The sequence below is a fragment of the Haliotis rufescens genome, unplaced genomic scaffold (assembly GCF_023055435.1).
Source record: "Haliotis rufescens isolate VD_foot unplaced genomic scaffold, xgHalRufe1.0.p SCAF_6, whole genome shotgun sequence".
NCBI classification, from domain to species: Eukaryota; Metazoa; Mollusca; class Gastropoda; order Lepetellida; family Haliotidae; genus Haliotis; species Haliotis rufescens.
This window is the reverse complement of record NW_025964334.1, coordinates 11,503,098-11,575,186: the sequence shown is the minus strand read 5'-3', so window position 1 is coordinate 11,575,186 and position 72,089 is coordinate 11,503,098. Positions and strand designations below refer to the sequence as shown.

Sequence of the window (72,089 nt, the reverse complement as noted above, 5' to 3'; positions counted from 1 at the left end):
CACCATCAATTAATTGAAATACTTTTAAAAGAATTTTCGTCTTTAAAATGAACTTTACAGTGAATAATTAAATATGTAAAATGATGATTATTTCATGTCATCATTTTTATTATTTTTGTTTTGTTCCTGAACATGGTGAGCACAGGTGTTTGTAATATAAAAAAGAAAGAAAATATTTACTAATACAGTGGACAATGTTTCTTTTGATTATGATATTTAACATCATAAAACCAAACATGTTACTAAATGAGCTATCTAATTTTCCCAAATCTGTGAATGACACAATGTGAATTTGACAAGCACAATACTTAATTGTGTGTGAAACATAAATACATAGGATATATGTAAACAATAAATTATCATTTCAAAGGTTATACAAATATTTACATTATTTCAATATCCTTGTAATATTACGTTGTTATTTTACTGCTACAGTTTCATCCAAACTTTTTTATTTTGTATTTTATCAGATTAGAAATTTAGAATTAATGATCATAGGTAATTACAATTTAACATGTTCTTCTACTTATCATCATGAAAACAGGACTCATACAGCTATATATAAATAATAAATATATATTTTAGTGACCTGATCATATGTGAATTGTTTGTAAAATGTTTTAAAATTAAAATTTGACATTGCTTATGATGAGAAAGGAAGTTAATGGTAAATGTTATAAGATGACCTCTTGTTGGTCGTTTCTTTATCATCCATGAGTTTGAGTTTTTCTTTACTTACCAAGTTCTGAAAATTTACACATTACACAATAGAATTTAAGGTCTCTGGTTAAATAGCAACATTGTGTGAAAAATATAAACCACTGTAAACCTTGTAATGGGAAAATAATAAAGAAAAAATACATTTCTGATTTTTTCATATGTCCAGTTTATTATCCAAAGAAATGCTGAATAAATATCTTTAAAATTAAGCTAGCTATGCATATAGGGGTTCTTTATCTGCTATGATAATATAACAGTTGCATTATTAAAGAAATGTTTTTTTTAGTAAACATGGTAAATAATAAAAACAACAACTTTGGTTTAAGAATATACATGAGACAAACATAATCCTACATTTCTTTAATACTCTGTATTGTCTGTTAAATCTGAAAATAACTAACTGTAATAGTGAGTTTCTACCTAAAAAGGATAATATGAAATTAATTTTGAGATGATTTCATCCTATCCAAAATACGAAATATATTTTAAGATGCATAAATGTAAATCATCATTGAAAAAAAGTATTGTTTTTGAAAAAAATAACTGATAAAGTTGATTGGTGCCCAACATAATTATCTTCATCATTTTGTCTGCTCCCTATAAGAAATCAAAATAGCTAAGAAAAAAATACATAGATCTAGGTACTTCAACTAACTACCTTCAAGTTTAAATTTGGTAAAAGAATTTGTTAAAGAATGTAATGTAAAAAAAATGAGTTTCTTAATTGGCCTTATATTGTATGTTTAAATAATTGAAGTCTTTAAGTTAAAAAAAAACAAAAACAAATAATTATTGGCCAAAATAAATGAATTATATTGATCTGGATAAATTCCAACTGTTGAAAGGGGAAACAACTGCGGTGGTCGCAAAACATCTTGGTCGTGAGATGTTCATTCCGGCAAAGGTTCATCATTTAATACATTAAAATTGAACATGTCTTTTGATACAAATTATTTAAGGTGTTTATTTTCTTAAAATATGAATTATAAGCCAATATGGTATGTGTCGCTATTTTATCAGTATTTTTACAAGAATTAATCAACTGTTTCATTAGCTGTTTTATTAGTCTTGAAAACGCCCAGTAAAGAATCTACCGGAGTGGCTCACCTGGTCCCGTAATATCGAAGCGGTATCTCGCTTCGGTTACCGTCTTCTCATTCTGCAACTGAATCTCGTACACTGGGAAGCCAAAATTCTCTGATACATCGCCACATATCACGTCCCTTCCTCCCCCACAAATTTTCTCTTGGTCACCATCACTACGGTAATGTTTTGACAGCTGGGGATTTCCTGTACTAGATGACCTCACTCTCAGCCAGCCAATCAGATTGCGTATATAAAAAAACCCCACTACGAATAAACCACTGCAGGCGATTGGAGATCAAGCCCTGTTATGGGAGAAACGCTCATCTATACGATTTAACTGTGATTAAAAAACACATGCTCATGATGTAGTCGGAATCGTACAATGAGCTCTGCTTTTGGCTAAGAATTCATGAATATGGAAAGGCTTTCGTTATATTTCTGTAAGTGTTAATATGAAATACGACCTTTGTTTCACACACTTAGTCTTGGTTGTCAGCAACGTGAATGAATGAATGATCTTTATTTGCTCTATTATTTCGGAGAGTGACATACATTTGTAATCACGTTAACTCAACACATTTACAAGGAATTTGTTCAGAGAAACTGTATGTTTCTCAATACTGAATATCTACATGGCCTGATGAGATTTACTGTCTGTAGATAGATCATTGGTCGCAGGTTCCAGGAGCTAGTGTATCGTGATACAAAAGGCTCATATCCTCTACGACCTTGTTATGTCTCAAGTTTTACTTCGTCATCGGCACTGTCTTCAATACACATGTATTGTTTGAGATTTAAAGTGTCAAATAGACGTTCATAAAGGGTGTTCATGGCATCAGATAAAGCTGTACAACACAGAATAACACTGTCCAGGTGTTATTGGTAGTGTTCCCAGCCTCACAAGTACATACACAGGTATTGTACTGAACCTGTTCATGTTCTGTTATCTTAGTCTCTACGGTTGTGGTTCACACATCCTTGGATGGAAACTGGTTAGTTTTCATAAAGTTAATTATTGTACTCCATACTTCTTTGCTACATTGAGTAAAAAAACAAACTTTTGGTTTGTTACTGTCTGTTATATATTGAGCACATTTGAAATAAAACATTTCTTTCAGGGCATATCTGTTTTTGCTGTGACACAACCTCCCAAGAAACATCAGCTTCATTTTGTCCACAACGCCAGGGTCTGAATAGTTGCAACGGTCGGATATCTTACATGGAAATTTTGTACATTACGTGCAAAGGGTTTTTTCAATTGCATTGTGTTCTGTCTTGGACATATATGATCACGCGCGCTGAAGGCGCATGGATTTATTACTTCATATGGTCACACAACACATTGGGTTCACACCGCCTGCTCTTTGTCCAATATCTCTTTGGGAATTCAAATTCTTTCTCGCCTTGGCACAAGCTATCGTTGTCCTTTCGGATTCTAAATTCGTGTTGATAATGGAACCCGTAATATATTGTGCTCGATTTCATGTCCAGTATATGGTTACCTAGTCTAAAAGAACATGGTTGGTTGATTTTGTTTCCACCTTTAAACACTAAGACACAGCTATGGTTTGCATTATATGTCTGTCTCCATTGGCAAGCATATTGATGTAAGTCTTTAAGTACATACATATGCCACTACTTGTTGAGCTCATGATGGTAGTGCCATGCGCGAGTAGGGCTACTGGGAAGTGATCACGTCCAAGCCTAACACCTTGTTTCAAATGATCAAGGCGGATTACAAGCTCGTTAATATACACAAGAACATCCACGTGGATTAGACGCGTCCTTGCCCTTCACCTTGTCCGTGTTTGGAACGTTTGAGTCGTCTCACCAGCATATCTGACACATGCAGTAGATTCGTGTTACGACTGATGTATGATATGCAAGGCTTTCCATTGCACACCGACGATGAATAATCTCAGGAATAGTCCGTTGTGCCAGATGCGATCAAATGCTTTCTCATTATCAAGAAACAAGGTTTATATACATTGCGAGATCTTTCCGTGTAGAAAGATGTGACTTCTTTGACTATATAGGTAGCTTTGTATGCACCATGCTCTTACCTAAAGCCACATTGTAATCCATGTGGAAATTCTCAATTCTCTCCAACAGGATTTTTCGGAACGGTTTTCACACCACGGACGTCAGGGTGATGCACCTGTAATTTGCAAGATCCGACCTGTCCATATTGTTTCCTTTATATATTGTAATAATTGTTGCAGATCTTAATTGTACAGAGGTATAACAAGTACGTATCATCATGTTAAACAGCTGGGTTAAGTGTTTTAGGAGCAAACCCTCAGCGAAATAGACATGTTCATTTGTGATATGGTCCGGTCCTGGTGATTTTCGCATTTTTAAGCTTTGTTTCAGACGTTTTACTTCGAACATTTCTCTGCCCGTCTTTAGTATAGGATCATCGTCTAGAAGTGGTATTGTTGTTTATTCTAGAGTCAGTCTCGACACGAAAAACGTTGTCAAACTCCGGCCGGTCAAGAGGTGATAATAAATCTGCATAGTAGTCTGCCCCCAAGTTGCAAACTTCTGATCGTGTATTGCAACAACGTTCTTGCACTTCAGGTGTGTATTTACAGTCTTAGATTGTCTTTGTTTCTTTACAATCCTGTAGAATTCAGCATATGTCTACTTCAAATGCTTTGTTTATTTCAACATATTTTTCTTTATTCCATTGTCTTTTACAACGCCGAACGTCACATTTAGCCTGTTTTCATAGGGTATACGAGTCGTTGCCGACACCCTGAGGTCTGCTGACCATACTGGCGCATCTGGTAATGATAGAGGTCAAGATTCGAACTCTTCCAGTAAGGCTTCAGGTACACGTGTCCACGTGGTTTGAACCGAGAAGCAGACGTCTCTGGTGCGGTGACAATGGAGTCAAAATACCTGTCTATTACATCAGCTCCTGCATACCCGCTTTACATGTAGTGCTAGTGAATTTAAGTTTGTATACCGGCACCTCGGTTCTGCAACAGCCACGACGGGCTGACATAGGAGGCTGCGTTTCCATGTGAAGAATTGCTTCACATTGTTGTGCCAGGATGTATTATCGTCGTATCGAATTCCAGATTCGCCACGATTGTGCCTCTCACAATACCCGTGCTGGCTGGCCGTGGCTTCTCCAAAGTGGTAGTTCCATAAGACCTGGCTTTTCCTAAACTTTTCACAACTGTAACCCGACTCGTCATTACATGTCTGAAATACTCCAAAAAGCGGCGTTAAACCCAACACACTCACTATATAAGGAATAATTTTGTAGACCTTGTATCTCTTTCGGTATGACTTGATATGATGAGTAAATATTTAACACTCGTACATAAAAATAAAGACATTATTTAAGATTGAACGTTTCTGTGTGTTTCAGGTTCACGCAATTATTGATTTGCCTTCCTAAAACCGCAAGGAAAAGTTGTATTTCACTCTTCATATACAAACATGTACATACCTTTCACGCTGGAAACATTGAAAGAAACATCCGGCAATTATCAATACGATATAGAATCATATCGCAAAGGTGACTATTGCTTGACGATGGTCCTGAACGTCTTTTAAGTCATCCCGAAAGTTGAATTCTGATACTTAATTTTTAAAGTATTTGGGTCTTTTTCGGTTTCAAAATTCAAGTTCTTTACCAATAAAACAATAATAAAAATTTCCTAAAATTAGATTATTTTCAAATTAAGAGAATAGACAAGATCATATTTAGTGCTCTTACTAACTGTTATCAATTTTACACTGATAACAACATTACTCACACAAGTGCTATACTGTACGATTCCATTGGAAATACATATTTTTAGCGACGTAACTGAGACATTCGATTTCTTTGGAAATACATAGTTTGCAATTATTTTTCACTCAGAAATAGACTGACTTTTATTTTTTGCATTTGCTTGGTTTATAATTGAATATAATACCCAACCTTGTTTCACGTTTATACGGGTATACATTTCAGATACAGTATTTGAATGTATTACTTCCCTTTGGGTCATCGTCCCCAGATTGTGAGATTGTTGCTCATTTTGTGTCTGCAGGTTTTCGTGGTGTAACTAGAATATTGCTGACTCAAAGAAGATTAAATAAATTGCTGGTGATTCCATGGCATTACATTGCGGAAAACGCAGGTTTGAGTACACATATTTCTATAAACCGAAAACGTTTGTTGGTCACGCCCACTAGAAGACTACGAATACTGTTTTCTGAATGGCTGATAGGGTGGACGTTGGTTGTTGATTCATTGGACACTTTTCTATGTTGAAGTTAACAACCATATACAGAAGCACATGTGAGCATCTGATAGTAATAACCAATCAATATGCGGAGATTCGTCAGTAATAAACAGGAATAGCCAATATATATATATATATATATATATATATAAAAATATATATGCAGTCAAAAGACACTTAGACAGAGTCTAGACAGACGCACAGAAGAAGACAATTACACAGACACTTAGACAGAGTCTAGACAGACACACAGAAGAAGACAAGTAAACAGATACACAGAAGACAAGTAAACAGACACACAGAAGAAGACAAGTAAACAGATACACAGAAGAAGAAAATTACACAGACACACAGAAGAAGACAATTAAATAGACACACAGAAGAAGACAGTTAAACAGACACACAGAAGAAAACCAGTTAACAGACACACAGAAGAAGACAGTTAAACAGACACACAGACAGAAAACAATTAAATGAACACACCGATAGAATACAATTAAACGGACACACAGACAGAAGACAATTACACAGACACACAGAAGACAAGTAAACAGATACACAAACAGAAGACACTTACACGAACACAGAGACAGAAGACAATTGAACAGACACACAGAAGAAGACAATAACACAGACACACAGAAGAGGACAATGAAACAGACACACAGAAGAAGACAAGTGAACAGATACACAGATAGTAGCCACTTAAAGAGAATCTCGGGCAGAAGACAAGTAAACAGACACGCAGACAGAAAACAATAACCATTATGCATATATAAGGAGAAGGCAATGAAGCAGACACACAGAAAGAAGACAATTATACAGACAGAAGACAATTGGACATACAAACAGAAACAAAACAATTGAACAGACACACACACAGAAGACAATCATACAGACAGAAGACAATTGGACATACAAACAGAAATAAAACAATTGAACAGACACACATACAAAAGACAATCATACAGACAGAAGACAAAAACCATTATGCATATATAGGCAGAAGACAATTAAGCAGACACATAGACAAAAGACACTTACACGAACACAGAGACAGAAGACAATTACACAGACACACAGAAGAAGACAATGAAACAGACACACAGAAGAAGACAGTTAAACAGACACACAGAAGAAGACAATTACACAGACAGAATACAATAACCATTATACATATATAAGCAGAAGGCAATTAAGCAGACACACAGAAAGAAGACATATATACAGACGGAAGACAATTGAACATACAAACAGAAATAAAAAATTGAACAGACACACATACAGAAGACAATCATACGGACAGAAGACAATTGGACATACAAACAGAAATAAAAAATTGAACAGACACACATACAGACGACAATCATACAGACAGAAGACAATTGAACATACAAACAGAAACAAAACAATTGAACAGACACACATACAGAAGACAATCATACAGACAGGAGACAATTGAACATACAAAAGAAATAAAACAATTGAACAGACACACATACAGAAGACAATTACACAGACACACATTATAAGCCACTCAATCCCACGCATTTTATACAACATGCACACACTACACTACTCGTGAGTCTTTACTGGCCGGCCCAGTTCGTCATCTTTAAATTATTTCATGCGACATAATATCCATTCAGATATTTGTGTGTTGTTTATTTATACCGCTATGATGGAGTAAATGTATTGAACATGTCACGGAACACGGCACACCCAAAATCGTTTCACAATAGCTTGACGGGACAAACTTGATATCTAAAAGTAATTGCCAAGTCGCTGCATGGCAGACATGAATGCCTTAAACAAATATCCGAGTCCAAGCTTAATAGCTTCACGCTCGAACGGTCATGGCAACCTAGAATTGAATAAACTTGACTTTCAATGCTGTCTACTTAAAAAAATGTGGTGGTGTGATATAACAGTATTTCATTTATACCAAGGCGAGGCTGATTGATGTGTGAGAGAAGCCCAACGTCATGCAGGTCAAAATCAGACATTTACTACTCATCATTTGGTCGACATGCACGGACACAAGTCTTGACAGAGAATTGCAAACTGGACCACCCATGCAAACAAAAACAGCATCTTCACTTAAAATATCAGTGAAATTTACTCCATGTACATTAAAATAAAGTGTCTTTTTCATAAGAACATTATCTTATATACCAGCACCAGGAACAGGCACGACTGGATAATTGACATAGGAGGCTGCGTTTCACTGTGAACAGTTGCGTCACGTTGTGGTGCCAGGATGCGTTGATCGTGGCTCCGAATTCCAGATTCGCCACGGTTTTACCTCTCCCAACCCGTGCTGGTTAGCCATGGCTTCGCCAAAGTGGTAAACACTTCCTGGCAACACTTCACTTTTCACAACTGTAACCCGACACGCCATTGCATATCTGAAATACCACACAAAGCGGCGTTAACACAAATACACTCACGACCTCACAACTCTCCAATGTATATAACGTGATCTGTCACATAAACTTTATATTGTGTACCAAAGGAAACACTGTTTACAATAACCACACACTACAACCAGTTTGAAAGTGGGAACCCATACCAACAAACAAACGCTGCCTGACGCAAGCTGAATAGCCCTGCCAACAATGACTCTTTATGCTGATCCTCCTGCATATGGTATAACGTGACATGCTTGAATAGTTTTCATTGCGCGAAGCACACATTTGGAAGAGTACCCGTCCACTTATAAGAATGCTCACAATGATGTCGTGATTTTCTGTGTACAGTCCTGAATAGCCAGAGCGTTTCTAACAGTCAACAACTCGAATAATCCTTACCTTACATTAGAATAAACGAAGGACGACTGGGAAGTCAGCGCTAGGAGGATAAGATGTGTATTTCCTGTACCATATAAACACACTGTATCTTATCGAAGATGCGAGACACACTACGACGAGTGTTATTCAACTTGGCTCTTTTGACAGTGATTCAGATCTCCTCTTCTCAAGGTAACGTAATCGATATGTGAATATGTTACAGTCAATGAGTAAAATGACTAAGATGTTCACTAAGGCAATTTACAAAACGCAAAAATACAAATATTTTGCCATTTCCTGCATTATGATAACGAATTTAAAACGTTTTTATGTTTTATTTTATCACCCTGTGAGTGAGTATGGTTTTACATCGCTTTTAGCAATATTCCAGCAATATCGCGGGGGTTGACACCAGATATGGGCGTCACCCATTGTACCCATGTCGGGAATCGAACCCGGGTCTTCTGCGTGAACGCTTTAACCACTAGGCTACCCGGCCGCCCCTCATAAGTAACAAAAATGCATGAGTTTGACATAAATTTGGGAGAATTTGTTCCAAATACCAGTTAATCTGACATACAGCATATTGCAAAAATATGAAATGGTTTGGAGTAAGACTCAAAGTTTTGATTTTGATTTGTATTTTGTCACATTACATAGATTTTGAAATATGCCTCTTTTCACCTAGCAGTAAATTGGTACCCAGTCGGATAAGACCGTCGCGGCAGTGTGACTGTTAACCTTTTAGCGCCTCAAAGGCAGCTTAGATTGCATACTCCCCAGGGAGTTGAGAATGATTATTACCTTCAGATTTGTCTCGAGAGTCTCCAGATCCAAACCCCTTTCCTTAGGAAAACAAATGTCGCCACATACCGTTTGATGACGTCCATGCAGCGGCATGTATAATACAAGTTGATGTTACCTTCAATCGTTGATCCGATGGGAAGAGATTGTAATGAGACTTAAAACATTTTAAAAGTGAGATCCTTGTATGATACTCGTTAGAAAGGTCACATTAAACACCGATATCCGGCTTTCCAGGATATTACTGTCATGAGCGCCAACGGATATTATTCCGTTACCTTCAATCGTTAATCCGATGGGATGAGATTGTAAGGTGACTTAAACGCATTTTAGCACCTCGCAAGGTGAGGTCCTTATGTGGTCCTCGTTGGTTCGAATCCATTAACCACCGATATCGTGCTTACCCTCATGGACGTCAACGGACATTATTCCGTAGCCACCAATCGTTGATCCGGTATATTTTCGATTTCAATGATCTCTTGAAATATATATACTCTCTCAAAAAAAAACCGCATATAAGAATTTTAACTACAGATTTCTTTTTTTTTTGATACACTGTGGACAAGTTAATAGCAAATGGAATTCGAATAAATTTTACACAGGAAATGTCAAGGTATCACTGTTTAATAAGACATCGGAAAAAGTCAGTTTATGAATCACACATCGACGTTTGATGGCGCTGAATTTCGAAGTCAGTACCTCGTATGACCACCATTGGCGTTCAGAACTGCGCGACATATGCATCGTCTCTTCATAGAACGAATTAGTCTCTGAATCTGATGGTGCTGCAATGTAGCCCACTCTGCCTGTAGTGCATGTGCTAGTTGCTGGATTGTCTGGGGCTGTGGGTTACGCTGTCGCACCCGTCCAGGGCATCCCAAAGATGTTCTATCGGGTTTAAGTCTAGTGATCTGGAGGGCCAGGGCAGCACATTGATGTTCTCATTCTGGAAGAGGGCCTCGTGACACGTGCCGTATGAGGTCTGGCGATATTCTGCTGGAATAGCTCCCTCTGGCGGTTGATAATGGGAAGGAGGTGTCGACGAAGGACTTGATCGCAGTAGCGTTGCGTTGTCAGGTTGCCTTGGATCAACACCAACTCACTTCTTCCAGTGTAGGATATGGCTCCTCACATCATCACGCTGCCCCTGCCGAATCTGTCCACCTGGGGGACACAGGCGTCGGCAAAACGTTCATGATGTCGTCTGTACACCCGCATTCTTCCATAGCGTCGTTCCAACAGAAATCTCAATTCATCGCTGAACCAGATTCGACGCCAATTCACCAAATTCCAGGCCTGAGCGTTTGTACACCATTGAACGCGATGACGTCGATGCTGCTGACGCATGACGGGGCCAAAGTAGGGTCTTCTTGCTCTTAAACCTGCCTCTCGTAGTCTGTTCCTGACAGTCTGTGCAGATATCCTTCTCAATCCGGGTATTTGCCTAGCGGTAGTGGTCGCTGTAGCTGTTCGCTGACGCAGGTGATGTACCCGGATGTACCTATCTTGCGCCGCAGTGATGACTCGAGGACGTCCACTTCTAGGTCCATCTTCCACCGCGTTCTGCTGCCGATATCTCTCACGGAGACGAGAAATCGTGCTTTGATGAACATTCATTCGACGGGCAACTGTAAGTTGAGATTGTCCTGCTTCCAGGAGACCTATGGCGATGTGACGATTGGCGCGGCTCAGTCTTGGCATTTTGCAGTCTTCACAAACTTCCAAATAAAGTGAATGAAAAAAGACGGAGATCGATCTTTTATACCCATCCACGACACGATGTGAGCCCCGAGTTTCTTGCGCATTGCACGTGCAATACGTGTTCTGTGACATTAAAATCATGCTTTAGCATACGGGTTTTTCATGCGGGATGCGTTTGGATATGACGTTTTAAGAAAAAACACCAGAGAAATCATAAACAAAACAAATATTTTTGAAAAACCCACCCTGTACCAATACATTACTGCATCAAATTACCATTTTCGTTATGCGTTTCTTTTTTGAGAGAGTATATTTAATGTCCAAAACTGGCTCTCCCAGGATATATGCTTATTTGAGATCAATCTGTAACTCCTTGAAAATATTGTTTTCCTGTTACAGCCCTTTGGCCGATTAGCATAAAAGTTCAATGTTCAAATCTAACATAGGTGAGTCCATCTTAGTCGACTTTTCACTTAAGAAACACATTTTTTCCAGTTCATTCAATCAGTGCCACGACATAGCAAACAAATTCCGAACTACTATTAGGTTAGTGATTATGTGGTAGTGATCAAGGCAAAAAAAAGGTTCCACAGTGACGCCATAGATAGTAACTTTACAACATGACACTGTGACGCCATAAGGAAAGTAAGCAACTCTCTCGACTGCCGGTATCACTAACTTTGTTTAATATATATTCATATATATATTCATATATACTGTTCAAGAGCGTTCTGTAAGCCCGTTCTATAATCTCGGGTGTGATTCCAATATAATGCAGGTGGACAGCCAGACAGCCAGAGACTTGAGTTTCACACATTGTACACATGTTGGAAATCGAACACGGACGAACATTTAACCACCAGGGGAGCACACAACCCTATTGGGGGGCATGGGTGGCCCAGTCGTTTAAGGCGCCGGGATTCGCTGTGCAGAGTTGCATCCCTTGGGCCATGAAACCTATGATTGTGGGTTCGACTCCCGGTTCGCCCAGATTATGTTTCTAGGTTTGTCAGCACCACACTTGTGCTCGTGGGTTTCATGGAAGTGGTAAACGTCTGAGACCTGCATCACTTCGGGCTTTCCTCCCACATTAAGCTGACACGCCGCGATATAACTGTAATACTGTTAAAAGCGGCGTTAAACCCAACTCACTCACTCACAACCCAATTTTGTAAACTAATAGAACAAAATTTTGAAAACGTTATTATACAGTACATTTAACTGATATGATACATCCGATCTTTTTTCATATCTAAAATGCATTTTCAGGTTGTGACACTTAGGAACAAGATTTCTTGCCTGGACAGGATAAAACACATTTTCTACATGTCATTAAAATCAGTAAAAGTATTGCACCTTTCTCTTCATTTCTCGAAATTGCTGTTTCGGGGGGTATTTTTTAATAGACTGGACAGTGTAATGAGACATTCAGGGGCAAGGGCTAGATATCCCCACCGGGATAATGCACAAATTGGAAGCAGAATGTTTTCACACCATTTTCAAACTGTTAATATGTCCTCTATCAACAGTTCACGGCAATGTCAGTATGTGGTCAACTTGGAGTCCATACTCTTCTTGTTCGTGTGGCATAACTTGGAAATTAAGAACAAGAATTAGAACCTGCACCAATTATCGTCCAGCATTAGGAGGAACGTTTTGTTCCGAGCGTCTGTTTGAGATAGAATCGGGAAGCTGTGCTTTCGTGCCATGTCCAGGTAAGTGGGAACATAATATTCATCTTCAGGTCATTCCAGGGTTGTATGGAAGACATTCAGAGGAATGTACAACATTTGACACGGCGTTTGTCAACATGGTGCGCAATGCATTCCCATGCTATGAACTTTACATGGATTATTGTCATTTGCGCGTGACCATCCACGCCATTTTATAAAACACAAACCGCTCACAATAATTCACAAAATAAAAAACGAACACTTGTTGTATCACTATCAACTTTGTCCTTACTGTATAAAAAAATGAACAATCATGTACTCGAAGCAAACTTTTTAAGTTCGAATGTTTTTAACCTTAGGTGAAGATTGGCTGTCTGAGTGGTCAGCCTGGAGCTGTCCACACTGTACGGCTACCTGTAGAGGAGTTGTTGGAACAGTCACAAGGAACAGAACATGCATCAAGGCAGACAATACCAGCATCGGCTGTACAGCAAATCTAACCGACAGTGAAACGCGGGGTTTTGGTCCAAGTAAATGTCCAGGTAGAGGTTCATATTATATTGAATGAGTGTGACCTTTGGCAGTAATAGTTGCCAACAATGTTGTTGAAGAATACGCGTCAGGAATCGTTTAGTGAATCTACCATCTTGATATATTCTAACAGGAGGACGGGACATGCTCACGCGTTTCAAGTACCACCTCAGGCCCTAAACTTGACAGTGCTCGACCTGAGGCTTTGCACACCTCTTTTACAGACTTTTGAAGATTCATGAATTCGTTTTACCAGATTGCGAGATATCTATAACTTTCATTATAACCAATGATAATATCCCAACAATCGAAATAGAAAAGAGATCGTTGAACTGATTTGCCATGTCTAAAACGAATAGTTATAGTTTTATCAACGTTAATCAAAAGTCTCTCTTCTTGTACCAATCAGTCAGATGAAGTAACATTCCTTGAACAGAGGCTACCTTTGGAGCAATAACTGCAATATTATCAGCGTACATCAGCAGTGACAGCACTTTGTTGACAAAACTCACTCCATTGTTCAGAGACTTAATGTCATCAGCTGAGTCGTTAATATAGATTGGGAAGAGTGTTGGATATAGCTTACAACCCTGTTTAACACCGTTCACGTCGAACGGGTCAGTGTAATGATCATTAATTTTCACAGCACAATTTATATTACAAAACAAAGCTTTACCTCTTATTCCAGTCTTCATCAATTTAAAACATAGACAGTTCTTATTCAGTTTATCAAATGCCTTTTTATACCTACAAAACATACAAATGTTGACTGATGGGATGATTTCCCTTGATTAACCAGCCTGCATGGTGAATAGATATGTTCTACACAACTTCGTTTCATGTGGGATCCAGTTTCTTCTTCTGCCAGCTTGTCGTTAGCCTCCAGCCAACTCAAAATTCTTCTGTACAGAATATCAGAATATTATGTCTTGTACGGGATACGGGGAATGAGTGAGTTAAAATGTAACGTCACATTAGCCATACATGTACCTTTGCTATATCGTGACGAGAAGTTATATACCAATAATACATATCATTACACTTAATAAAAACCTGTCATCGATGGACAGTAAAATAACTAGGATATCCCATATTCGACATAAAACTAGGCGAAACAATGTAAAACAATAAATTGTCAGTAAACAACACAATATAAAAAATGGGCCATAGATCGCCAGCAACTAAAACGACGTATGCAGTGCATGTTAAGATTGAGTACATTGCCTGTACGGAGTAATCTGTACAGAAAAGAGGATATTGTTTATTCACAGCAGTTTCTGCTCTATTGAGGACGAAGGCCATTTTCTATTTATTTGCCCGTTATACACATCGTTGAGACAAGTCTAATCCTGTAAAATTTTATGTCAATACCTTTAGCAATCTTTTAAATAGCAAAAATGACTGTAACGAAGGACGCTCTATTACTACAGACTAAGACTACTTTTATACCCAAGTATTGATTTCAATGTAATTGCCTAGATTGTGTGTTACTGTATACAAATGGACTGCACATGGACCAATGGCCTCCCATTCAGGAATAAAACAGAATAGTTATAATGATCATTGGAAACATCTATTGAACACAAAAATACTTTTGAATTATCGATCGAAAAAATGAACGTTCATTTTTCAGTAGGGTCCTCTTAACATGCCCAGAACTGCAAATCAACATCGTCTTGTTCCTGTTGTCAAAGAAGGAAGAGGGCAGAATTATAGAGATTTATAATTAATCAATAAATTTCTCAGCGGGAGAATAAACACAGCCACGAACGAGACAAACTGCACGTGGCTTTCTGAGAGGGAGTATAAATCCCTCACACCCAACTTCGAAGCCAAAAGTCGCACGCCTTTACCGAGGCAATGAAAGTCACCTTACCTCAACCGAACAGCTGTTTACTGTCAATTTTGGATTTGCTTTAATTCTTTTACAATCTCATATTATAACATGTCGGTAAGATAAATTCGATGAAGCTGTATCACTCGGGGTCCACGTGGTTTTATGTGTCCCTCGTTAGGTTTTATACCTAACGCCTGTATCCCGTGTGATACTGCTACAACTTGTGCAGCATGAGATACTGTTTTGATCAAGGTGTGTCATTGCATCTAATTCAGTGTCGCCTATAGAGAGTGGTGTCATCGGGGGAGCGGTAGGAATTGCTTTAACGTTGTTGCTGATTGGTGGACTGGCCACATGTCTGCTACGAACGGGAAGGTAACTACACACATTTCATAAACGTTATACGTTCGATATGATATTAAAATCATACTTTGTGGAATAATTCAAGCATTAGAGTTTATATAAGACTTTCCGCTATACTTTACTGTTTCAGATTGACATGGAGATCATCTGCGTGCACAGATTCTGCAGACGGGAGACACACGACCGATACAGGTGACACTGGGGAGATTCATGCACATGCGCATATGTCGGGCGTTACTAGTCACGACTACGCTGAACTGAATGACTTCACAAGAGTGAGAGATCAGATGCCAACGTATGAAGTCATTAAAAGGAAATCAAAACTGAGAAAAACACATTATTGATCATGTCTGCCCCCTGCTGTCATGTAAAGAAGAACACGTTATTCCCGCATGGATATACACACACACATGGCACAATGACAAATCTTTGTATGTGACATTTTGACTTGAAAACATAATGTGGTATGCATAATGAAATGTAAGGATATGATTCCAACAAATCACTTCAACAAAAGATTTGTTTGTTTGTTTGTCTGTTGTTTAACGCCTCACTCAGCAATATTCCAGCTTTATGACGGCGGTCTGTAAATAATCGAGTCTGGACCAGACAATCAAGTGATTGACATCATGAGCATTGATCCACGCAATTGGGATCGATGACATGTATCAACCAAGTCAGCGAGCCTGACCACCCGATCCCGTTAGTCGCCTTTTACGACAAGAATGGGTTGCCGAAGACCTATTCTACCCCGGAATCTTCACGGGTTTTCAACAAAAGATATTGTTCCTATTTCTAACATGATGTTCTCAGAAGTCAGCTGCTTTGTTACATCACGTGACTTGTGACCTTGATGTGGAAAGAACGCCCGCAATGATGAAAGATGCCTTGTTGTGTAATTAGTTTTGCCAAATATGTTTTTTTTAAAACCAGTAGAAAAATTCCCCCTTAAAGAACTTCATAAATGTAAAGAAATAGTGCAAAATACATGGCACGTTGTTTGTAAATATGAAACGCCAATGCAAGAGAATAAACGGTCTTGATTTTCCAACGAAACAGATTCAATTAGGTGCAAAGGGCAAAACATATATGAATATTATATGTATGGACCACTGAAAATCAGTAATTTTAAGAAGATAAGATAGAAACTGTTCAGTACCTCCAGTGTATCATTATACAATGTACCTGAGATCCGTCCATGCCAAGATCAGTGTGAGAAACGGACTAGCTTGCTTTAGTTCTTTGAATCTTGTAAACCACGCATCATTCATTGATGGTGTGACTTCTGTATATTTTCATTAAAGGACACATTAACAATTCATTCAAACTTTTTAAACGCACTTACGTTTCACATCAGGAAGGAAAGATGCACCATATTCACCCTTTTCAATACACGAGCTGACATTCCTACCTCGCTTGAGTTTATGTGGAGGATCAAAGTCACTCGTGGACTTTCAACACAGCCTATTATTCATTGCCACTGCAGGTGCGAGTTGCAGCTGGGTGAATGTCATCATACAAGTATATGATCGCGATCCCATCTCAGTGTGTCACTTAGGTATTGGACTCGTAAGAGATCCGGGTAGAATAGGTCTTCAACAACCCATGCTTGCCGTAAAAGGCGACTCTGCTTGTCGTTAGAGGCGACTAATGCGATCGGGTGGTCAGGCTCGCTGACTTGGATGATGCATGTCATCAATCCCAATTGCGTGGATTGATGCTCAGGATGTAAATCACTGGATTGTCTGTTCCAGACTCGATTATTTACAGACCGCCGTCATACAGCTGGAATATTGCTGAGTGCGACATTTAACAACAAACCAAACAAAAACCAAATAGAGTATAAGAGGGCTGCAGATCATCACCAACCAAAGTTAGGCCTTCATACTCGGGTCCTTGAATGGTGACTGACGCCACTTATGCTACCTGCATGACATCCAAGCAAGAGACAATGTGTTTGCTATGCAATGGTTCGAACATACATAATTAGTGAATCAGAATTAACTTGTTCTTGGATTGAATATTTTGGAAGAAAATATTACCAATAATCGATATACCTGGAGTTAAACTATTTCCGATCGGAGCAGATATTCCGATTTATATGCATTGTAACATGATGATTGCGAAATTCAATCGAGGAGAATAACCCAGAACTCGATAGTCCAGCTATATGACGGCGGTCTGTAAATAATCGAGTCCGAACCAGACAATCCAGTGCTTACATCATGAACATCGATCCACGCAATTGGGATCGATGACATTCATCAACGAAGTCAGCGAGTCTGACCACCCGATCCCGTTAGTCGCCTTTTACGACAAGCAAAGTCGCTTTTTACGGCAAGCGTGGGTTGCTGAAGACCTATTCTTCCCCGGATTTGAATATTAAACTGGTCATACTTTGTTGTGTGTTTGTATTGAGAAATACTGCTGTACATCTCAAGAAATAGTGGATATGACATTCCTTCACAAAAGAATTGTAATGAACACATTAACGTTAACGTTGTCCATGAAAGTCACGACAGCTAAGAATGAATGGGTGTTATTGCTTGCCAAATATATCTATTCTTTCAAAATTATAGAATCTATATTTATATCAGAGAGGTTTTATACTTTGACAACAAGAGTAAGCAATCGCTGCTATAACGCCTACATTTAACTGTAAGACGCAGGTAGAATAACAGTTATCCTGCTTGTTTGAAGTAGTTCTCGTATTCATATGCCGATATGGAAACCTTCGAGAGGCGCATGTCGTTATTTAGTTGTTGATGCATCGCCTTACAATAACCCAGAGTATGGTAGCTTACGCACAGGTATAGTACCCGGTGAGCTTTGTACCATCTGTTTACCTCGAGACTGAAAAGAGCTAATATCATACATAACCCATGCAGTGTCAGTAACTTATTCAGTTGCTATTCAACTGCGAGATGCGCAAGGTCTACTTCTGGAAGATAGTCTTACCACACCAGCTCGCACTTTACACACGTCAGTGCGTCCTGCCGAAGTAATAACGGTAAAAGGAAGTCAAAGAGTGTTTTACTATAAGGAAGCGTGCATACAATCCTTACAAGAAGCCTTGCTTAAAATCAATAGATATCCCTGGTCAGTTTGGTGGACCCATTCCTTACATCTACAAGAGAACTGAAAACAACCCTTGAAAATCATGACTGATTGTATTGTACCATGTTTAGATTTTCTTCACTTGTTGGGTGATTTCGTACCCATGCAAAGAAAATCCCTGCTATCTCACTTAACCAAACCTCAGTTCAAGGCTATCATTACGTTGGTGTACAGTGTACTCATACGTAACATTTCACTGAAGAAAAAGAACTGCAGCGCTACAGACATCATTCGGTCGATAACAAACAAAAACACAAGCTGGAGTTCCTAATGCCGCCCTCGATACATGTTTAGAGGCAGACGACGCAACGGATGAAAGCTTATGACATTACTAACACGAGAAACTTATCAAAGGTTGACCCAGAAGAGGGATACCAGTCCTCCACCCCTCAGTAGTACTACATCTATTTTGATGACAACAGACAGTGAAAGTCAGTCAGGAGGATCTGCAGTCAACACTATCACACATAAGTCGTCCACTGAAGAGACAAAGGATGATGATGATCATCATCATCGACATCTAATGCAACGAATAAGGATCAACACGTCTGCAATCACGGAATGGCGAGTGTCGTTAATGAATTGTACGATATACTCAGACACATTGGGCAACTAGTGGGTCTGTCAGCTCTTGAAACAATAACAACGCGACCTGGGACTTTCGTTATGGAATGCAAACTCGAGCTGAGTGACAAACATGGACAAACTATACATGATTCCAATATCATTGAATTGATTAGACATTTCATTTTGTCTTCCCACAAAGATGAGGAGGTGCCCACTGGCTTCCAACAATTTAACTCACAATTTAAAAGAAGGTTATGACAAGTTTTTGTAAAATACTGTGACAAGTGGGGAATGGTCTCAAGAGAACATTGTCCAACCCCACTCAAAAGCAATGTTCGAAGTTCGAAGTTTGGCGTTCCAGGTGTTGGCAAAAAGCTCAAACCATTAGAAATTTACTTACTGTTATCTGTCTGTCAAGTTGGAAAAAAACACTGATGTGTTTAACAATAAAGTCTATTACATTCATGACTTGGTTGGTTGTTCGTCACAACATGGAACAAGATTAGAGAAAGAGTTACCTCCCATTGATTGAGCTTTTCTCATATTCAAAGAATACTTGTCAAAAGGCTTTCGACTATGTCGTCATCAACCACGGGACAAGACAATCGGACAATTGATAATATGCAATTCCACGCATCACCTTACAGTGTATCCACTTATACTCATTTACCCTGTACGGAGCTGTAAAATGCATCCTGAATGATCACCAACTCGGCGGAAAAATCGCGTTTTTCCATTCGTTTTGGTGCGGTTTAATGGAGGGGGCTGAATAAACGGCTTTACCCTTGTATTAGGGTTATTCCAAGTCATCAGGGGGCACGAGTGGCCTAGTCGTCGCGATTCGCTGTGCAGAGTTGCGCCCCTTGGGCACGCAAGAAACCTATGATTGTGGGTTCGAATCCCTGTTCGCCCCAATTATGTTTCTAGGTTTGTCAGCACCATACCTGTGCTCGTGGGTTTCACCGAAGTGGTAAACGTCTGAGACCTGCATCACTTCGGGCTTTCCTCCCACATTAAGCTGACACGCCGCGATGTAACTGGAATCCTGTTAAAAGCGGCGTTAAACTCAACTCACTCAATCCGTTTGCAAGTCTGTGAGCGTTCAAAGTGAGTGGGAGTGTGAGTAACGGTAGAACTTGGACAAGACGGGTTACCTAGGGACGTTAGGTTGTTTGTGACCACAGGGTAAACCCTGCACCCCACAAGGTAATAAACATCTCTTGTTGTCAAGTGGGGAGAGGGCTATTTTGTTGACCTTCACCGTGTACAGTGTATTGTGAAAGGAACATATCTGTCTGAAAGTAGCCCAGAAGTGCCTTCGATCGAAAAAACACTCCATAAACATTTTGTGATGGAGATGTTTTTTCGCCCAACTACGTTGAACAGCTTTAAATTTGCCCTTTTCTCTTTCGAAACCTCTCCACTATCACCATCCACTGAATAGCTATAATTTTTGGCTTTCAGACCGACAAATTCTCGGATGACCTTCCCACCGGCCTCATCTTTCATTTACCCAGCAACCTTGTGTCTGTCTTTGCTATACAGGGGATGAGACCTCGGGTAAGTCGAGGTATCGAAAAATGAATGTTTTGTTGCGTGAACAGGTAAGGATCGAGCAGAGGTCTCTCAGGAGGGGCACTGATCATGATTGGAATCAAAACGGAGTCGGTGTCCGTCATCAACAACCTAACGCAATCACCGTATTACTTGACTAACACGTCGTAACACGTTTGAAATTACATTTTGATGTGAATTTCAATAACCTGTCCGCGTCTGTGATGAGCTCGACACTCTTACATTTTCTACAATTTTCGAACTGTTTTTCGTAACAGACATTATTAAGAAGCAAATAGTAGTCACGTGTCGCATTGTCCGTTGATTGTCCGGGTATGTTGATTTCGATGAAAAGTTTCATCCATGCACGTTGTTTTAACCTCATTACTTTGTGTATGAGAGTCATTCGCAACCCCAACCTCAAGTACAATTTGAGCGTTTCGAAATGAATGACATAGTTTGTCTTGTCTTTCAAAGTACAAACCTCTGGATGTGGTGAGAGGTAAGCATAATTATTCGAGAATATCCCTGCAGTAGGGCGACAACTCGCCTGGACCTATGTCATCGTGCATGGTAGCTACCGGAAAAAGATGCAAAGAAATTGTGCAAGTGATTCGGAACGGTCAAGTTTTCACTCTATTGCGTAACCATATTCTCCATCATATGGAACTGTCATCCAGTCAATCGTCTCAAATTGGTGACGATCCAAAACCTGAAAACCGGAAACCGCTAGTGGTTCCATCATGTGCTGTATAGACTGTTCACGTCATAGTATAGCAGATAGTTGGTGTCTTGAGTCGAGTCAAAGTCGGTCATGTAGGGTTTGTTGGCCTTCGAATACCTGTGACTTATGCTGACACCACCACGGATACCCTTTTCAATGAACGAATAATAGTCCGGATGAGTAAACAACTCATACAGCTTATCATCAAAAACCAGGGTAAGCTAACAAAGTGAAATGATTCTAACCCGTAATCTTGGAGACACATCTGTCAGAACATTTGCATGACGTCACACAAAATCAACGTGTCTACAGAGACGTACAGTCTTACAAAATTATCTAGCGTCCTACAACTCTTGAACGAATGCATTCTCGTGATCAGAAATGTGCTCCTGGGTGAGTAACGAATACAAGTCAGCTTTTGAGGTTAATTTCGTCCATGTCCATGTACTCGTAACAAAAAGGAAACTTGCAGGTCAAGAGATTCGCGCGTCCGGGATACGTCTCCCGCAGTGATGTAAAATGTTCAACGCCCTTGTATTTGAGATTGTTTACCAATTTATCGAGAGAAGTGGATAGAAACCTATAGGAATCTAGAAAAGCTAAATTGTCAATGCTAAAACTCAGATACTGTTCGATATTATGGGAGATGATCGTGGTCAATGTGAAAATCTCGACTCTTGTGCTCTGTATGGCTATGCGATCTGCCTTGGTCAATTTTAGTGTGACTGGATTAGCATAGATCTCTTCCTCGATCTAATCGTAATCATTTAAAACTTTGAGGCCGCATCAGGACCCGTACAGACTTGTAAGGGTTGTGAGTACTCTGGGGCCCGACTAATCAGTTTGTAAGAGAAAGCCAACGGAATGTGCTTCTCCTCTCGTGAGGTTTGTGTATCAGTGTCCCGGAGATCATTTTCCTTCACTATCAGGGATTCGAAGTCGGCTTGTTCAAAAGACTTTTGTCTAAGTCCAAATTCTCCTTCTTTGTACGTGCTAATTGTCTGTGCCTTTTGATAACAATAAGATGTATGCGACTCTAAACTTTCGGTAGTGCAGAAAGGCCAAAGACAGCGTCACCGTGCCTCGTTCTGAGAGAGGTGCTAAGTTGGTAATTAAACAGTAGTGTGCTTCTTTGTCTTCCTCTGTCAAAAGCAAGAGATCTATGCACCGTTCGACTGGAACGTCTGCTTCCACATTGCTAATGTGAACAGGATAAACTACTCCCCCTTTTGCGACTGCCTCGTTTTGTTCCTCGGCTTCCCCATACACATTAATAGGGAGTCTGTTTAAAGATTCAAACTTGGAAACCTGATTCAAGGACATAGGAAAAGTAATACCTTCTACATTAAACGTATCCAAGTGTGGTAAGTAATGGATCTCCTGTTCCCGATGTGTGAAAGGTAGGGCAGGGAACCTGTGAGCCGCTATTGAGAATAAAAAAAAGAACATCGTTCGTCGGAGTTTACTTTGTTAAGCACACATTTGTTTCTACGTTTCAATTGTGGTGGTAGATGGATGTAGGACGATCCGCTTAAGTGTCTGAGCCGGACCACTGTCAGTTTGACAGAAAGCACCCTTTCCAAATTGAGATTAGATCCCTCTCCCTCATCCCTCCATCTATTCTCCTCAATAAGGTATTCACGTGTTCATTGTTCTGTTCAGTCAAATCGTCATGTTTGAGTTAAAGTAAGACTTGATGAACTTGATTTGTTCGTCACCGTCTACTTTTAAAAATTTAACGTGCAAACAAAGTCCCTATTTTATTTTACTACATATTGTCATTATGAGTACTGGTATGTCTAAACACACACATAACTATTTGGAGAATCCAGCTGATATAACGATTGATCCAACGTCCAGTCGGGCATTCGTTCACATAAAAAAGGGGGAGAGAAGTGTATCAGCCTTTCCACTGATCATGCGAGCGAAATTGTAGACGTAGCGGACGACTTCGAACTGCTTGCTGCAACAGAGCAGGAAGTATTGGTCTTGACAGCAGGAGCATCCCTACGCAAGAGAAGGAAAATGGAATTTGATTACTTTTATTTAAAACAAATGAACACAATATATAATTTTTAGTCAAACGATGTGAGTTTGAAACTATCTTTCGTATTTTCACATTAATTTTAGGTTTCATATATATCCTTCTACAGTTACATTTGATCATAACTCAAAACGACGTACATTTTGGTTTTCATATTTAAAATATTACACATATTTTCACATATGTGGTTTTAACTATCCCTATGGCTCATTTTCATACCGTTAGTTTTGTCAGTGCTCCAATGAATCATATTCAGAATATATCGAAACGACAGTCAACAAGTTTGCAAGATGTACTATTTCTGTATTTTAGGACCACCATACAGATTCCCCAGACCACCCTCACCCTTCTCCCTACCATCAAAGACCTGTAGCTCCAAAGCATTTGACCATGGCACCTGCAACCACAATGTCGACACCTTCCTCTATATTCATGCAGACACCTTGGATGTATTCGGGAGCTTCTCAGTTTCCCTACCCTACGCCGTCTGTAGACAAGAACACGACCGTCATTATGTTGCAGTGAGAACCGAGATTCGTCAGAAAAAAGAACTGCTGACCACTGTTTTCTTGTCCACTGTGCCCATGCGTCTCTGGCTGCTCTGTGACGCGGAAGAAGAAGCGGTCTATCGGCTTGACGTCGGGGCCTGATGTTTCTTTCCCTCATACGGTTTCTTATGGTTTGGTCACATCCCCATTTTTTCGGCAGCTGTGAGGAGGAGATTACAACAAAAAATTCCATGAAAATGAGTGCTGTTCAAAATGAACGTTGACGAGTCCAGTATGATTCAAATTCTTAGTTCTGGTCATGAAGTCACTTGAGTAAGGGTCTTCAATATCAGGAGGCCATTTACCAAATTTAAAAGGAATCGAATGAACAGTACTGCGTTCCCTAAATGAACAGTGTTCCCTAAATTGTTTTGACGAGCATACATTACGTACTGCCTGTAGTTCTACGTCGTCTCATCCTGTAAGGGTGAATATTCGCTCATTCACGACAGTGAACACACTCCACGTCAACCATACGCAACAATGTACTCAAGTATTAGATTAAGATATTAACCTCACTATAGCTTTACAAGCACCCAGGTTTGCGAAAATATATTTCTATAAAACGAAACCATTTTGGCCACTCCCACTAGAAGACTACATGTACTGTTGTCTGATTGGCTGACATGGTGGACGTTGGTGGTTGATTCATACAAAATACTTTTCTTGGTTGAAGTTCATAACCATACACAGAAGCACATGTGAGCATCCGATAGCAATAACCAATCAATATGCGGGGATAAGTCAGTAATAGCCAGGAATAGCCAAGACTATTCAGGACATATTAAAACATAAATATATAGACAGAAGACACTTTAGCAGACACACAGACAGAAGACAACTATACAGGCACACAGACAGAAGACTACTATATATACACACACAGACTGAAGACAATTAAACAGACACACACACAGGTGACAGCTATACACACATACACAGACAGAAGACAATTGAACAGACATACATCACGAGAGACAAGATCCCACGCATTTGATACAACATGCACACACTACAGTACTCGTGGGTCTTTGTTGATCGGCCTCGTTCATCATTTTTATTTCAAACGACCTAATATCCATTCAGATATTTGTTTGTGTTGTGAAGCAGTTGTCAATTTATTCCGCTATGGCGAAGTACATGTATTGAACATGTCACGGGACACGGCACACCTACAGAAACGTTTCACAATAGTTACACAGGACAAACTTGATTTTGTCGCTATTAACTAAAAAAAATAGCAAGTTTAATAGCTTCAAGTTTGAACGGTCATAATAACCTAGATTTAAACATGACTTTGAATGCTGTCTACTTAACAAAAGGGGGTAATGTTACATAACAGTATTACATTTATACCAAGGCGGGGCTGATTGATGTGTGAGAGAAGCCCAACGTGATGTAGGTCAAAACAGACATTTACCACTCATCATTTGGTCGACATGTACGGACACAAGTCTGGACAGTGAATTGCGAACTGGACCACCCATGCATCCTCTGATAAAGAAATTGTCGTTTTAAACAAGAACAGCATCTTCACCTAAAATATGAGTGAATTTAACTCCATGTCCATTAAAATAAAGTGTCTTTTTCATAAGAACATATCTTATATACCAGCATCTCTCTTCAGGAACAGGAACGACTGGGTAATTGACATACATGTAGGAGGCTGCGTTTTCCTGTGAAGAGTTGTGTCACGTTGTGGTGCCAGGATGCGATGATCGTGGTTTCGAATTCCAGATTCGCCACGATTTTACCTCTCACAACCCGTGCTGGTTGACCATGGCTTTGCCAAAGTGGTACATGTCTGTCCTGGCTACTCTTCACTTTCCACAACAGTAACCCGACACGCCATTGCATATCTGAAATACAACACGGAGCGGCGTTAACCCCAATACACTCACGACCTCACAGCTCGTCAATGTATATACAGTGATCTGTCACGTAAACTTTATATTGCGAACCAAAGGAAACACTGTTTACAATAACCACACACTACCACCAATATGAAAGTGGAAACCATACCAACAAACAAACGCTGTCTGCCTCAAGCTGAATAGCCCTGCCAACAATGACTCTTTATGCTTATTCTCATGCATATGGTATAACGTGTCATGGTTGAATAGTTTCCATTGACAAGAAGCACACATTTGGAACACAGAGTACCCGTCAACTTAGGATATAAGAATGCTCACAATGATGTCGTGATTTTCTGTGTACAGTCCTGAATAGCCAGAGCGTTTCTAACAGTCAACAACTCGAATAATCCTTACCTAACATGAGAGTAAACGAAGAACGACTGGGAAGTCAGCTCCAGGAGGATAAGATGTGTATTTCCTGTACCATATAAACACACTGTATCTTATCGAAGATGCGAGACACACTACGACGAGTGTTATTCACATTGGCTCTTTTGACAGTGATTCAGATCTCCTCTTCTCAAGGTAATGTAATCGATATGTGAATATGTTACAGTCAATGAGTAAAATGACTGAGATTTTCACTAAGGCTATTTACAAAACGCAAAAATACAAATATTTTGCCATTTCCTGTATTATGATAACGAATTTAAGCGTTTTAATGCTTTATTTTATCACCCGGTGACAAAAGTATAGGATTAAAAGAAGAGTAAATGTATATTTCATTTCTGTGGCTTCTAATACTACAATTGTGAATCGATTGTGATTTTAAGACCTTTTGAATTACTAATAACTTTTGGTCAATCTGATTAAAAAATGGTTGTTAAATGACTGAAATATCAATGACACAATGATGAATATGACCCTCGCTGAAAAGAAATCACACGCTTCACGAATTCGTTTTTCAGCGATTTCCGGCGAATGTCGTCGTAAAAGTTGGAATCGATGGAGATATCGTTGGTTATGCAATCGTGTTTCGAAAGAATTCGCGACATTTACAAAGATGAATTTGATAAATGAATAAAATTCAAATGAAAAGCTCCAAAAATTCTGATCTTCGAATCTTAGGTGTAATCCTTGTGACTTTCACCACAGTGGTAAACGTAGAAGGCCTGCCTCGGGTTTTTTTCAACATCTAGTTTTTATGCTGGGAATTTTATCTGCTTGTATATTCGCCGCAGATGATGATGCAGGTTTTACGGAGTGGACTGCGTGGACAAATCCTCCTTGTAGTGTAACGTGTGGACGAGGTGTTTTGATACAATTCAAAGTAAAAGCCCCTAAAATTCTGATCATGGGACACGGGTGTTTCCAAGGCGCCATGATTGTGTATTTCGCCAAAGTGGAACGTCTTAGACCTGCATTACATCGAGTTTTCCTCCCACATCTAGTTGTTATGTTGTGATTATTGACTGGTTGTATGTTCACTACAGGTGATAGTGGAGGTTTTTCGGAGTGGACGAATTGGTCAGACCCTCCTTGTGGGAAAACGTGTGGACAAGGTGTTACTAAACTAGTCTACAGAAACAGGAATTGTACATCCATACCGGCTGATTGTTCAGGGTCGTTCCTTGAGACTAAGGAGACGATCTGCAATATTCCAAGATGTCCAGGTAAGCATTCGTATTTATAACGACCCCAACTTTCTCGTACGACAGCATTGCTCCTCGTGAAGTTCTAAATAATGACAATCTACCATGAGCGAGTTCGTGGGCCGTTTACTGCTGACTAAATGAACTTATGTTGAACAGCACTTTCATGATTTGCACCATTGTAAAACGCCGCAACGACGTGGGGAACTGTCAGTTATCAGCAAGGCTGCCAGAAACTATAAATGAAACGTTTTGGAAAATGGTTATTATTCTTGTACATATTTATTTCATGTCAACCTAAAATCAGTCAAACATAATCAACACGTACGTAGTAACACAATAACTGCACCTGAAAAATGTAGTTATATTACTTGTCTGAAAGATATTTTACTTCAAGAAACTACAAGTGTCAATTTCACTGATGTATGTATTCTGTAAATATTCTCAGAAACGTAGACTAAGTCTGTCTAACCTAAACAGATATATTGCGTTACTACACAAAGAGATTTGAATTTACACAGAATGATGCAGTTGTATAACGAGATAGTCCTTCGAAATGAAACCTTGACTCTGACCCTACACATTTCATGTAATTTTGTTATTTGGTTCAACTAGTCTGTACACATTCCTCATTGGAATGCCACCGAACTTTGCGGCGAAAACGTTGATGCAGTTTTCAGCCCGGAAATGGCTTGTGACTGGCACATAGAGCGCTGCAATTCTCCTGGCTACAGATAACGCGTCTTGGGAGCCAATTCGATCATGAATAGTCCCCCGTGGCAGAGGAATATTATATGATGGAGACACATTCAATGCATATGCATTTGTAGTAAAGAGTGAGTAAGTGAGTTGGATTTAACGCCGCTTTTAACATTATTCCAGTTATATCACGGCGTGTCAGCTTAAGGTGTGAGGAAAGCCCGAAGTGATGCAGGTCTCAGACGTTTACCACTTCGGTGAAACCTGCGAGCACTGGTATGGAATAACCAAGGGTAACCCTCAGAACCAGGCAGTGTACATTCACGCCGCTTTAATTGTACAGGGCCGTACGTTGAGACGAAGGAGATACCCTGCACTATTCCAAGATGTCCAGGTAAATAATTGGTATTTATATCAATCTCAACTTTCTTGTACGATAACACTGCTCCTTGTGAAGTTCTAAAAAGAGCCAATCAACGCATGAGCGAGTTCGCAGGCCATCGACTTCTACATTTACGAACTTATGTTGAACAGCACGCACTAGATTTGCTACATCGTAAAATGCCGCAAAGACTTGAAGAACTAACAGTTATTAGCAAGGCTGCCAGAAAAAAATGTTTGGAAAATGGTTATTATTCTTGTCCATATATATTCCATGTCAATCTAAAACAAGTCAAACATAATGAACACATACGTAATAACATAATAACTGCACCTGGAACGCAAAGGTATATTACTTTTCGGAAAGATATTTTACTTGAAGAAACTACAAGTGTCAATTTCACTGATGTATAAGACCGCCTCCGTGGTCAAATGGTAGAGCGTCCGCCCGGAGAGCGGAAGGTCCGGGGTTCGATCCCCGACCGCGTCATACCAAAAGACGTTAAAAGATGGTATTTGTTGTTACCCTGTCTGGCGCTCGGCATTAAGGGGCTAAAACAAGGACTGGTCGGCTCGGAGTCAGTATACTGTGTCTGAGTGGGGTATTCATGTTAAACTGCGGCATGGTTTTCTCAGTGAGCTAGCACTATCAATCGACATCATTCCGGACTAGTACAAGCAGCCACACGTCGCTATACATGTCGCTATACAAGTGAAATGATCTTGGACGCGACGTTAAACCCCATTTCACCTCACGTCAGATGTATAAATTCTAAAACAAAACAGTTATGTTTTCTATGTGGGAAACTTCTAACCTAAACAGATTCATTGCATTACTGAAAAAAAGATATTTGAATTTACACTGGATGATGCAATTGTATAAAGAGATACAATAAATTAAACCTTGACTCTGAATTCCGTGCTGTGACCTCACTTATCGCCTCACACATCTTTCGTAATCACGTTAGTTTGTTCAAATAGTCTGTAAATTTTGCAGCAAAAGCATTGATGCAGTTTTCCGCCCGGTTTTCAGCATTTTGAGAGCTGCGATTCTCCTGGCTACAAATAACGCGTCATGGGGCCAAATTCGATCATTGCTTGTCCCTCGTGTCAGAGTCCCGTTCACATAAGAAACGAGTGAGTGGAGTGAGTATGATTTTACAATATTCCAGGAATATCACGGCGGGGGACACCAGATATGGGCTTCACACATTGTACCCATGTCGGGAATCGAACCCGGGTCTTCTGCTTGACGAGCGAACGCTTTAACCACTAGGCTACCCGACCACCCCTCATAAGTAACGAAAATGCATGAATTTGACATAAATTTGGGAGAATTTGTTCCAAATACCAGTTAATCTGAAATACAGCATATTGCAAAAATATCAAATGGTTTGGAGTGAGACTCAAAGTTTTTATTTTTATTTTTATTTTGTGATATTACATAGATCTTGAAATATGCCTCTTTTCACCTAGCAGTAAATGGGTACCCAGTCGGATAAGATGGCAGTGTGACTGTTAACCTTCTAGCGCCTCAAAGGCAACATAGATTACATACTTCCCAGGGAGTTGAGAATGATTATTACCTTCGGATTTGTCTCGAGAGTCTCGAGATCCAAAAGCCTTTCCTTAGGAAAACAAATAACGCCACACATCGTTTGATGACGTCACTGCAGCGGCACGTATTATTCAAGTTGATGATACACGCAACTCAATGATATTCAGGTCACAAGTCATGAAATTGTACTTAGATCATTATAAGGTAACTTCATTTGATTAATGCGTGTGGTAGTCAAGTTCGCTGACTTTGTTGATGTGTGTCATCTTATCCAAACTGCGTGGATCTATGCACAAGATATCAATGGGTTCTCTGGTTTACAGACCTCCGTCATATAACTGGCATATTGCTGAATTCGGCGTTAAACAACAAACAAAGGTTATGTGTTATGGTTTCTTGTAAGTATATAAAATTGCTATATATCTCCTATAGTGAATGGAGGATTCTCCGAGTGGGGGATGTGGGTCAATGCTACATGTTCAGCCACATGTCAAGGCACGCTGACGCTCACCAGGACCAGAAGCTGTACCAATCCCAGCCCTCTATTTAATGGAGCCCAATGCCAAGGACCACTTCAAGACACTCAACAAAGATCCTGCGGGGACGAGAGGTGCCCAGGTATGTTACGTCCTCACATCTTACATGCAAGTACCACATTGAAGTTTGGTTCTCAATAACATTTATTTCTGTTGTAATGAAACTAAAAATAGTTTGTTTCTTCAGATACATTTTGTGGCTTATGTTCTCCTAATGTGATTCAGGTAAACTGCTGATGACATACCGCATTGAGTAAAGGGTGACATAACATGAATTCAATTAACAAATCCTGTACGATCCACAGGTGGCCGCTCGGCAAACTTGACTCGTGAGGGTTCTTGGGCTTCGGCCTTGCCCTACACATGGTGCCTGCTTAGGGATGTTACTTTGTTCGAAATATGTCTCTGCTCACCAAGCAGTGAATGGGTACCCGATGCGAAGAGATTGTAATGAGACTTAAAAACATTTTAAAAGTGAGGTCCTTGTATGTTACTCGTCAGTACGGTCACATTAAACACCGATATCCGGCTTTCCAGGATATTACTGTCATGAACGCCAACGGATATTATTCCGTTACATTCAATCGTTGATCCAATGTGAAGATATTGTAATGAAACTTCAACGCATTTTAAAAGTGAGGTCCTTGTATGATATTCATCAGTACGGTCACATTAAACACCGATATCCGGCTTTCCAGGATATTACTGTCATGAACGCCAACGGATATTATTCCGTTACATTCAATCGTTGATCCGATGTGAAGAGATTGTAATGAGACTTAAAAACATTTTAAAAGTGAGGTCCTTGTATAATATTCATCAGTACGGTCACATGATAACACCGATATCCGGCTTTCCAGGATATTACTGTCATGAACGCCAACGGATATTGTTCAATTGTTGATCCGATAGGGTGAAATTGTAATCTAAATTGAAACCATTTAAGCACCTCACAAGGTGAGGTCCTTATGTGGTCCTCGTTTGTTCGAATCCATTAACCACCGATACCGTGCTTTTTCAAGACGATTACTTTCATGGACGTCAACGGACATTATTCCTAAACCACCAATCGTTGATACTGTATATTTTGGATTTCAATGATCTCTCATTTGAGATCAATCTGTAACTCCTTGCAAATATTGTTTTCCTGATACAGCCCTTGGGCGATTAGCATAATAGTTCAATGGTCAAATCTAACATAGGTGAGTCCATCTTAGTCGACTTTCCATTTAAAGAACACATTTCTTCTCGGTGCATTCAATCCGTGCCACGACATTACAGACAAATTCCGAAATCCTATTAGGTTAGTGATTATGTGATTGTGATCAAGGCAAAAAAGGTTCCATAGTGACGCCATAGATAGTAACTTTACAACATGACACTGTGACGCCATAAGTAAAGTAAGCAACTCTCTCGACTGCCGGTATCACTAACTTTGTTTAATATATATTCATATATACTGTTCAAGAGCGTTCTATAAGCCCGTTCTATATTCTTGGGTGTGATTCCAAAATAATGCAGATGGACAGCTAGACAGCCAGAGACTTGAGTTTCACACATTGTACACATGTTGGAAATCAAACACGGACGAACATTTAACCACCAGGGGAGCACACAACCCTATTTTGGGGCATGGATGGCCCAGTCGTTTAAGGCGCCGGGATTCGCTGTGCAGAGTTGCATCCCTTGGGCCATGAAACCTATGATTGTGGGTTCGACTCCCGGTTAGCCCCGTTTATGTTTCTAGGCATTTCTCAACAGCTTAAATTCTTGACCAAATTGCCAATTTAACAAGAGAAAGGTGTTTCCTTATATTCTTTGCGTTATGAATTATAAATTCCTTGTGGGAAAACGTGTGGACAAGGTGTTACCAAACTAGTCTACAGAAACAGGACATGTACATCCACGCCAGCCAATTGTTCAGAGCCGTTGCTTGAGTCTAAGGAGACGATCTGCAGTATTCCAAGATGTCCAGGTAAGCATTCGTATTTATAACGATCCCAACTTTTTCGTACGCCAGCATTGCTCCTCGTGAAGTTCTAAATAATGACAATCTAGAAACATAATCTTGGCGAACCGGGTTTCAAACCCACAATCATAGGTTCTTTGCGTGCCCAAGGGACGCAACTCTGCACAGCGAGTCGCCGCGCCTTAAACGACTGGGCCACCCGTGCCCCCTTTAGTAAGGAAGAGAATAACTGACGTTTAGGAGAATTTGTTCCAAATACCAGTTAATCTGATATACAGCTATGGCGAAATACCAGATGGTTTTGATTAAGTTTCAAAGTTTGTTTTTTTATTTCGTGATATGATATAGATCTTAAAATATGCATGTTTACACCCAGCAGTATATGGGTACACAGTCGGATAAGTCGCTCTTGTTACGGTTACTGAAGACATATACGTACAATAAATCCGATATTCGTGTAGCCCTGTTGAATGACACTATATAAATTTTGGACTGGGAATGAAAATGATGCTTATCAAGAAAATATTTCATACGAAGTGAAATGTTCCAAATCCAGTGTAATAACGTTATTCTACCGAGCAGATTATCCAAGTTATCCAAGCTGTGTTTAATATATATTTCCTCATCCAGAAATTAGCCCGTCCTATAATTTAGGGTGTGATTCAAATATAATTCAGATGGACAGAAAGAGACTTGGGTTCCACACATTGTACCCGTGTGGAGAATCGAATCGGAGTGTTCTGCGTGACGAACGAACATTTCTACGTCGACTTTCCTATCTCCTACGTTTGACTTCCTATCTCCTACGTAGGAGATACTAAGTCCTACGTAGGAGATACTAAGTCCTACGTAGGAGGTAGTAAGTTATTCGTAGGAGATAGTAAGTCCTACGTAGGAGATAGTACGTTCTACGTAGGAGATAGTAAGTCCTACGTAGGAGATACTAAGTCCTACGAAGGAGATACTAAGTCCTACGTAGGAGATTGTATGGCAGATATGAATTTCCATGTAGATAGGTTGTTGTCATTACAGGTTGTGAGAATTGTGCTTGTTATAGTTTTATCTCTTATAGTATCATCTTTAAGCGTTAGCCAATAGTTATCTCACAAGTCTAACACCCGTAGCCTGTGTCTGGTCTTCCTGTACCCCCCCCCACCCCCCCCCCCCCCCCCCCACACACACACACCTTTACCCCCCCACTCACACACACACACACACACACACACACACACACACACACACACACACACTCACACTCACACACACACACACACACACACACACACACCAATACCATCTATATCAACAGTCATTCCGAACCGAGTCAATGCAGAATTTTGGGAGCAGAATGTTTTCAAACCATTTAAAATGGTTAATTGATACTCTTTCAACAGTTAACGGCGGCGTCAGTTTGTGGACAAGTTGGAATACATACTCTTCTTGTTCTAAATCGTGTGGCACAAACGCACAAAGACGCAGAACAAGAACAAGAACCTGCACCAATCCTGTTCCAGCATTAGGAGGATTGTTCTGTGCTTCCGAACTAGTTGACACAGAAACACGAACCTGTGTTCTCGCGCCCTGTCAAGGTAAGTGGAAATACATTTATTCATGTTTAAGTCGTTCCAGGAATTGTATGGTGGACACGTTACTTGTCAACATGATGCGCAATGGATTCCCATGCTTTGAGTTTTCACACTTCCTTACTCATTGGCGCCTATTTAATGTCTTTGTCTTTCTTGGTTGTTTAACGCCGCACTCAGCAATATTCCCGCTATATGACGGTGGTCTGTAAATACCCGAGTCTGGACCAGACAATCCAGTGATTGACATCATGAGCATCGATCCATGCAATTGGGATACGATGACATGCATCAACCAAGTCAGCGTCACTGACCACCCGATCCCGTTTGTCGCCTCTTACGACAAGCATAGTCGCCTTTTACGGCAAGCATATGGGTTGCTGAAGACCTATTCTACCCCGGATCTTCACGGGTTGTTGAATTTTAGTATTGTTTTTGCAATTAATAAAGGCGATATATTTAATTTAATATCATAGATACAAATATGAAATTCTGGAGCTCGATAGTCACATGTTGTCGTTGTACAAAAGCATTGAAAACTGTTCATTGTCATGTCACATAAGGTCACAAGGTTGCGCTCATCTCAGTATCTTGCGTGAGCGCCCCGGGCAGCAATCACGGCTCTGCATCTCCTCGGCACTGACTGGATAAGTGTTCGAATTCTGTCCTGCGGAATTATGGGGCAAAACGCTAATTTCGACGACGATAAACACGTTGTCTTCCATCTCGCCAGTGAAGAAGAAATCGTGATTCATCGCTAAACCATACTCGTCTCCAGTTTCCCAAATTCCAAGGCTGTAAGGTATGGCACCAACGCAAGCGTCGCTGTCGATGGATCTGTTGCAAATCAGGGACGATAACTGATCTTCTGGGTCGGATTCCAGCCTCTGGAAGATGGTGCTTGACAGTCTGGTCCGATATCCTCTTTAAAACAGGGATGCGTCCTGCAGTCTCCGTAGCTGTGGCATTGACGTGGGTGGATCAGTCGAATGTAGCGATCCTGTGCAGGAGTGGTAACACTTCGTCGGCGGGTTCTCGGACGATCTGCAGTGGAATTGAACTGTGTATCGGTCCCAAAGGCGGCAAATGATACTGTAATGGACATTGACGTGGCGGATACGTCCTATGTCGATGATCCGAACTTGAAAAAAAATGTTGACAGTTGAATGACAAATCATTGGCTTATGCTTGCCTTTTTATAGCCACTACAACGAGTTACGAATGCCATAAACCACGTGCATTTTGCTTTGCTGTTTCCGTTTAAGACATTGCAAATCGACAATGTCTGCGTTTTGACGCACCTTTTGTCGAATATCAGGCCACCATCATTTTCCAATAACATATATCCAATTTATATACCGGCATTTTGTGTAGTCAGGTTCAGTGAACTACATACTACCACATGTGCGTTTCTTTTTTTGAAGAGTGTATGCATTACTTAAGTACAACAGTTGACATATGTAAGGATGATTTCAATGTTCGAGTAATCACGGAGCTCGAACTGTATTGTTTGTACGTTACATGTCACATCTAGTTCAATATTCGCTACATCATATCAGGACATTCTGTTGATATAATATACTTACCAAATTTGTAACCTGCTTAACGTTACGTTGAAGGATAATTGTACAGTTCATCGAGGTATGAATCAACTGTTATTGTTTGATTTCGTGACGCATATTCCTTCAAAAACGCTTGTAGATGATTCTCATAAACGTTTGCACTGTGATGTTTTTCTATGTAATTGACCATGTATATGTCTTCGCAATCCTAGTGACAGATGTTGTGTCACCGTGGACGTCATGGGAAGTTCCGAGGTGTCAAATGCAAGTTACATGTGGTGCGGCAGCCGAGTTGACACTCACCAGATCGCGGAGCTGTGACACACCAGCAAAAGGAAGTACCTGCTCTCTGTCACTCACAGAGACAAGGACGGCTTCCGCTGTGGAATTGCGCAGTGTCCCGGGAATGTTGTTTTCCCAAATATCAACATTGTGTTAGAAAACTAAACCAATAAATTGATGATAAAAGGATCACACATGCATCCGACTTGGTACTGACCCAGGTAGCATGCCATCATCGGCCCTGCATCGGCCCAACATCGGCTACATCATCGGCCCAACGTCGGCAAACTGCATCGGGCCGATGAAGTTTTGCTCATCGGATCGACATCGGCCCAAAGTCGGCAAACTTCATCGGCCCTGCATCGGCACTGCACCGGCCCAGCATCGGCCAAGCGTCGGCAAACATCGTCGGGCCGACGAAGTTTTGCTCATCGGATCGATATCGGCCCAACGTCGGCAAACGTCATCGTCCCTTCATCGGCAATGCACCGGCCCAGCATCGGCCCAGCGTCGGCAAACATCGTCGGGCCGATGAAGTTTTGCTCATCGGATCGACATCGGCCCAACGTCGTAAATAGTTATCTGGCCAGCCATCGGCCAGACATAGGCAACTGTTATCGAATCAGCATCGGATGAACATCGGCCCAACGTCGACAATAATTATCGGCGTAGCATGGGGTTGACATTGGCCTGACAGTAATTACAGGTTTAGAATCAGCCTTGTCAAACCTCAAGTCCTATCACCATCCATGCATTAGTCATTCAGACTTCATCCCCCTTTCTCTTCTTTGCTCATTTACAATGGCAGTTTGGATGTTCAGTATTTTTACCTTTCATAATATTTGATGGCAGTTCTTGATTTTCTTCAAAATAAATACATAGAGTATGAAACAAATGGCAAACAATTTGCAATAATCATTTAGAATTATCGATATCTTCAAAAATAGTTAAAAACAACCAAACTTAAATTGTTAACGCTTCGTTAGTTTTTTCATCTGCCATTGTCTTAAATAGTGTGATGCCATCTAAAGTAGTTGCCTCCAGCAGTCATTACTGACAACATCTCATCTTAATATGTCATGTAAATGATGCAACAATAGAACTTTTCCATGTGTAGTATTAGGGTACATAAAAGCTGCAGCTAGCTCTGATGGTAAAACTAAAAAATACTGAATTTTTAAAAAGATAATAATTTTTTATCATAGTTAATACTTTGAAAACCAACTGTAAGTAATATGAATACTTCTAGCTGTACAAAACAGTCGAAATGCTTGCACTAATTACAGTGCTATTTTTTATGTTCCCTAATACATGTGTAGTTAATACTTATAATTAAACACAAAAAGCAAAATAGAATAATAAACTTTATTATTAATTTATTATTATTTACGCCGCACCCAGCAATATTCCAGCTATATGACGGCGATCTGTAAATAATCGAGTCTGGACCAGGCAATCCAGTGATTAATATCATGAGCATCGATCCACGCAATTGGGATCGATGACATGCATCAACCAAGTCAGCGAGCCTGACCTCCCGATCCCATTAGTCGCCTCATACGACAAGCATAGTCGCCTTTTACGGCTAGCATGGGTTGCTGAAGACCTATTCTACCCCGGATCTTCAATATGTATCAAACTTGGAATAAATTTCCCATACTTAATACATCTAAAGAAATTTAATCCACTCACCAGTGCTCTCTCAGTTGCTCGATTTAGGAAAAGCTGCTAAGTGTTCATTCAGCTCATCCATGTTTGCCAACAGGCAATGGCTGAACGTCTGGTTTTCTTAAATAGAAATATAAGAATATTATGTAGTAAGTTTGTGTAGCAGAAGTGAGCACTTAGCTATGATGATGATGATGTCCAGAGATTGAGGGAAATATTGATCAAAACATAAAAGTAACATTTAAATAAAGCTTTGGCCATACACAGATATCAGGTCCTTTCCTTAATTCAAACTTATCTCGTATTTGCACTTGTACATACAGTCCTTATCTGGAGCCATGTAGCAGAAATAATTTCTCAGGGAAAGTAGTTTCACTTTAATAGCCATAGCCCCATCCATTGAAAAGCAGTGAGAAAATCCCATATTGACATAATATTGAACAGATCCTGTGAAGTCTGGTGAACACAAAACAGATTTCATTTATTATATGCTACCATATATATATGTAGATTATATCATGGTAAACCAAAACTGCAAATAAATAATGATAAACTGAAATAATATATCTTTAGATAGAATAAATCAAATTTGAAACAAGGCTCTGGGTGTTTTTCTACCATGGATAATGTCCTGAAAAATCTGTACTGCAGTATCTATTCTTCCACATCAAAGTTTTACCATTAATTTGAATTTTGATTAAATAAATGACATTTTAAACTGTCTTGTAATATATATTTAGCATCAATTACCTTTGAAATAGTACATTTTTAAAATATCTTATTCAGTATTTCATCACAAATGTACATCATAAATTTCTTAACCTGATTAGACTACCGTAATCCCCCCCCCCCCCCCCCCCCCCCACACACACACACACAAGTCGGGGAAAAAAACTGTACGGTATAAGCATTTCCCGTGTAAACCTTAAAATTATGAATATAATTACTAAATTTTACCTTAACTCTCTTGTAGTTAATATCTGCTAAATATAAACTAGTAATCGATTCTGAAATAGCCATATCTCAAAATGACAAAATGAAACTGCGTGATTACACCTTAATCGATCGATACAGATACCATACATCGGTATAAGATTTCTGATCGATATAGGGTAAAGGCCTAGGTCTTTGTAAAGTATCTGTAATACACAGTGATCGTTTACAAAAAGAGCTGTCCTTTCATTTCGCCCTTTATCCAGAAAATGTTCAAAATTCGCAAGTAACTATGACAAAAAACATCAATTTGAAAACAATTTTTTATTTCAACTGTTTGGTGATCGAAAACCGAACTCGGCAGTGTAGCTCCGTTCAACGATCAGTAGGAATATTAGCTAGACAGCATGACATGCACACGCAATGCTGAAAGTTTCCGAAAGCCTCGTTATGAATTTCATGTTCACTGCTTTTTATGCTGACAGCAATCACCAAATTGACTTGTAAATTCGAGTTTGTAATTAATTTCCTAACCTCATCCACCCCCACACTTAACAAATACGACTGCGACAATGACAAATGAAGCAATGTTCATTCAAAAATACTAATGTAAGTAATTGTTTGGCTTTTCATTTGCTTGCCGCTGTAATACTCTCACCCCGAGATTGCGACTCGTGGGTTGAACATCGCAGCATCTACATGGTAAATTGGTTACGAGGGGTGTTCATTAAAGATTTCCCCTAAACCGCTTAGGGTTATCATATTTGGTTGAAATTTCACATGTTTAATGATACATGTATCTATGGGTTATGTCTGAATTTGCAGCACCGAACTATTAATCTTACCACTTTTACAGGTGTTATGATCGAGTAGGGTGTGACAATGGAGCCAGTAGAATACCGAGCAGTGATTAGGTTTTTATATTTGAAAGGTCGCACACCTAAAGAAACTTTCGATGAAATGAAAGCAACTTATGGGGAAGATGCCCCATCATATGACGTTGTTAAACACTGGCATCGCCAGTTCAAGTGTGGTCGGACATCTGTGGAAACAGCTGCCATTCCTGGTCGCCCCCATTCAGCCATTGATGATGACACTATCCATCAAGTGGAGACCGCCATTTTAGCAGACGTATAACTGTTCGCCAGTTAGCACAAGATGTCAAGATCAGTGTAGGGTCTGTGGAAAAAATCATCCATGACAATTTGAACATGCATAAGGTGTCGATGGATTCCCAGGTTGCTCACACCTTTCCAAAAGCAGGAACGAGTCAATTGCTCAAAGGATCTTTTGGACATGTGCCAAAAAAACCAGGCAAACTTTTTTGACAGACTTATCACACAGGATGAAACATGGGTCCATCACTATGATCCTGAGACTAAAGTTCAGTCGATGCAATGGAACCATGTGGAGTCACCACCCCCAAAGAAGGCACGTGTCCAACCCTCTGCAGGCAAGGTCATGCTCACGGTGTTTTGGGACCTCCACGGAGTAGTGATGATGGATTTCTTGGCAAAGGGTACCACAATTACAGGAGCTTATTATGCTTCACTGCTGCGGAAATTGCAGGACGCCATCAAGCTTAAGAGGCGTGGCATGCTGACCAAGGGTGTCCGTCTCCTGCAAGACAATGCTCCAGTACACAACTCTCATGTTGCCCAGACAGAAGCGCGGTCCTGTGGCTATGAAATCCTTCCACATCCTCATTACTCTCCGGACCTTGCACCATCTGACTTCCACCTCTATCCAACCATGGAGTCATTTTTGAAGGGAAAACGTTTCCCAGATGATGAAACACTGATATTTGAAGTCAAGTCCTGGTTTGAGACGCAAAATGAGGGCTTTTACAAGCGAGGTCTCCATAGTTGCATAAAAACGATGGGAGAAGTGTGTAACTCTTGGTGGTTTCTATGTGGAGAAAGACTAATACCTTTGCCAAGTTTCATTCAACTAGGTCCATCGGAAGTGGGTCAGCGGAAATCTTTAATGAACACCCCTCGTATCTGTAATGTTTTGCATTTGCCCTTGTCCCCGCGTTTTGCTAGAAATATGTATATGGCGTTTAAAAAATATAAATAGTTTGGATGCAGTGTCACGACATAGATCCACGGATTTTTTCACTGACGTAAAATAGGCAGGATACATTGATAGGAGTGTGTTTCTCTCTCTAACTTCCAAAACACATAGGCCTAGATGTCTCTACTCACGTTGACACTTTTGAATGAACACTGTTTCTTGCTTCAATTGTAAGGTTTGAAAATGAAATGAACACCTCGTAAATACAGTAATGAAGTAAACACTAACCGCAAAATAGGTTTTCCCTCAGCCCTCCACGCATCATCCTTTCGTCGTCTGCTTGAAAAGACGCGCGTGAGTAACAGCGCCCTCTATTACAAGAGTAGCTTGCCAGCATCTTGTATTTTGTTGAATGAATTGTAAGATGTGACGAATCCCGTCTGTTTCTTCTCTGTCTGTTGTATATGTGCAGCCAAAATGGTCAGTGAATGTGTTTGATCTATTTAATTTAAAATTTATAAATAAAGTTAATATTTTGAGTTCGAATAGAATTATTGTATTATTCGTGAATATATATTTGATCTAATGTTTGTCATATTGTAATCGACAAATGTTCATAACAAAATCAAATCATACATCAGGTTCAATAGTGTCAGTGCCAATCACCAGCATTGGCCCGACAGCGGACCGCTGCAGTTTGCCGATGCCGATATTGCCGGCGGTTGCCGATGTAAAGCCAACGTCGGCATTGATAGGCATTTAAAAGTAGGTAGAACATGAATAAATGACACTTCTTTATTGACATATAAGTTTTCCCAACTTTTAAATGCCTATCAAAAGATTTCACTCGACATCAACATGGAGATGAGGCTATTAGATATACATACTCACCGCCAATAGAAATGCGAACTGTAGAAACATATAGAGAAGTATGTACGTGAAGAAGAGATGTTTCCAATGTGGACCACGTTATGTCAAAACTAAGAATGAGTCAATTCTTATCACAGAGTGTCTTTATTGTTATTATGATATGCTTTACGCGCTAATCCTGCACGAGACAAATGGTACATCTCGATCCATGGATCTATGGCGTCACTCTATGCACTCACTCAGCATGCACCTGATGAAGGAGCAAGAAGTAGCTATGAAACTACGTGACAAATAATATAGTTAAGTTGCTATCAATAAAACGGTGGCATTTACTCCTTTCCTGGTACTGTTGAATAATTTTGACGTATCAGTTTATTGAAAAAGAAGTTTGAGGGATACACTCACATCATTTGTGTCACTAATACGTTGGTGATTTTCAAAATTAGATGAAAGAAGGTTGAGTCATATACTAATAAGGATACCTCACGAACGTTTTTTGCCATTAAAAGTATGCTTTCGAAAGGTTAACCCGATAAAGAACAATTAACCGTTTAAACGATTACTGCTTTATGACACGGAAAGGTAATTCTTGCTCTCACGAAAAATATAATTTTCACCGCCTGTTTAATGGCTTTTTGCAGACAAGTATATATTATATTTTTGTTCAGCAATTAACGGCGGGATGTCGGTTTGGACATCATGGAGTGAAGGACCTTGTTCGGCCACATGCGGCTCGGCATTCCAGAATGTAAACAGAACAAGATCCTGTACAAACCCAGCACCCCAATATGGCGGTAACGACTGCAGCGGACCTCGTTTTGAATCTATGAAGAGAACCTGTACTCGGTTGCCAAGTTGTCCAAGTAAGTATGCCCCGGTTGGGATTCAGGGACGAATAAATCCCCAGTCAGTGAGTATGCTTTAACGCCGCTTTCAGCATTATTCCAGCAATATCACGGCGGGGGACACCAGAAATGGGCTTCACACATTGTACCCATGTCGGGAATCGAACCCAGGTTTTCGGCGTGACGAGTGAACGCTTTAACCACCAGGCTACCCGACCGCCCCATAAATACTCAGTACCCTATTCTTGTCGTATGAGCTGACTGACGAGGATCAAATGCTTACAGTGTAGGGATTGACTGTGGTTGACTGTGTCATTGTAAATCGATGGCAATGATCAGTGCTTATATGAACCTGCACAGCTCAGTTTCACAAAGAGATCGTAGCGCTGTAGCTAGCGTAACGCCTTTACTTTACACATAGACTAACGAGGGGCTTAGCGCTATTATCTCTTTGTGAAACTTGGCCCAGAATGCGTCAAGTCACAACCAAGAGTTGTTGCAACTGTCATAAATCAAATGTTCATGGAAGTTTGATTTGTGTGTTTGTTTAACGCCGCACTCAGCAATACTCCAGCTATATGACGGTGGTCTGTAAATATCCGAGTCTGGACCAGACAATCCAGTGATTGACATCATGAGCATCGATCCACGTAATTGGGATACGATGACATGCATCAACCAAGTCAGCGTCACTGACCACCCGATCCCGTTAGTCGCCTCTTACGACAAGCATAGTCGCCTTTTACGGCAAGCATATGGGTTGCTGAAGACCTATTCTACCCCGGATCTTCACGGGTTGTTGATTTTTATTAAATGTTTTGCACCTAATAAAGTCGATATTTTTAATTTAATGTCATAGATAGAAATATGAAAGTCTGGAGCTCGATAGTCACATGTTGTCGTTGTAAAAAAGGCATTGAATACAATCATTGTCATGTAAAATAAGGCCCCAAGGTTGCGCTGATATCAGTATCTGTGACGGCCCCGGCCAGCAATCACGGCTCTGCATCTCCTCGGTACTGACTTAATAAATGTACGAACTCTGTCATGTGGAATTATGGGGCAAAACGCTCATTTCGACGACGATAAACACGTTGTCTTCAATCTCGCCAGTGAAGAAGAAATCGTGATTCATCGCTAAACCATACTCGTCCCCAGTTTCTCAAATTCCAAGGCTGTAAGGTATGGCACCAACGCATGCGTCGCTGTCGATGGATCTGTTGCAAATCAGGGACGATAACTGATCTTCTGGGTCGGATTCCAGCCTCGCGAAGATGGTGCTTGACAGTCTGGTCCGATATCCTCTTCAAAACAGGGATGCGTCCTGCAGTCTCCGTAGCTGTGGCAGTGCGATGACGTGGGTGGATCAGTCGAATGTAGCGATCCTGTGCAGGAGTTGTAACACTTGGTCGGGCGGTTCTCGGACGGTCTGCAGTGGAATTGAACTGTGTATCGGTCCCAAAGGCGGCAAATGGTGCTGTTGTGGACATTGAAGTGGCGGATACGTCCTATGTCGATGATCCGATCGGCAGCGCTGAGTCTCGGCATTTTCGAACTTGAAAAATGTTGACAGTTGAATGACAAATTATTGGCTTATGCTTGCCTTTTTATAGCCACTACAACGAGTTACGAATGCCATAACTTGCACGTGCATTTTGCTTTACTGTTTCCGTTTAAGACATTGCAAATCGACAATGTCCGCGTTTTGACGCACCTGTTGTCGAATATCAGGCCACCAACATTTTCCCATAACATATATCCAATTTATATACCGGATTTTTGTGTAGTCAGGTTCAGTGAACTACATACTACCTGTGCGTTTCTTTTTTTGAAGAGTGTATGCATTACTTAGGTACGAAAGTTGACATATGTAAGGATGATTTCAATGTTCGAGTAATCACGGAGCTCGAAATGTATTGTTTGTACATGTCACATAGTAGTTCAATAATCGCTACATCATATCAGTACATTTTGTTGATATAATATACTTACCAAATTTATAACCTGTATAACGTTACGTTGAAGGATAATTGTACAGTTCATCGAGGTATGAATCTACTGTTATTGTTTGATTTCGTGACGCATATTCCTTCAAAAACGCTTGTAGATGATTCTCATAAACGTTTGCACTGTGATGTTTTTCTATGTAATTGACCATGTATATGTCTTCGCAATCCTAGGGACAGATGTTGTGTCACCGTGGACGTCATGGGAAGTTCCGAGGTGTCAACTCCAAGTTACATGTGGTGCGGCAGCCGAGTTGACAGTCACCAGATCGCGGAGCTGTGACACACCAGCAAAAGGAAGTACCTGCTCTCTGTCACTCACAGAGACAAGGACCTTCCGCTGTGGAACTGTGCGTTGTCCCGGTACTGTTGTTTTCCCCAATATCAACATTGTGTTAGAAAACTAAACCAATAAATTGATGATAAAAGGATCACACATGCATCCGTCTTGGTACTGAAGTCTTTGATAGGCATTTAAAAGTAGGTAGAACATGAATAAATGACACTTCTTTATTGATATATATGTTCTCCCAACTTCTAAATGCCTAAGTATCAAAAGATTTCTATCGACATCAACATGGAGATGAGGCTATCAGATATACATAGAAATGCGAACTGTAGAAACATATAGAGAAGTATGTACGTGAAGAAGAGATGCTTCCAATGTGGACCACGTTATGTCAAAACTAAGAATGAGTCAATTCTTATCACAGAGTTTCTTTATTGTTATTATGATATGCTTTACGCGCTAATCCTGCACGAGGCAAATGGTACATCTCGATCCATGGATCTGTGGCGTCACTCTATGCACTCACTCAGCATGCACCTGATGAAGGAGCAAGAAGTAGCTATGAAACTACGTGACAAAGAATATAATTAAGTTGCTATCAATAAAACGGTGGCATTTACTCCTTTCCTGGTACTGTTGAATAATTTTGACGTATCAGTTTATTGAAAAAATAAGTTTGAGGGATACACTCACATCATTTGTGTCACTAATACGTTTGTGATTTTCAAAATTAGATGAAAGAAGGTTGAGTGAGCAACAAAATGTCATATACTAATAAAGATTCCTCACGACAGTAAAAGTATGCTTTCGAAAGGTTAACCCGATAAAGAACAATTAACCTTTTAAACGATTACTGCTTTACGACACGGAAAGGTAATTCTTGCTTTCCCGAAAAATATAAATCTCACCGCCTGTTTAATGGCTTTTTGCAGACAAGTATATGTTATATTTTTATTCAGCAATTGACGGCAGGATGTCGGTTTGGACATCATGGAGTGAAGGACCTTGTTCGGCCACATGTGGCTCGGCATTCCAGAATGTAACCAGAACAAGATCCTGTACAAACCCACCACCCCAATATGGCGGTAAAGACTGCAGCGGACCTCGTTTTGAATCTATGAAGAGAACCTGTACTCGGCTGCCAAGTTGTCCAAGTAAGTATGCCCCGGTTGGGATTCAGGGACGAATAAATCCCCAGTCAGTGAGTATGCTTTTACCCCGCTTTCGGCAATATTCCAGCAATATCACGGCGGGGGACACCAGAAATGGGCTTCACACATTGTACTCATGTCGGGAATCGAACCCAGGTCTTCGGCGTGACGAGCGAACGCTTTAACCACCAGGCTACCCGACCGCCCCATAAATCCTCAGTACCCTATTCTTGTCGTATGAGCTGACTGACGAGGATCAGATGCTTACAGTGTAGGGCTTGGTTGACTGTGTCATTGTAAATCGATGGCAATGATCAGTGCTTATATATACCTGCACAGCTCAGTTTCACAAAGCGATCGTAGCGCTGTAGCTAGCGTAACGCCGATACTTTACACACAGACTTACGACGGTCTTAGCGCTATTATCTCTTTGTGAAACTGGGCCCAGGATGCGCCAGGTCACAACCAAGACTTGGTGAAACTGTCATTAATCAAACGTTCATGGAAGGTTTATTTGTGTGTTTGTCTAACGCCGCACTCAGCAATATTCCAACCATATGACGGGGGGCTGTCAGTAATCGAGTCTGGACCAGAGTATCCAGTGATTGACATCTTGACCATCGATCTACGCAATTGAGATACGATGACATGCATCAACCCAGTCAGCGAGCCTGACCACCCGATCAGGTCATTCGCCTCTTCCGACAAGCATAGTCGCCTCTTTCGGCAAGCATGGGTTGTTGAAGACCTATTCTCTATCCGGATCTTCATGGGTCTAGTGAAATGTGAAGCGAATATAGTTTGAAACGAATATTGCGGTACCAATTCAACCAACTTCAAAGTCTTTAACCATATAATAAAAGTGATACATAGATATACAGTATGTTACATATCCGTGGTAAAACTACATAAAATGTTACTTTTATACGAATCTGTGTGCTCCCAGTTATAGCGCTATAATAACAACAATATATATTAACAATGAACTCGGCTATAAATTATATTATATTTTTTTCAGCAATGTCAACACTGGTTGGGCGCATACTTGTTGGCGTGTTCATAGCCTTGGGGATTCTGCTTGTACTCATCATTATTGGTATTCTGTGGTGTGTGTGTTGCCGCAAGAAAACGTAAGTGAAATTTTTCACTGTTGAATTCATGTAAATTAGTGATTATTTACACAACTGTGCAAAACTAACGTCCCTGTAATGTACGGATAACGCGTTCGTAACACACACTGAATCCGTTCATCATCCGTCACTGTGTCCACTGTCTTATAATTGCGCGCGACGTGCATTCACTAACACATTAAATGCCTATTTCGATTTATAAAAGCACAATTAGCCCATACTTAAAAAAGTCTTTGAAGGCATTTAGAAGTGATACACATAAGGAAGAGAATTTATGGATTTATGGATAATGGATGTGTGTTCCTCCAAATAAAGCAGTTGACATCCATAAATTATCTTCCTTATCATAAAACAGCTTGAACGCATCATGACATATCTTATGGTTAAATGTCTATTCTTATGTTATCCTGTAGGTAGTAGTGAGTACGTTGGTCCATAAGTGGACAGGATCATCGTGGGTTCGAATTCTAGATTCGCCCTCAATATCATCCATGATTTATCAGCTCCAACCAGTGTTCACCAAAGTATAAAAGTCTGCGTCACTTAAAACGTTCATCTTTCATTAAGCTGACAATCGGGGATGTAATTGATGAATGGGTTTTGGTCATGTACACGAAGCTCTTACGTATGTATGTACAATAGGACGTGGCTTAAACAGGAATTGTAAATAATATTTTCTATTGTTGTGTACATGTGCAATATACGAACGCTCATATTTTCATGGGATGGGCTTCGGTTTGGGGTCTTGGGGGTTGTAAGATTACTGAGGAGGCATTGAAACAATGACGCACTTTTATTTTTTAATAATTAAATTCAAAAATGTAAATTGAATATGACCGGTGCCTAAGGTCCAAAACACAAAAACATTACTTTTTTGTTTCTTTAATTGTTACCCACCATCATACCAGGGTGTATACTTTCTTTTGTCCGACTGTTTACTTAGAGGCCTTGTTGGGTTACATTAATCATATACAAAATCTAACAGGATTGCACGAAATAATGATTAATAATGAATTGATTCAGACACATGTTTATGATAGCGTCGCAAGCGTACGATGGATTTGTCATAAGTGGTAAAAGGGTATGTCGTTTGTGTCTACTATTAATATTGTTATTTTTATTTCAGACAAGACGAAGTCAGTTACAGGGCTGCTAACATTCGCAAGAGTGAGTTCCACCAGTACCACAATGTCAAACCTGGCTTTCTGAAACAGCCGTATTTCAATCTCGAGGAATAGATACATTACAAGGCTCATGGCTGTTGACAGTGGGCCTCTGTTGTGAAAGGAACGAGCATCAAACAATATAATTAATATGAAGGTGAACCATGTCAACGTTTTCTGTGATACTTTTCTATTGGTTCCAGAGTTAGTCATCCGTATTTTCGCGAACCGTTATGTTATGCTATGTTAATGTATGCTTAATTTGAAACTTAGACAAAATTGAGTAATTCCAATTAGTAATTTGCATATATAGACACTGTAGGTCCACTCCTACTCAAACAATAGATATAGATATTGTAAGACGAACTTCCTTTTTCTTATGTACATTAATTAATAGCCTATTACCATAGTTGTGAAAACTGCCAAATAGATTTCATAAAACTTTACAGCAATTCATTTCAACTCGTTGGAGGATTAGTTTAAGTCAAATGGTTCATTCAACTTAATACCGGTACTTGAAGATCCGGGTTAGGATTGGTCTTCAGCAACCCATGCTTGCCGTGAAAGGCGACTATGCGACTGTCGTCATATAGCTGGAATATTGCTGAGATCAGAGTTAAACAACAAACAATGAAACAGTTGCCGTTGACGTTGTGATCATATGTTTCACAAAAAATGTTTCAGTTTTCTCATGTGTTTACTCAGATACATCTGGGACGGGCCTTGCCATGTTTATATCCTAATCTTATTTGATATCCATATTTTCCAAGAGTAGTTGATATAAAGACTGAGTACCAAACAATATGACTGTGGACGTGCGCCTTGTCAATATCCTCTGTGATACTTTCTTTTGGTCCTGGGGTCTGTCAACCGTATTTAAGCTTACTGTTATGTCATGTTAATTAAGTATATTTTGAAGCTGAAACAAAATAGATTCATACCAAACGGTTATTATTTTGCCATCGAAAGGATAAACCAGTGCGTAACAGATCAAGATTAAGTTGACGCTTTATGAACTTTATTTTGAACACGAAGTTTCTTGAGAGTATGCTTCTCGTGTATTTTCTGTGCGTCGTATCCTTTTCGTGTTCGGTTTTACCATAGACGACGATGAGTATGTGTATGTAGCTATGTGTTGTGTTTTGTCGTCAATAAACTCTATCCAAATGATCTCAGTTAATTAATGTATCCGAAACCTTCTCCGTGGTTCTGTGGATGAGGGGGCACTGTGGATGAGAGGGTTCTGTGGATGAGGGGACACTGGCACTGTGGATGAGGGGGTTCTGGGGATGAGGGGGCACTGTGGATGAGGGGGCACTATGGATGAGGGGGCACTGTGGATGAGGGGGCACTGTGGATGAGGGGGCACTATAGATGAGGGGGCACTGTGGATGAGGGGGCACTGTGGATGAGGGGGCACTGGCACTGTGGATGAGGGGGCACTATGGATAAAGGGGCACTGTGGATGAAGAGGCACTGTGGATGAAGGGGCACTGTGGATGAAGAGGCACTGTGGATGAAGGGGCACTGTGGATGAGGGGGCACTGTGGATGAGGGGGCACTGTGGATGAGGGGGCACTATGGATGAAGGGGCACTGTGGATGAAGAGGCACTGTGGATGAGGGGGCACTATGGATGAGGGGGCACTGTGGATGAGGGGGCACTATGGATGAAGGGGCACTGTGGATGAGGGGGCACTGTGGATCAAGGGGGCACTGTGGATGAGGGGGCACTATGGATGCACTCTTGACCCAGTCTGTCGTCGTATGCCAGTTGTCTGGATCGATGCTCATGATGTCAATCACTGGATTGTCTGGTCCAGACGAGATCATTTATAGAGCGCCGTCATGAAGCTGGAATATTGCGGCGTGCGGTGTTAAACAAGAAACAAACAAACAAAACGAACATGACCCAGTCGTCTAAGACCCCGCAATTCACTGTGCTGAGTTGCGTTCCCCGGGCACGCCAGAAACCCATGATTGTGGGTTCGAATTCCGGTTCTCACCGATTACGTTTCTAGGTTTGTCAGCAACATTCCCGTGGGTGTGGGTTTCACCAAAGTGGTAAACGACTGAATCATGCATCACCTCCAACTTTAAGCTAACACGCCGTGACATAACTCGAATACAGTTCAAGGCGACGTTAAACCCAATTGACTCAAGTGGATAAGGCATGTGCACTGAGAGCAGAATTCGGGTTGTTCGATCCCTAGCCGCTACATACCAAAAGACGTTGAAAGATGCTTCTTGCTATTACCCTGCATGATGATCCGCAGTGGCGAATTCATGCTAAAACGGCAACATAGTTAAGTAGTGGGCTAGCATTATAAAACCCGCATCAGTCCGGACTATTACAACCAGACACAAACACTCACACACGTGCATGCACACCGCTACTTTAGTGGGATGATCTTGAAGTCGACGTTTAACCCCATTTCATCTCACCTATTAGGGTATATGGAACATCGAGCAATTCCCAAATACTTCAGTATGTACAGAATAGGAAGGGTGGTAATAAAGGTTTTATCGATCAGAGGACTTTACTGAAAAATGGCTTCCGTTTTGGTGTACAATCACATATATTACAACGAGATAGTGTTGAGAATCCCTATATATAAAGCACGACGGAATACATAAACATACCTTCCCTTAACCATCCTACTCAAAACACTCAATAAAAAAGAAAAAAGAGGTTTAACGAAAGCAACCCCCCAAACAAGAAAAAAAAAATCAAACAAAGAATTCAAAAATAACTACACAACCAAGACTCTTCTGCTGTGTTTTCATTCAGTAGGTCGTCGGCTACCTATTCTAACTAGAAAGAAAAACCGTTAAGGAATTCAAATAACCATTTATCCAGTTCGATCAAAATGGCATACGACGGTCCCCGCGAATCATTGGAAAACGTGTTTAGTTATAATCAAAAACATCCGACATATCAAATGAAAATCTTATATTAGCGTCGACGTGATACTTGGTCTGCTTCTATCATAGCCTTGTGTCCCTCAAAATCTATATAAAACCTACATTCCATATTAAGTACGGTACCAAGGCTGATAAGACTGGGTTGGCTGGACTCCTGAAAATTGTATCAACAATGCATGGTACTGATGAGTAAATGAGTGAGTTAGGTTTAGACACTTCTTTCTACAGTATTTCAATTATATAAAGGTGTATGAGCTTAATGTGGGCGGAAAGGGCGAAGTGATGCAGATCTTGAACGTTTACCACTTTGGTCAATCCCAGGAGTGCGAATACTGTGCTGTCAAAACCTGGAAGTTTAATCAGAGCGAATCTCGGATTCGAACTCAAGATCATAGGTTTCCGGAATGCCTATTAGGATTGAACTCCGCCACCCATTCCCTCTCCATACCACTGATGAAGGCTGATGTAATAGATACTAATAGAACACTGTAAATAATTTTTATTGCACTTTCATATGCATCTGTACTCCTTTGAGTTTGAACATGAACGTCTACTCTAAATTTTGTATACATATATGTGCCATATACATCAAAGTATAGAAACGTATGATATGGAATGGTTTCACACGACTACTACCATCACAAACGACTGCTACTACTGTGGATCTATGCTCATGATGTCAATCACTGGATTGTCTGGTACAGACTCTATTATTTACAGACCGCCGTCATATACCTGGAATGTTTCTGAGTGTGGCGTTAAACAAAAAAACCAAACACAAACAAAAACAAAAACTACTACAAACTGTGGTGGCTACCTGATATTAGGGATCGGGTGGAATTTGTGCCTGTTATCCCAAGAGTCCTGAACTGGATCATAAACATCAGTGGCAACCAGTGAAGCTCATTCAGTATAATCGTATTTCCTGGCAGCTATGTGTTGGACACATTACAGTTGATTAGATGTTCATGAAGTTCTCGTAGAGGCTACTGCAGTAGTCAAGCTGAGATAACCTTTGATTGGACAAGTGTGACTGTTGTTACGTTATTGCTGAAATGTCCTATGATGCTCATGTTATTTTCTCTTTCAACTTAATTTTAAACCTCTCATTAGAACCTCAACACTATTTTCACCGGATTGATGTTGACACGGATAAAGGGTATTTCCACATACCCATTTAGCTTTGTCAAAACCTGTCTGCTTGCAAGATCTTGTTGGGATATGCTAAGATGACAGATTTGGGTTGCGTTTACCGCCTTTATCTTCCAAGTATTTTGCAATAGTTTCATTTTCCAGTCCTATTGCTTTGTCAAGAGGAGTTCTTCCTTTGAAGCCAGGTGTGTTGATATCTAAGCCTTTTTGTAGTAGCAGATCGATCAACTCTTTGCCCCCCTCACATGCTGAGTGCAGAAGGGTGTCACCATCCTTTGAAACAGCGTCAACAGGTGCTCCTTCTGCCAGCAACAATCTGAGAATGTTTGCCTTCTTTGACTTACAAGCCTCATGCAAGGATGGCAAGTCTATGCTTGCATTCATGTTGATAAGTTCCGTCACTATGTCAATGTTTCCATACTCACATGCGCTAAAAAGAGCTGTACGGCCAGATTCGTCCTTCCTGTCAACATCTTCTTTTGCACAAACTATCTTCTTTATTGCCCTGGCTAGTCCATTTTCGCAGATGTAGTGCAGTACTGTCCTGCCAATTAAATCGGATGCAGTAACGCTAGGATTGATTGCTAGTAGTTCCATAACAAAAGTCTCCTCCTTCGTATTGGCAGCTACCATGATAGGGGTTTGATCAGCAACATTTCTGACATTGATATCAAATTCGATGTCTTTGTCTATCAGATATTTTAACCCATCAACTGATGCAGCATCACAAATGCCAAACAGGATCTCCTTTATAAGCTCCGATGTAATGGGTTCCAGTTGCTCCACCATGCGTTTCAAAATATGAAAACCACCATTGCTTGTGGATAGGTAGGCAAATGTCAGTTTGTGAGTGTCATCCATAAGTGAGACAACAGTTTCCATGGACGAATTGTTGTCTCGAAGTACAGTAGTCATGAGCTGCTTCGCAAAAGGTTCCCAACTGCATGCTCTGTGTGAGAGCGCCAAATATATATTGCCTTTGCAAATTTCTGTTGCAAATCTAAACAGGAGATATTTGTGAAGATAGTCTGGGATGAAAAGGAACTTTGTTGTGGCTCCACAAGGTTGTTGACACTGCAGTTGCAATGTCCTGTTGATGAATGCCATCGTGCAGTTTTCAATAACGAATCTCGGATCGTCCTCCCAAAGAGTTGACGCCACAAGGTCATACATATAGGGCCTGTGAAATACATACACATTGTCTCTCTTGGTCAAGTATGTTCCATCAAGATTCCTAGCTGTCACTGTGAGTTCATATCTAAGTTCAGAACACGTCTCTTGGAATATGTCTAACTCTCCTCGGTTCTCAAGTAGCTTCTTCAAGAGGATTCTCTTGCCCCTGTACTTAACGAAATTCATGACATCATGCTCTTCTAATGGTGTTGGAAGTCGGAACACTGATGCTACATGTGAATGGATGTTTCTCTTGCACCTTTCCAGAAGCAACTCGCACAATTTTGGGAAGCCATGGTTACCCCATTCACATACTTGTCTGCGTTTCTGTGGACCAATCTTCACATCTATTTTCTTTTCAAGTGCTGACAAAATATGTTCCTTTTCTTGAAATGTTCTTGATGTCAGTGATACATCCACTGTGTCTACCTTTGTAACGGGTAAATAATCAATGTATCTCGACCACTCTTGAAGAACAAAGTTGTTGCCAACAAACAGAACTAAAGGCTTTCTGTCAGTGCCTGTTAGTATACCCTTCAGAACAGGTTCCCAGTTCTTCCATTTTCCTTCATCAAAGTTTATCTCTCCACATATGCCATCCAACATAATGACTGGTTCTTTGATGTTCAGATCAACTTCAGAGAGATCTGCCGGTGTGAATACATGAAATACTTGTTTCCCTTTTGCTCTTAGTTTTGACATGGCTCTTTGAGCGATTGTTGTTTTTCCATCTCCGTGTGATCCAGTGATAATCACGAAAGATGACCCTTTCGCAATAGAGTCCATCACTCGTGACACGCCGTTGGTATCCACAGTTGTTGTTGAGCAAAGTTCAATACTTGTTTCTGTTTTACCTGAAGCGACACAAATCACCAGCCATCCTGACACCAATGCAATGCATTTAAATCTGAGAAATAAACTTAGCAATTTTATTCTGAAATGTTTAAGTCAAAAGTATGGCCTTTTTCGTGTGACCCAAATTGATTAGTATTAAAGTGTTATCTGTCATTAACGGCGAGACCTCGATTACATCACACTTTCAGGTTTGGGTTTATCCAATTATTAACCTTATGTCTTGATGTCTTAAAAAACCTGTAGAGAATTACCTCATGTTTAAACAACTATGACTGATACTTGTTCATAAATGCAGTCCTTGTAAAGACAGTGCAGAATTACCTCTCACGTCCTCTATGCTCGACAGAATAGGTAATGTATAGGATCACCGATGGCTTGAGTTGCATTTACGTTAGACATACCTAACACTTACCTCGGATCATTTGTACCCGGCTCCTTTTATCACCCGGTTTATATTGCTGAATTGTGTTTCCTTGTCCAACGGTTAAATATTTGGGAGCGCTTGGAAACTCCGCTTGGTATATGTTCTTCTGAAAAACTGTAGAAAGATGGTAAAGAAATAGAGATGAAATTCCTCAAACACATGCTTAACATTTTACATTGTAGAAGAAGATCTTGCATTTTAAAAATTTAATCCATGTAATATCTGACTGTCTTTTTATAATTAGGGATATGGTATATCGCTCGGTACGTTGTGTAAATAATGTATCAATAGTGTGTTATTCTGAAAATTGTGTGGATCATATGTGTAGTGGAGAGGTCTTGAAATAGGCATTATGCCTGTTGACCAATCCAGGGTTTTATTCATGGAAATAATAATATTGTTCAACTAATTTAGTAGTAGCAATTGTACAATGAATATGTTAAGAAACATGTGTCATACCAACAGGTTGTGAATGATTTCGAGGTAACATATCACCATCGGTAACTATTTCCCCCGGTTGTAGAACTGATCCCTGTATTTCTGAAAACGAAATGAAAAAGACGATGTTATTCTGGAAATGAAATCAACAATAAACTATACATTTGGAAATGACATCCATATATCTTCCTAAAAACGTTTTGAAACTTTACCGAGGCCTTGAAAGTCGTAACCTTAATCACATTGTTATCACATGGACAGCATTATTACGCCATGTTCTAATCTTGCTACCTGTCTTTTCATTGCACTGTATACGCCAGATTGACTGGTGAGATACAGAACAAAAAGACTCCTTATTGTCTTCAGGTGTAGAGGTACCGTCTGCTTCATCGCTACTATATGTACTCCAGCTAGACCTGGGTGTGTTGTATTCGTCAGAGTCATCTTCGGTGTCCATTTTAACGGCTAAGTGAAAACTGAAAAAAATAGCAATGATACAGTAATGCCAACATGGCTTCAATCGCTGAAGACAATTTCTGGTGCAACCCCCCCCCCTCCTCTTCCCACCCAACACACACCCGTTATATTGCCGGAATATTGCTCACTCCTAATTGCTCACCACCAACATTGAAAGTACTGCGACTGTGAACGTAATCATGCAACATTATTTCTGGATTATTGTTGATGCTTTCAACCATTTCGCATAGAAGCTGGCATAATACAAATGCAGGGTTGAAAAACTGTCTCATTGGTTTGTTATAACTGAGCTAGAGCTGAAAATTATCGAGCGGATTTACTTTACATCCTTTTGTAATAAAACAGGTAGTAATTGTTCTAATATACAACTGTCAATGTATCAGTATCTATTTTTTACAATGTGAACACTTCTCAGTGATCTGAATTAACAGTAGGCTGATCGCTGGATTAGCGTCGCGTAACAACACTTCGTATGTCAAAGATAGACCCCATGATGGCCTGGGCCCACTTGTACAAATCATTCCTAGTTACAATCGATCTCAGACGCCTACGATCCACTTTACAATCACAACACAATTGTCCCATTCCTCTTGCACAAACCCATTGTCCGATTGTAAGGCGACTTGGATTTAAGGTGGACTAACTCAAAATCTTTAACGCTGGAGGTTATTATAATAAGTAAACATAGTCACGCATCACTGGTTACGACGTACAGTTACCTCCCTTGTAGCAGGTATATTACAGCCCAATTACTCAAATGTCCCTTACAAACATCACGATATGGCTGGAATATGACCGATGTGAAATTTGTACTCACCCACTTAACATCTAATACCTTTAAGCAGTACATTTAAGAAAACAACTAAAATAATTTTGGTTCATTCATGAATCTTTTGGTTCAATCTAGACCGTGCTGCTCCAAGCGAAATTTTCCGGATTATTGAGTGAGTGAGTCAGTATGGTTTTACGCCGCTTTTAGCAATATTCCAGCAATATCACGGCGGGGGACACCAGAAATGGGCTTAACACATTGTACCCATGTTGGGAATCGAACCCGGGTCTTCGGCGTGACGTGCGAACGCTTTAACTACTAGGCTACCCGACCGCCCCTGTTCCGAATTAAGAAGTTTCCGGATTATAGAATTAGAAATACGTGGTGACGTCCCTTGATATAGAGGGTAGTTCTCAAGGGTAATCGCCCGGAGGGCAGGTTTCCGCGTGACTAGTATTTCACTGTATTTAGTTTGCCAGTGTTTGTCTTGATGACATCTGACCACGCTACATAAACCAAGCACCTTGAAAATAAACAGCTGTCCACATCGTCATATTTTCGTATTATCGAATCTGTTGCCGTAATAACGAATCTTTTTTTCCGCTATAACAAAGTAATTGTTTATAGAAACGAATTTAAATATTTTATTGAACAAATCTGTTTTCATTATAACGCATATTTTGCATCTTTTCCCGTCGTTACCAAGTTATTTACGTTATAACGAATTTACTTTCCGTAATAACTCCCCCCCCCCCCCCCCCATTATAACGAACTATTTTCGCAAAAACAAATCTTTTCCCTTAATTCCGAAGCATTGTTCGTGTCTTTTCAATTTTGACCCTGGAAGGCATTTGTAGTGGACGACTTTCCGTCAGTGACCAAAATACTGTCACCTTTGTGTCTCTCACCTTGAAGTTGCAATCTACCCGAAATCGATACGCGCACCTGTGAATCATGAGTGAATTGCTTGCTTGCATGAGTGACACCTCTCCTTGTGCTCCTATTGAAGTAGCGTGAGGTATTCAGATGTTGTGAGATTATTACTTTGAAATTGTGTTATTAACTGTAGTTATTGAATTCCATACAGGATATCCATGAAAACATTTCAACACATGACAACCCCTCTCCCCCCCCCCCCCCCCCTTCTCTCTCTCTCTCTCCCACACACACAGACACACACAGACACACACACACACACACACACACACACTCACACAGGTGCATATACGTCAGTACAAGTGCAATATTCTTGATCGCGAAGTTGCACTCCACCTCACCTATAGGATCGGGAGAAGTGACACCGGAGTTACGGGGTGTCACTGTACTTATTATACAGTGTTTTATTTAAGCTCTGAATACTTACCGGCGTTGAATATATCCTATCCCGTTGGTGAAAGGCCTCCGCGGTTAAGTGTACGTTGTCCACATCAAACAGATATGATGTGACGTTGCGCTATTAATAACACATGAAGGAAAATACGTGGGAAACCCCCTTAGGACCTCTTTTTTCCGACTCGCATTTTGCATGACATGGCGTCGATGAAATAGGCTGCACTAGTGACAATTAACGTTAAAATATGATTTACTTGACTAATTAGGCATTGTAATAGTAGTAAATTAATATATGAATAAAACAAGCTTAATAGTCACTTGGCGTTGTTTTTTTTTAAAATAACGAGTGTCCTACATTCATCTCGATTCGTCACGTTACATTGACTACTGGATTCTTGGTATTTGAAATTCCGAGATTTAAAACCCCTGACAATTTATTTATTCATTGAGAGAGGGTCTGCACCTGACAAACCAGTGACTGACACCATGAGCATTTCTCTCACATCAGTGTTTATTTGGATACATAAATATATTTTGCCTCATGCATATATAGAGATTTGTAAGCAGTGTATTACATATTTATTTGTGCTACTGTTGTCATATAGTATATATCCTTATTGCTACGGGAGATACTGTAGTGATTGCCAAGTGATTTACATTAAAGTAATATACGTAATCTTAAACAATGTTTTCCTATTACTAGTGTGACACACATGCTGGTAATGACGCTTAATAAACATCTCGCAATAACGACGTTTTAAAGAACACATATTTACAACTGTATTCTCGTACTTACGAGTTAAAAAATGCATTGCTACTCAGTTAATAACAATATGTCTATGTGATAAATTCCCCACAAGAAATAGAACTTATTGTTCAATTTTGAATTGTTTAGGTAGTTATTTTTAATAATATTGGCAGTGTTTAACTTGTAATTAGATTGTTAGTGGCGGTGTCCTTAAATAGGGTTGATGTAGTGTAAAATAATTGTCCCCCTGAGAGGATATGTAAGACTACATCTTTCAAAGTACGTTTATTCATACCATGGGTTTAAACGTAGTATTTTAGTCTTTTTTAACTGATAGCTAAATTGCGTACCATCACCAGAAGCTAAAGGGTTGGTGTATCATTTCTTAACAACGTGTAATCTTTATGCAGATCAACGAGAATATGTTTGGGGTTATGCCTCGTCTCTTTGCCCAAATTTGTCTCATGACCCCTATAGATCAAACCACATTCCTTATGAAGTGCGATAATTTATCCTATTCTGCAGCTGCACTAAAAAATCCATGTACAAACGTAGGTTATATAACAACGTGTCATAAACCCATTCTAGTATTGTATGCCTCTGTATATTTTATAAAACATGTCATTGTATGGCAATGCTTGTTATAAATTTACGAGTATTTTACTTTTATCACATATTTTGTGCACCATTAATAAATAAATTCATCACTGTCCACTATAAATATTTTAGCACTTGCAGTGCTTTTAAGAACATTAGTGTCTAATAGGCCCACGCTGGCCGGGCGATGTATATCTTTTAATATATTTTACCTCCTGTATAAATTGATGTAATTTTATGTATACACCGCTGGACACTTAAATAAACTATTTTTCTTCTCTTCTTCTTCTTCTGTATCCGTGCAGGTACAAGAATTCGAAGTATCTAAGTCCCCACGATCCCTGGTACGATATCCTTACTTTGGTTGCTGGTGATCATAAGCCCATTTTTCATATAATGATCATTAAGTCTTTTAAATGTTCTCAACTAGTGTTAAAATCGAAACTGTGATACTCTAGTTATTATACAGTCCATCAAGGACAGGTTGTTTTTCAATCTTAATATATTTATTATAATTGTCTAAGTTCTCGTCACGATATGGCTGAAAGACACCCGAAGTGACGTACAATTTCAACCCACTCACCCACTTTGAAGGATATGACACCGGGAACACTGATATCATACAACGGCAAGTCGGTGGTATTTGACGCTCAAACATCCGATATACTACTACCTGTAGTGATCACACCTTTATCCAAACTAAGATGTATATGTTTTAGTCCAGGTTTTGTTTTTGAGACGGACCCTTCCTTTTTTATATATTTACAATGGAATGAATGACTGGTAAAATGTCAGCCCCAGTGTTTTACAGCTACGGTACGGTGAATAGAGCTGGTGGTTAGACTGGAAAGGTGTTTAATTTACATGCCAAAATAGAAACGGCTATTTATGATATTCATAATACATCGAATGTTTGTTTTTGCTTCTGAGACCGACCTGACTTGTTTTGGTTAATTTATACAATGGTATATACCGTATGTCCTGTAATAGACGTCCGGACATCTATTAATTTTGCTTAAGCCGTTGAACCCGGATTCCATGGGCGGGTAGTTTGTAGACCGTGGTGCGTATCGAATATACTTTGTATTTAATTTAATGACATGTTTTCTTGTGCCCGTAATGCGAAGTGCGTGATCTGTAGTGTGCAATGCGTAATGTCCAGAGCGTTCATGTGAGCGTTCGGAACCGCATTGGACCAGGCTTCAAACAGAGGCCGGCGTGTAAAGGAGATATCGGGTCTAATAGAGGCAATACAGTAATTGATAAAATGTGAGCTTCGGTGTTTTAATGGTACTGTTAAATACCCTGACATAACTAGTGGGAGGCCCAGCTCATCTGTGTGAAGATCCGGGTTAGAATAGGTCTTCAGCAACCAATGCTTGTCGTAAGAGGCGATTAACGAGATCGGGTGGTCAGGCTCGCTGACTTGGTTGAACCATGTCATCGATCCCAATTAGGTGGATCGATGCTCATGATATCAGTCACTGGATTGTCTTGTCCAGACTAGATTATTTACAGACCGCCGTCATATAGCTGGAATATTGCTGAGAGGGGCGTAAACCAACAAACCAATCCACCAACCTAGCTCAACTTACCACTGAATATTCGCAAATAAACTACCAGGCAAAAGAAAGTTTTCACTTTAAAAATAGTTGTATAAAAAACAAGCTGGTACAGGTTTGAACCCCCGCAGAAAACATTCGCCCAAATGCAACATGACCACAACCACAACGCAGATTTTCGAACGCAGCTTTCCAAATCATGCATTGTTGAAAACGTGCAAAACGTGATTTTGAGACATTGGTCCAAATGCACGTGCGTGATTGTGGCATACATACCGACGTTGGACAGAGCAGGCATTCAGTAAGCAAAAAAACACCAAGAATATGCCCAGACTTACACAAGCGCAACGAGACAGAGCGATCGGTATGGCCAATATGGGGGCTACTCAACGTCAGATAGCCAGAACCTTCAACTGCTCCCAGACCACCATCAGCAAGTTGATAATCCGCTACCAACAGACAGGACAGACTCAAGACCGGGCAAGATCGGGAAGACCGAAAGTGAAAACATCGGCCGAGGACCTACCGAACCTTCCGTGGAATGGCCTTGAACCGTCTACACCGTCAACGCAGTCTGCAATGGGCACGAACTGTACGTCGGTGGCAGCGACGCGACTGGGCGAGAGTGCTCTTTACAGATGAAAGTCGGTTCTGTCTGTTCAGGAACGAGAGCAGAGTTCGAGTTTTTCGACGAAGGGGAGAGCGACTGGCGCCAAACTGCATTAGAGAAGTTCACCCGTTTGGAGGTGGAGGCGTTATGGTATGGGGTGGCATTTGTTGCCAGATTATAACACGGCTGGTTATCATACGAGGAAACCTGAATGCTCAGCGATACAGGGATGAAGTGTTGAGACCTGTTGTGCTGCCCTTTATTCAACTTTAGCCAAGAGGATTAATTTTGCAACAAGACAACGCAAGGCCTCATACCGCTGGAATTGTTCAAGACTACATGAACAACGTTAACGTCAACGTATTGCCCTGGTTACCTTGTTTTCCAGACATGAACCCCATTGAACATCTCTGGGATCATCTTGATCGTCAGCTGAGACAACATGTACCGCCTCCAGCAAACCGACAGGAACTTGAACAGACTCTATTGAACTTATGGAATAGGATTCCTGTTGACGTTATCCGCCGACTGACGACGTCAATGAGGAGACGTGTGTTGGCGTGCATGGATACCCAGGGTGGTCACATTCGCTATTGAAGACGTGTTACCTGACTACTGTGTCATTAATGGACTCTTCATGTACTCTTTCAATGAACTCTGATTTGTGTAATTTTTAATTTTGACCCCTTGACTCTTTCTTTGTGTATTGCGGAGAATACAATATCGGTAATACAATGCATTTTCATTCTAATTGATGGAAAATGATTTCTGTTTATAAATTAATCATCATAAATCTCACATATGCCTTTGTTTTTGGTGTTTGGTCAAGTGAAGTGAGTTTGTAAATGATCGAGTCCTGACCAGGCAATCCAGTGATTAATATCATGAGCATCGATCCAAGCAATTTTGTTAGATGACATGCATCAACCTGATCCCGTTAGTCGCCTCTTACGACAAGCATAGTCGCCTTTTACGGCAAGCATGGGGTGCTGAAGACCTATTCTACCCCGGATCTTCACGGGTCTCTTCTTTTAAGTGTTCTCAACCAGTTTTTTTAATCGAAACGGTGATAATCTAGTTATTGTACTGTCCATCGATGACATCTTAATACATGTCTCATAAATGTATAATTTTGACTCTTGATATGGCAGATGTGATGTTAGATTTAAACTCACTCACTCACTGAATAGTTAACGTTCAGAGTTGAAGTAAGTGAGTCAGTTGGATTTAACGCCGCTTTTAACAGTATTCCAGTTATATTACGGGGTATCAGCTTAATGTGGGAAGAAAGCCCCAAGTGGTGCAGGTCTCAGACGTTTACCACTTCGGTGAAACCCTCGAGCACGGGTATGGTGCTGACAAACCTAGAAATATAATCGGGGCGAACCGGGATTCGAACTCAGAGTGAAAGTGTATAGTCATCGAGGGGACAGGTCTAAGACGCCGCAATTACCTGTGCAGAGTTGTGTCCTTTGGGCACACCAGAAACGTATTACCGTAGGTTCGAATCCCGGTTCGCCCCGAACATAATTGGGGCGAACCGGGATTCGAACCCTACAATCACAGGTTTCTGGCGTGCCTGAGGGACGCATCTCCGGACAGCTAATCGCGGCGCCTTAGACGACTGGGCCACCCGTGCCCCCTACCTACTTCTAAATTCCGAAATATGTTTCCAAGATGTACGCTTGAAAGCTTATGCAACAGCGGACACAATTTATGTTATGTCCATAAATTGTGTCTACTTTGTCACCCGCCAACTTCAAAGTAATGCCTATCAAACAATTTATGTAACAGAGCTTCCAACTACTTACTTTAAGAACCAGGTTTTAGGAGATAGAGACCTTGTCAACTTTACCCTCGTCTTTTTTATATGAGAAAGCATGGGTTTACGACATACATTCTTTTAACGACAAGGAAATTGCTCTCAACTGGTTCTGCTGTTGGAACGCGCAGGGAGCTTGGCGTTTAGTCAACATCCCCGAGTCCCCGGAAATAATCACTATTTGTAGGGAAGATGTAACTTGAAACTTCATAACTGCCCTATTTACGAAAAATAGCAACATTAAGTTGTTCCTTATTAAATCCTTTTCAGGGATGGATCCGGGTACTCATCTTCTATTTGATCCTGGTTACAAACCAAACACAACGGTTGGTGTTTCATCTGTTTTCTGTATCTCCCAGTTTCAATTCGAAACTGGTGGAACAACATCTCAACTGTGCAAGTGAAGTCCTATACTTAAATATATTATTACGATTACGATGTTGAGGGTTATCTTTGAACTTGATGATAGGCTGCATGCTTATCTTGCTCATAAGAAGCTTTTAAACGAAGCATTAGTGCAGTCACGAAGCAGGCAATGTTATCTATAAATTGCTGTTTCCATGTGTACCCACCGCTATAATTCCGATGCGACGTTAAATTATAGATTTTAACTTACTGCCATAAGTATCTAAAACCAGTAGAGAAAAGAAAGTGATTAACATCAGATGTCCAGTACTATTGGTCTTGCCCAAATAAGAGCTCCTCCTTGGTCTATTGGATAGAGCGTCAGCCCGGAGATAGGAAGTTCGTAGGTTCGATCCCCGGCCGCGTCATACCAAAAGACGTTAAAAGATGATAATTGCTCGGAGTCAGTATATTGTGTCTGAGTTTGGTTATTATGTTAAACAGCGGCATAGTATTTCAGTGGGCTAGCACTATCAAATAGGCATTAGTCCGGACAAGTACAAGCTGTCTCTCTCTCTCTCTCTCTCTCACACACACACACACACACACACACACACACACACACCACACGCACACGCACGCACGCACACACTGTTTTTGGCAACAATGTTTTTGCTTATGAATTATAGCATTGTCTATTTTTTCCCTATGTGTCCTGTGTGAGAAAGCAAGTGATTAATACCCCATCGGAAATGCCATACATACAAGTGATGTACTTGAATACATATTCAATGCATTTTTGCGGAAACCGCTCTTGCTTTGTAACCAAATACCCTTCTGTGTCAAAGAAAGTTTTACTACTTGAAACTAATTGCCTACAATCTCCATATCCGGTATAAAACCTAGAAATAGATTGAAAGTCAAGAATGTGATAATTAATTATTCAACAGTGGATAATGTCAAACACCACCTGGGAAGTACAAGAACTGCTATACATTTTGAAAAATAGTTGCTGATTAGCTGTTTCCTTATTTTCCCTGGATATGTGGTGTCAAATCAGACGCGAATGACTGAGTGGGCAAAAGCGCGTGTGTTTGAGATTAACATGAATCTGAATAAATTTACGTTGGCAGTCCGTCCTTATTGTAACCAGAAGATTTGATATTTTCTATAATAATGCAATCCCGAAAAGAACCGACAGCAAGCACAAACAAACAAAAGTCAAATGAATTTTACTTAAAACCAGTTGGTTAATTCTTAAAACTTACGCGTGAAGATCCGGGTTAGGCTAAGTCTTCAGCAAATCAGGCTTGTCGTAAAAGGCGATTGTGCTTGTAGTAAGAGGCGACTAACGGGATCGGGTGGTCAGGCTCGCTGACTATGTTGAATCATGTCATCGTATCCCAATTGCTTAGATCTATGCTCATGATGACAATCGCTGACTGTCTGGTCCAGACACGATTATTTACAGACAACAAACAACTTAAACAAACAAACTAAAAACTGTGTACTCTTAAACACAAACTCATATTTTGTATAGCTTTCCTATGGACAATAGGATATATAGTGTCTGTTAAGGATAAGGAAGTTGTTGGTGGTTCCAGTAATTTGAAATATTTTGGCTAATTTTTTTGTCTAAGAATGTTACTTTAATTTGAGGCATCAATTCCCCTGTTTACAAATTTCAAATTCAGGAAGGTACAGGCTTTGATACAGACCATAATATATAGTACAACCAACTCGCAATTCTGGATGACCTGTCCGTCGTGAATTAATGTTGAAAGACAAAGCGCACGACTTCCATATATTTACCACTGGGGACAGATAATTCGTAATTTCACGTAGGTCGTTATTCTTCTAGTATACATGTTCATGCATTAACTAGATATCAATAATCATTCTGAAATAACCTAGCTCTAAATGTTTCTCAAAAAGTTCGTACAACGGGAAATATATTGCTGCATCCCGCATATCTCTGTCACCAAGATTAACCATAATCATTAATACTGTTTAAGGAGGGCTTCTGTTTATATTTACAGAAAGTATTTGAGTCAAGTGAAACTTACATTATGTGAATTATTAACAACGCAAGGTATTGGTTTCATTTTTTGCAAAGAACCAAGTTCAATTGTGTCAAAACATTTGATTATAGAAATAAGTACCGACATGACAAACTTAAGGATGCCCATCCCCTTGATCCATACGTCATTTGTCATTAAGCGTAATGAACATATGATTTAAACAGTATTTTATTTCCATTAATGTTCAGATTTTACATTACATAGTATTGCAAAATGGAAAAAGGATTAGCAAACAGGCAAAAAAGGCCTATATTAATGCTTCCCCTATTATTGTACATCATACATGTAGATTGTAATGAAGTCTATAGAGCAGACATTAATGAGTAACACAAAATGAAATAAAATGGAAAGCAAGATACCAAATGCATTTTATATTCTTAAGTTGACACATAACTTACGTAAAGCGGTTTGTTTCAATGATGTAATTGTGAACTGATTTTATAATGTGTTCATTGTCTGAGGAAGATGAATCTTCATTGCCGTGGAGTATAGTATGTGGAGTATATATATATACATATATTTAATATATGTATATATATATATGTTAACCAAAAAATATGTACGTAAAAGAATTCAGTGTGAAACCAACAAATGGTATACAATCAACAATAGTATTACACAGTTCCACTAGGCTTTACAGATCAATACAAAGTACTGCACAACAATTACAATGGCAGTATGCAATAGACTGGCGGTACAGTGTTAAAAAACAATGTCAAATACAAAATATGATAGCAGTGGTGATATAAAAAAGCTCAGTGATAATAATATTCCCTTATCCGCAACAGTTGTCAAGCTTCTGAGATAGGCCCAGGCTGGGAATCCGGCGTGATAAGTGATCTTCACACGAAAGCTGGTCAGATGAAATGTGATCTTTAATGAAAGATCAAGCAGGGATGTGCCAGATCATATAATCTAACAAGCTTCTAGCACTTTCAACACAGTGCTTAACCAATCCAGTGTCACCTAAAATCACCTAATATTCCACATGGTTCTTTAACGCTTGACATATATTCATGTTATCCATGTCTTCAAGTATGAGAACTATCTACAAAAGGGAATATAATAACCAGTACCTTGTATCAGATTAATATTCAAACAAACTTGAAAAAAACCCCTATAAAACTGCTACATATACAGGCAATATTTAATCGGTCTATAGATCTCCAGCAACCAAAGGTAGGCTCCCATACGAGGGACCACAGGGAATTCCCGTTCTTCTGCTACCTACACGGCCCCGTGAAGATCCGGGGTAGAATAGGTCTTCAGCAAGACATGCTTGCCGTAACAGGCGACTGTGCTTGTCGTAAGAGGCGACTAACGGGATCGGGTGGTCAGGCTCGCTGACTTGGTTGATGCATGTCATCGATCCCAATTGCGTGGATCGATGCTCATGATATCAATCACTGGATTGTCTGTTCCAGACTCGATTACTTACAGACCGCCGACCATATAGCTGGAATAGTGCTGAGTGCGGCGTTAAACACAAAAAAGCTACCTGCACAAGTCCCAGCCAGGGTTTGCACCACCTTTTTGGTCGCTGGAAATAGTGTGCTTATGCACCTTGTGAAATGTTTCATTGATCAAACCTTACATTGTCATTCCCATTATATTTATATTTATTACTACAATGGTAACGTGAAAAGTTCATTGTCAACACCTTTCTGTCGCCAAGATGCTTGAACATGTATAGCTTCTTTTAACAATGCCAGTTTGAGGTTTAAAATGTACACTCCCACTGATGTATTGATCTTTTCTTAGTGAAGACGTCATTGTCACGTGATAGCTTTGTGAACACTGCTGAAAGGCAGGATCGAATTGCTGGTGTTACTCTCTTTGTGTTGATGACACTAGTTGTGCATGAGTTGTGTACCTCGCGATAATCCTCATTGTGAGTGGTCTTGTGTTTACCGACCGGAGAGATATTTAATAGGATCCCCAAATCTTACATTCACTGACAACCTGGTGATAACTCTCTGAGAATTGTTGCCTGTAATCGTGTACTTACTCTCTTCCTTGATACTTTCCAAACATTGTTGTCTCATTTAGAGGACGTTAAATATGATGCCAATGTATTTGAGGGAGTGGAGTAACCTCCTCCTTAAATTATCAGTTTTTCTGATGTTTCAGTATTCCATAAGTAGCTCGAAACAGTGTGGACTTAAAACGACAGAGACATCGAAGCACACTTATGTCAGAAATAGTGGCATCGCGCTGTGTCAGCATAAATGTCTCGAAAACATCATCTGTTTGAAATATGAATACCATATTGAAACTTTGACTTGCCATCTGTCACGTGATGAAATAAAGATGAAAGAAGGATACATTGTACTTCCAGGGAATCCTTCATATGTAAGTAATGTCTTTGTCAAGGGAGTTGACTGTTGATCTTATTGAGAATCTTAGTTTGTTCCATTACAGTCAATTCTACGTCTGCACATTTGGTATATTCTCAGTGAAACCACCACCTATCTTCATATAATCACAGGTTATGATATAGGATTGTCACTGAATGTGGTATATGATGAACATGATGAGTGTTGGTATGTGGTTTGTCTAAAATGTACTGATACAACATATATGATAGCATATATATTACAGTCAATGTGTAAAACGACTGAAATGTTCACTTTAGAGAACGATAAAATATTTGAGTCACTTTACAATTATTTTTTCATTTTTAATATTATGATGACAAATTCCAAACATTTGAAAGCTCTTTTTCATCACCCATTGATTGAAAATGAAAGGGTTCATAGACAACTGAAGTCCATGCATGTATGTTTTTTTAAATGGTTTGGCTTCTAATCCTTGCATAATTAGTCTAGTGTGATGTTTGTAAGCCCCATTGAACTTCTTTATGAATGTTAGTCTTTCTGTCAGAAAAGTAATTGAAAAATGACGGAAATAGTTTGGCATTTTGTAAATTGCCTAAGTGAAAAGTCATTTTACACATTGACTGATTTCACACATTGACTGATAGATAAACATGTGCAACATTATATTTATCTAAATGGCATAACGCCAATTCAACAACATGTTAAATTGAACAGCTATATCTTTTCTTATGGCCATTACCACCCCTGACTGTAGGACCGGATTGGGACCAACACGTGTGGTTTGAGGTCACGATGCTTGTACACTCGATCTGGCAAAGCTGTCCGTGTAAAAGGTAATTTGTAACATCGAGGTTTATTAGCTGTGATCTTTGTCACGTATGTTTACACTGCATGGCCTCGGGGCTGGGTAAAAAGTACGACTTCGTCATGAATAGTAACGTCAATCTACATCTCATCTGATTACTAATGCCAGGTAAGGGAATGGTCACAAGTTTAATGTTATTGAGAAGCCTGAAGAACTGGACAAAGAAAAGAGTGCTAATGCAAGATGTATGATAAATCAGAGCAGCAATATTGTCCTTAAACTTTTGCCACTGTGGACGTTGATGTAAACGATGTTTAATTGACCTATTCACGGGTTGTTATATTAAAATAATTATTGTATTAATTTCTTGTTCAACACTTGTTAACAGAAAACAGAATGGAATATTTGCTCAGAAATATATACAACAAGAGATGCAAAAGAATAGCCAGTCTTGATTTTTATTATTTATATAATTAATTCTTGTTTACACATCTACAGATGAAAAACATAACTACTCGGAGAGTTCTCCACACGATAAGAAAAACATTTCAGAAACCAAGCCACTTCACAAAGCATGTCTGGAAGGGGATCTTGGTCAAGTGAAGCGCATCTTGTCAAAGGGTCAGGTGGATATCAATAGTAGAGGAAAGGAACACGGCAGGACACCTCTCATGATAGCGGCCCATGGGGGATATAGAGAAATCTTTGACTTTCTAAAAGGTGAAGGAGCTAATATATCACAAATGGATGATGACCGTAATAACATCCTACACTTGACCTGCCGCAGTGGAAAGGTGGAGATGGCAAGGTATATCATGTCACAGAACATTATTGATGTTAACAGTAGAGGCAAAAGTGGGAGGACATCAGTGATGATTGCGGCATTGTGGGGGCATAAACAAGTGTTTTACCTACTTATCAGTAAAGGAGCAAACGTGTCGCTTGTCGATCAGAACAGTGACAACATTCTTCATGTTGCCACTATTGGGGGACATGTGAACATAATGAAGTTTGTTCTCTCGAAGGAAATTGCTGACATTGATAGTAGAGGGAAGTTCGGAAGAACCCCACTGATGAGAGCGGCATATTATGGCCACATAGATGCGTTTGACTTTCTAGTGTGTATGCAAGGTAATGTATCACTATTGGATGATGGCAATTGCAGCCTTCTTCACGTAGCAATTACTGGAGGTCATGTGCAGATGGTTGAGTATCTTCTGTCACAGAACTTTGAAGATATGAACACTAGATGGGCGTATGGGCGGACGTCGTTGATGAGTGCGGCGTTTTATGGACACAGAGAAATTTTTGATCTACTTGTTAGTAAAGGCAGTGATGTTTCTCATGTGGACGATAATGGTGACAACATCCTTCATCGGGCCTGTATCGGGGGATATGTGAAGATGGTGCGTTATCTTCTATCACAGGAAATAGTAGATATCAACAGTAGAGGAAGGTTTGGGCGGACGTCATTGCTGATTGCGGCATATTTTGGACATAGGGAAGTGCTGAACCTACTTTTGAATGAAGGCGGTGATGCTTCCCTGGTTGATTCTGCAGGTGACACCATCCTCCATCTGAGCTCTCTTAAGGGACATTTAAAGATTGTAAAGTATGTCTTGTCTCATGACATTGTGGACATAAACAACAGGAACAATAAGAAGAATACGGCTGCCATGATAGCAAAGCAAAAAGGGTATCATGCCATTTATGACCTTCTTGTGGCGCGAGGCAGTAAGGCAAATTAAGTGCACGAAAGAGTCAGCACCACTGTTAAACAAGTACTCACAAAGAACGTGAAATTATAAACTTCATTATCTATAGGCGAGTGCTGTCTGTTCCAAGGAACCTCTTGTCTATACATGAGTAATAAAGCATTGCCGTGCGTGACATTTCGTTTATTTGTTGTTTAACGCACTTCGCAATATTTCAGCTATATGACCATGGTCTATAAACAATCAAATCTGGACAAGACAATCTAGTGCTTGACATCATGAGCATCGTCCTAAGTAATTGGGACACATTGACATGTGACAATCAAGTCAGCGAGCCTGACAACCTGATCCCGTTTGTCGCATCTTACTATAAGCGTGGGTTGCTGAAGGCTCCGTCTAACCCGGACAAGACCTCATAACAACACAGAACAATGAAGTCACATAGCAACTCCTTGAGTACAAGGGTGATAATCATGAAATCCATATTTATATACTAGTACTGAAAACCAACAGAAACGCCAAAGTAAAGAATAATATAAAGAGATGAGATGAGTATATGAGATGATGCATATACAATATGTAAGTAGGTTAATATCAGCTATAAACACATAATGAACATGATATTCCGTTGACCACCATTTGCATCCACTTTAACATTACACCTTCGGGGTTTGGCCCCTGACACCTGACCCCTACGGCACTGGTAGTGCGCACTTTGGGAACCGCCGTGTAGCAAGATCCTTTCACTCGATAGAAACGCTCCCATTACACTTTCTGCTAACTGTATTGGAGACAAGCAGCGTCTTTCCACGACCATTTTCATTTATATACAACATTATTTCTGGCAAGAGAAAGTCTATTTACCAAATTCATTCACTTCCAATGAGGAACAACCTATTTCATGTGGACTATTTATAACAAAACATCACTCATTTCTTATTTGAAATGTGTTATAGTTTATTCATTACTCATGTTCGTCGATTGGACAGTTTTGCCTACTAAAGTATTATATTCTCTATATCAGGAACTGTCTATTTCCCGTGTCCACTATTTTAATTCATAATCTTTTTCCTTAATTAAGTATTTTAAATTATTACAAAAAAAATCCTAATACGTCACATGACCCTGAAGTGTTACACCCGTCATTGAACTTTTAACAAAGCAATTGATCCCACTCTCCTAACACATGACCGCACTAATGTTCATTGAGAAGCATTTAGAAGTAGCAGTATAAGTAAAGAAAAGATGTATGGATGAACAACTTCGTTATTATAATTAGGAGCCACCTTTCGTTGTAGGTTCTAACACCTTTATCACCTTTATCAAGCAAGTGAAGTAGAGGATGTTCTGTTCGCTCTGTTTCTAGTTGTCTTGTTTCTATACATCTCCGACTTGATGACCGGAAAGTTTGCTGCATTCTGTCAAAAGTTGTTGTTGTTGCATTAAGTGTTTAAGAGGTCGCCT

The 72,089-nt window shown here is 40.0% G+C and overlaps 5 protein-coding genes across 5 annotated transcripts; 3 read left to right on the top strand and 2 right to left on the bottom strand.

The window, feature by feature from the left end:
• The first annotated feature begins 8,811 nt into the window (after positions 1-8,811).
• LOC124120102 (semaphorin-5A-like) lies at positions 8,812-16,376 on the top strand. The gene is made up of 5 exons (XM_048386318.1): positions 8,812-9,034; positions 12,877-13,062; positions 13,380-13,562; positions 15,664-15,763; positions 15,882-16,376. Exons 1-5 carry the CDS (start codon positions 8,962-8,964, stop codon positions 16,093-16,095), a joined length of 756 nt encoding a protein of 251 aa, XP_048242275.1. The 5' UTR covers positions 8,812-8,961; the 3' UTR covers positions 16,096-16,376.
• A 10,096-nt stretch (positions 16,377-26,472) lies between these two features.
• Positions 26,473-49,624, top strand: LOC124120101 (coadhesin-like). The gene is made up of 10 exons (XM_048385967.1): positions 26,473-26,746; positions 27,655-27,834; positions 30,884-31,069; positions 32,831-32,962; positions 34,351-34,545; positions 42,539-42,733; positions 44,896-45,084; positions 45,970-46,164; positions 47,180-47,291; positions 48,418-49,624. The coding sequence occupies exons 1-10, from the start codon at positions 26,674-26,676 to the stop codon at positions 48,527-48,529; spliced, it is 1,569 nt and encodes a 522-aa protein (XP_048241924.1). The 5' UTR covers positions 26,473-26,673; the 3' UTR covers positions 48,530-49,624.
• Positions 49,625-49,634: 10 nt separating this feature from the next.
• On the bottom strand, positions 49,635-50,741 carry LOC125374702 (splicing factor 3A subunit 2-like). The gene is made up of 2 exons (XM_048385966.1): positions 50,678-50,741; positions 49,635-50,083 (listed from the first exon to the last, which is right to left on the bottom strand). Exons 1-2 carry the CDS (start codon positions 50,739-50,741, stop codon positions 49,635-49,637), a joined length of 513 nt encoding a protein of 170 aa, XP_048241923.1.
• A 1,121-nt stretch (positions 50,742-51,862) lies between these two features.
• On the bottom strand, positions 51,863-58,145 carry LOC124120111. Its single transcript, XM_046482850.2, has 5 exons — positions 58,033-58,145; positions 55,712-55,896; positions 55,442-55,522; positions 54,971-55,096; positions 51,863-54,557 (listed from the first exon to the last, which is right to left on the bottom strand). The coding sequence occupies exons 2-5, from the start codon at positions 55,875-55,877 to the stop codon at positions 52,603-52,605; spliced, it is 2,328 nt and encodes a 775-aa protein (XP_046338806.2). The 5' UTR covers positions 55,878-55,896; positions 58,033-58,145; the 3' UTR covers positions 51,863-52,602.
• A 3,138-nt stretch (positions 58,146-61,283) lies between these two features.
• On the top strand, positions 61,284-70,658 carry LOC124120105 (serine/threonine-protein phosphatase 6 regulatory ankyrin repeat subunit B-like). Its single transcript, XM_046482843.2, has 2 exons — positions 61,284-61,500; positions 69,409-70,658. The coding sequence occupies exons 1-2, from the start codon at positions 61,284-61,286 to the stop codon at positions 70,656-70,658; spliced, it is 1,467 nt and encodes a 488-aa protein (XP_046338799.2).
• Positions 70,659-72,089: the final 1,431 nt, after the last annotated feature.

Coding starts and splice junctions, on each gene's coding strand:
- LOC124120102 (XM_048386318.1), top strand. CDS start 8,962: ATGCGAGACACACTACGACGAGTGTTATTCAACTTGGCTCTTTTGACA. Junction 9,035..12,876: donor TCAGATCTCCTCTTCTCAAG/GTAACGTAATCG, acceptor CTCTATCAACAG/TTCACGGCAATGTCAGTATG. Junction 15,764..15,881: donor TGTCTGCTACGAACGGGAAG/GTAACTACACAC, acceptor TTACTGTTTCAG/ATTGACATGGAGATCATCTG.
- LOC124120101 (XM_048385967.1), top strand. CDS start 26,674: ATGCGAGACACACTACGACGAGTGTTATTCACATTGGCTCTTTTGACA. Junction 26,747..27,654: donor TCAGATCTCCTCTTCTCAAG/GTAATGTAATCG, acceptor TGTTCACTACAG/GTGATAGTGGAGGTTTTTCG. Junction 27,835..30,883: donor CAATATTCCAAGATGTCCAG/GTAAGCATTCGT, acceptor TATCTCCTATAG/TGAATGGAGGATTCTCCGAG.
- LOC125374702 (XM_048385966.1), bottom strand. CDS start 50,741: ATGAATTCGCCACTGCGGATCATCATGCAGGGTAATAGCAAGAAGCAT. Junction 50,084..50,677: donor GCATCTTTCAACGTCTTTTG/GTATGTAGCGGC, acceptor CCTCATCCATAG/TGCCCCCTCATCCACAGTGC.
- LOC124120111 (XM_046482850.2), bottom strand. CDS start 55,877: ATGGACACCGAAGATGACTCTGACGAATACAACACACCCAGGTCTAGC. Junction 55,097..55,441: donor AAATCATTCACAACCTGTTG/GTATGACACATG, acceptor ATCTTTCTACAG/TTTTTCAGAAGAACATATAC. Junction 54,558..54,970: donor CCGGGTACAAATGATCCGAG/GTAAGTGTTAGG, acceptor GTGTCGCTTCAG/GTAAAACAGAAACAAGTATT.
- LOC124120105 (XM_046482843.2), top strand. CDS start 61,284: ATGGGGGCTACTCAACGTCAGATAGCCAGAACCTTCAACTGCTCCCAG. Junction 61,501..69,408: donor GTCTGCAATGGGCACGAACT/GTACGTCGGTGG, acceptor ACACATCTACAG/ATGAAAAACATAACTACTCG.